A 71,516-nucleotide genomic window follows, 5' to 3' on the forward strand; every position below is an offset into this window, starting at 1 on the left:
GAGACTGTAGGTCACAACCATCTTGCACCCTGGCTGACACTGTCTTTTTTGTTTGAAGTGGAATAATAATGTGTAGAATATTGTAGGTAATAAACAAAAGAAGGGGAAAGTTCTCAATTTAGAAAAAGTTTTTCTTTCACATCACACACGTTCTCCTGCTATCCATCCATCTTTTTTATAAATTGCTTACTCAGTTAAGGGTTCTGGAAATCTGGGGTCTTTTCCCAGCAGCCTCGTATATAAGGAGGGGACCAACCAAGAATGAAGTAAACATTCATTATAGTATACACTCAGGTATACCTGTACACTCACACTCACTCACATTGGGACAGTTGTGAGTTACCCATTAACCTCACATGTGTGTCTTTGGGGATATGAGAGGAATAAGGAACCAAGAGAATTTCCACAGGGACACAATGAGAATGAGAAAATTTGGGACAGGCAACAATCAAGGCAGGACTGGAACCTTGAAAGCTGAATTGATGAGGGAGCAACACTAAGTCCTGTATCAGGGTGCCATCATTGATTTATATCTCTAAATGGGTGTGAATATCAGTGTGTGCATGTGTGTACCCTCTGATGACCATTCTGAGCTCCACAGCCGGTTACTGCTTTACATGCAGTGATGCTAGCACAGGATCGGCCATCCTCAACCCTGATCAGAATTTGATTGGATGGTTGAACATTGGAAAGCACACTGTTGAAGTGTTCAGTGTAAATTTCTATCAGCTACATGGACCTAGATTTGAGTCCCAAGGCAGTTATTGTCTGCATGCGTGTGCTCTTCTAGAGTCCACAAGGGGCTTCTATGATTTTCTTCCCAGATCTCAGGAGATATACTGTACATGTTCAGAGCAGTAGGCAGTGTCTGTGAACACTATGAACAAATGGCTGTGTATCCATGGGTGTTGCATATGACAGACTGGTGTCTTATTCAGGCCTGGTTCTTGGTGCCAGGATATGCACCTAAACTGGATTTAGGGGTTTAGTAATGGGTGGGTGGCTGGATTCTGAAGTAAACTTAAATAGAGCTTTCAAACGTATCCCAGCAAGTTAAACCATTTTGCTTAACCTGCATATTGTCATAGAATCGTTTTTCAAATTCTTGACTCCTCATGAGTGACCTGAAGATGTCCAAGTACATCAGCCTTCTTTTTTGAGAATATGTAACACACCTATAAATAAATTAAAAAGAAATTATGAGAAAGAAGATGAACTTGCAGCACTTCTGCACAGGTCTTCTCCACCATACGTCATCCTGGTACAACAGAACCCTACCCTGGTACAAAGTGTGCTGTGGTTTGTGGCCAATTCAAGTTGCTACTTCTGCTCATACAACTCCTCCCAAACTAGGAGGGACCTTAAGTGTTATCTAAGGCCAAACTTTGAGGTGAGGAGTGCACAAAAACTTCAGTATTGGCCTACATGTGGGTCCTGGGATGGACTGATGGGTTTAGAGTTAATTAGAATTAATTCTTACCTTGGGCCCAGAGCTGCTGGGATAACATCAAGCTTCCTATAACCAACAATAGGATTTAAACAAATGAATGGAAGGGTGGATAGATTTTGGTGTTCTCCCACAACCGAAAGACTTGCTGTTCAGTTGATTGAAGAATCTCATTTAGCTGAAGGTGAAAAGCTGATATTCCATCCAGGGTTGGTTCCTGATATTATGTAGACAGGCAGTGATACCTAGTGATTATGTACTGTAACAAGCAGGTTCAATGAATGAATGAACATCATTGGATCAAGAGCAAGAAAATATGGACTGAAAGTCCAGATTTCAAAGTGCTTGGGTTTGCACCAGAATTCTAAAAACTTCACACAGTGGCTCTGACTCTCATTATTTGTTCAAAAAGCAGGAGTCATTGGGAAGTGTGGGATCTCATCATGAGTATATGAATACTAGGGGGTTACCACCCGCTCGCTTTGCTCGCCAACCCCCCTGGCCTGCGCTACACGCCTGCTACTTCGCGTCTCTGCCGCTCGCGTTGTGAAGAGGGGGGCTGAACGCACCCCAAGGAGATGCGGTCGTTCCCCCGAAACCCCCTCATAAACGGTGATACAATGGGAAACAAATACAGTTTTTCTTTCACCTCCTCTTTGCTTGATCAGCTGCTGGCTTACTGCTGCTGCTGTGCCGCATGATCCGCATCTCATGTGGCACTTCAAACATTTAAAAACCTGTACAGCAGCTATGTTTGTCATCTACTCTTTGTCTTTTATTTCCAGCCCCGGGCGTGGTGAAATCTCTTGGCACAAAGTCTTGTCTCGCGGGACATGAGTTCTTGATGTTTTTGTTTATAATTTAAAAACGGAATCAGAATCTAAAAATGTAACAACATCACATTAAAGTTCGTTAAATTCTGAAGAATGATACCAAACTTATATATGTAGGTTTTAAAATAAGCAACAAAAGTGACATAAAAATGTCACATAAAATCATTGCACAAAATTTTATATATGTAGAGTAGATTTTGTGGTTCTCATCATGAGTATATGAATACATTCTATGTAACTCGATATCATTTTTTTCTGCCATGTTTTGCTCCCCAGAGCTGAGTTGCATTAAATGAAGGGATGACTGATCCTAGGTAGCCGGGCTATAAACTTTATATTACCCTACAAGCTGAAAACTCATGCAGCCTTTTGCTAAATCCATTTTTTTGCTTGTTTTTAAAAGTGAGATTATTTATGACATTAAACACTGTATAATCTTAACCTCTGCTATATTTTACATGAGGGTGCGATTTGTTTTTGTATTAACTGCCCAAGCGCATCCTCGCATGTCAATCAATCAATCAATCAATCAACATTTATTTATATAGCACATATTCATACAAAAATGTAGCTCAAAGTGCTTTACAAAATAAATAGAGAAATAGAAGACACAATAAAAATAAACATAAGTCAACATTAATTAACATAGAATAAGTAAGGTCCGATGGCCAGGGTGGACAGAAAAAACAAAAAACTCCAAAAACTGGAGAAAAAATAAAATCTGTAGGGGTTCCAGACCAAGAGACCGCCCAGTCCCCTCTGGGCAATCTACCTAACATAAATCAAACAGTCCTCTTTGTATTTAGCGTTTTCATCGAAGGACCTGATGATGATGGTCACGTAGACTTCTGGCTTTCAGTCCATCAATGTTGGTGCATCATGATGCTTTGAATAGGTGGTGGTGGCGCAGGCCGCCACCACAAAAAACCGGAAAAAGAAACAGAAGAGAGTAGGGGTCAGTACGGATTTTAGAGCCACCATGAATAGTTATTATGAAGAATTGAACATACAGAGTATCAGTATTAAGTTAAAGTGAAGTTATGAGAAGGCCATGTTAAAGTAATGTGTTTTCAGCAGTGTTTTAAACTGCTCTACTGTATTTGCCTGGCGAATTCCTATTGGCAGGCTATTCCAGATTTTGGGTGCATAACAGCAGAAGGCCGCCTCACCACTTCTTTTAAGTTTAGCTTTTGGAATTATAAGGAGACACTCATTTGAAGATCTAAGGTTACGATTTGGAATATAACGTGTAAGGCATTCCGATATATAAGATGGGCGAGATTATTTAAGGCTTTATAAACCATAAGCAGTATTTTAAAGTCAATCCTGAATGACACAGGCAACCAGTGTAGTGACATCAAAACTGGAGAAATGTGTTCGGATTTTCTTTTCCCAGTTAGGATTCTAGCAGCTGCATTCTGCACTCGTTGCAAATGATTGATGTCTTTTTTGGGTAGTCCTGAGAGGAGTGCGTTACAGTAATCTAGTCTACTGAAAACAAAAGCGTGAATTAATTTCTCAGCATCTTTCAATGATATAAGAGGTCTAACTTTAGCTATGTTTCTTAAGTGAAAAAATGCTGTCCTAGTGGTCTGATGAATATGCGATTTAAAATTCAGATTACAGTCAACGGTTACCCTAAATTTTTACTTCCGTCTTAACTTTTAACCCTAGTGCATTAAGTTTATTTCTGATAACCTCGCTGAATCCATTATTGCCAATTACCAAAATTTCAGTTTTCTCTTTATTTAGTTTGAGAAAATTACTATTCATCCATTCAGAAATACCAGTAAGACATTGTGTTAGTGTATCGAAAGAGTCGGAGTCATCAGGTGCTATAGATAAGTACAGCTGTGTGTCATCAGCATAGCATGTGTACTTAAGTGTCTAAAGTGTCTATGAGTGGCTTTATTGGTAGGAAAACTCTAGTGAGTCCAAATATTGGTGCTGACTTCTCTAACATAAACATTAATTTACCTCACTCATTACGCATCTTGAACATCACAAACACTCAATCCAATAATGGGATGCTGGTGCTTGGCCAGTGTCCATTAACATCACATCATTGTGATACCTCTGTGACATTGTCATCATCTGATTAAATACATCTGTAAAGTGTAAAGGCCAGCCCAGACTTAGACAGATGTAGGACACGGGTTCAAAGCACACAAGCGGTTTTTATTGTCTTTTTTCCTTGTGGGAAACGCCTTCCCCATTTCCCACAAGTATAACACACAATCCCCAGCAAAACACAATACTTTACCTTCTCTTTTCTCTTTCTTTCTTCTCCACTCTGCCACCGGCAAGCTTTGTCATCCTATTACCGACTCTGACTCCCAGAGTAGTGGCTGCTGGCTCCTTTAATAACGCACCCGGAAGTGCTCCAAGTGCTTGACGACCTGTTTCTGGCAGCACTTCCGGGTGTGGCAGAAGAGCTGCTCTGTAGGGCTCAGCAGCAGCTACAGCACTCCCTGGCAGCGCCTACAGATCGCAACAGGGTTCTGCACCAAACTCCCAAGAAGCCCGCTGCAACCCAGGGGGACTGCCATCTAGCTTTCTGGGGAAGCTGCTGTCCTGGCCAGGCTTGCTGCCCGTGTCCATAGTAGAGAGAGACATCTTGACTGTTGGCCACAAAAGATTTAGGGTGCAAAGTAAAGTAAGAGCGGTGCAGGACAATCCGTTGACTATGAACTGCCTAAAGTGAAGAGTTCTCAAGAGTTCAAGTTTCAAACTGGACGGCTCAAGTAAAGCCACAGTAACAGGGACAGAACATGTAGACGACACACGCTGCACGGCTTCAACTGCACATCTGACCGCAGACCTCACTACTGTTTTTGTCGGTCAGCACAAACCCAGCAAACAATAGAAAAAATTATCTTCTTCATATGGTCCTGTTCTTTTTGTACCAAGAAACTGCTCTTCTATGAAACAGGAGCGTCATACTACTAGTGACAGGAGCACACATAGGCTTTCTTAGCATCTCTTTCATAATTAGCAGTAGGTGTAAAATCAAACTGCAGCATAATGTTTTATAAATGACACTTTACTGATATCGGTCTTTTTTTTTCAAATTACTGTGGCTGTCATTAAAGGATAAAATAGTCCTGGACTTTTCAGACCTTTTTTCTGATGTGTGTAGCATGGCCTCAACTGGGAGAAATTCGAACTAGAAGTGTAAATGCAGAATTAGAAAAACAAATGACAACAACTGCAGGCAGTGCTCATTTAAGTGCAGCCTTTCAAAACCAGTTGGGTTGGACATGCGTACACATCCAAGGGTAAAGAGAACACTGCAGGGCCAACTGGTCCGACCCTCAGCCACTGGTGTCTCCATAGTTGTATGGTTGAGGATTTCTCTTTGAATGACCTCAGTGACAGTTACGCCTGTGCACAAATAAAATGAGCTGATCACCCTAATTGAAGGAAGAAGTTTTATTTTATTTATCTTGAAATTACCTCAACAAAAAACTTTATTTTTTGCAGTGTCTCAAAGAATCTAGAATATGAAATCCAACAGACAGGACACACTCCAGGGAATTTCACACTTGTTTCTTAAAAACTACTTGCCAACTGTAGCTAAAAACAAGCTGAACGTGATGTCAGATGGACATTTTATAAACGCCTTACAAAAGTGTAAATGTGCGGCCACAAAATCCAGGAGAAAATCAGGCAGTTAAAACTTAAAACATTAAAACATTTTATGATAGCAGGCAATTTAGCCCTACATTATCGTCAATGTAATTCATCAAATTTCTTCCAAATTACATTGAGTTGAATTTTCAAAGTCCCTAATGTCTACCACAGTACTTTGTAACATTCCCTGCGCCTTCCATTCTCTGTGTGAAAAAAACTTTCTAACATCTGTGTGTAGTTTACTGCTAACAAGTTTCCATCTCCTCCTCATTTTAAAGTCACAGTCTCAATCTACTGCACTAATTCCTTTTATAATTTTAAATACTTTAATCATGTCATATCTTAATCCTCTCTTGATTAAATAGAAAAGGTTCAACTCCTTTCATATTTGTTTATAACTCATCCCCTGCAATCCTAGAATCAGCCCTGTTGCTCTTCTCTGTCTTTTTTATAATATGGAGATCAAAACTACACACAGTACTCAAGATGAGTCCTCACCAGCGTGTTATAAATCTGGAGCAGAACCTCCTTGGACTTGTACTCCACACATTGTGACACATAACCTAACATCTTATTAGCCATCTTGATCTCTTCTGGACACTGTCTTAGTGATCACATCCTCAGTAACTCACAGGCCATGCTTATAAGCAGTACTTTCATGTTTCAGACCACCCATTGTGTATTCAAATCTCACATTTTTACTTCCTACTTGTAATACTTCACATTTACTGATATTAAATTTCATCTGCCACAAATCTGTCTGCTGTCCAAGTGCCTCTGTAATGGTCACTCTCATTCTATTGTATCCTCCATTCCACTTAGTTTACTATTATTTGCAGGTGTAACCAGACTGTTTTTGATATTCTTGCCATGTGTTATCAATTCTTACCAAAACCTTTCTTCAACAAAACAAATTTTATTGTAGAAAAATAAGGAGTACAACAAAGGTTTTGAGATACAACTTCTCTCTATTATATTAAAAAAAGTTTTCCGTTGTGTCCGTGTTCTTCAGCCTTGAGCATTCCCCTCCACACCGCTCGCCCAATCGTTACTCCTACTGCGTACATCCTCTCTCCGTCCAACATGTGTCACTCTCAGAGCTAACTCACCCTTCAACGCAGTCAGTTATAATGGCAAAGCAGAAAAGCAAATTATCTAGGTCAGAGTTCGTCGACCGCCTGCTTCATGATCGCCGTAAAAAGAAACATGGCCAAGCATCATCCGGATCTGATTTTTGCGAAAACAAGCAGGAGTCGCCATTGGAAGACTGTGTGAAAAGTGTGATGGCAAATGCGTGATCTGTGATTCCTATGTGCGCCCCTGCACACTGGTGCGAATCTGTGATGAATGCAACTACGGCTCCTACCAGGGTCGCTGTGTGATCTGTGGAGGTCCAGGAGTCTCTGATGCCTACTACTGCAAGGAGTGTACCATCCAGGAAAAGATAGGGATGGCTGCCCTAAGATTGTTAACCTAGGAAGTTCCAAAACAGATCTTTTCTACGAGAGAAAGAAGTATGGATTTAAAAAAAGGTGATCGCATACCACCTTGTGACTGACATAATTTGGTATTTTTTGACTATGGAAATAAAATTGCAAAACCTGTCTTCTATGCTTTTATATATTTTTCAATAAATATTCTTTTTCCCCTCAAAAAAAAAAAAAAGCAAATTATCTATTCAAGAAAGTTAAATTTTAGATTGCGATAGAAAAAGAGCAGCAAGAGCTGATAATGAATGTTGAAAAAAAAAATCATTTTTTATTTAGTTTTTATTACATTTAGATTTGTTTTATTTTTTTACTTCTTTTTTAACTTTTTTACTTTTATTTTTTACTACATTTTATTATTCATTGGTATTTAAATTAGGCATTTGTAGTGAAATACTCAAGTAACTGATTTTCTATTTATAATAACTAAGCACCAAACCACATATGTGGCGCCCCTTCAGAAACAGTTTTTCAATGGAAAAGAAACACACTCTTTGAGATGTGCGGTTAATTAATTAAAGAGGTAAACAAGTGACAAACATAATGATGGGTAAAAATCAAACTGTAAGTGTTTTAGGGTGGTGGTATGCATATCTTCATTCTCCAACCAGCCTTCCTTAGTTGGGCCTCTAAGTGCTCGACGGCGCTTTTATCTACACATAAGGTGCAGTCTGGGCTTGTGATGGTGGTGCCTACTGTACAATAGATAAATAGAATATAACATTGTGAAGGAATATTATTTACAAATAGTAAACTGACCAGCCCTGGGTTTCAGTCTTAATGTTGTAAATGAAGTGACAAGACATTTATACTGTTTTGAAACAGCAAGTAATTTCCATGGAATGTTTTATATTATTCAGCATCAAGCAAAACAGTGATGCAGAAGCATTTCAAAATAGGTGTGAATCTACAATCATGCTAGTCAGTCACTTTGATTCCTTCCAGTTTGTTTGTCTCATCTACTCATCTATGGCCATGTGTTCAGACCTTTTTTTTAATCAAAAAGTGTGTAATTAAAATAATATTAATATACAGTATATATATATATATATAGAATTAGACGCTATATAAGCGCCCGACCAGGCACTGATTCACACTGAGGCACGTGTAAATTGAACAGAATTCTTTTTATTTTCTCTTCAGCCGTGGGGCACATCTTCCCCATGAACCCCACAGGTATAACACAGTCCCAAAGCACCTTACTTTAAACACAGCAATCCTTCAGCTGGCACCGCCACTCCTCTTAGGCAACCTCGTCCTCTTAATCCCGATTCTGGCACTGAGTGGTGGTTGCTGGCTCCTTTTATGGCCCTCCTGGGAGTGCTCCTGGGGCTTGCTCACCTGTTCCCAATTGCACTCCCGTGTGGGGCTGATGATTAAACCAGCTGGGCTTAACTATCTCTGCCTCTCCCCCTGGCGGCCATCCCAGGTCCCCACAGGGTTGGAAAGAACTCCCATTAAACCCGGCGGGAAACTGATGCATCATCAACCAGGGAGGCTGCCACCAAGCGTCCTAGGGGAGGTGCTGAGGAGTCCATGGCTGCTCCCTCGGACCATATACAGCAGGGTCATCCCGACCGGGCATGGGACCCGGCTGTCCATTACACTATATATATATAGTGCCCTGTGTTGGCTGGGATTGGCTCCAGCAGACCCCCGTGACCCTGTAGTTAGGATATAGCGAGTTGGATAATGGATGAATATATATATATATAAATATATATATATATATATATATATATATACATATATATATATATATATATATATATATATTGTAACAGAATAAGATGCTTCTCGCACCCTTGTACCCTCAGACTATCGTCAGACACCAGGTAAAAGTCCAAAGATGATATTTATTATAATAATAAGTGCACAAAGCACGCTCCTCTCCACAATTCACAATAACAATAAACCACAATAATAAACAATCCTCCACTCCCAGGCGCTTAGCCACCCTGCCTCCCAACTCAGCTCATCGTCTGGGAGCTCCCACAGTCCTTTTATATTCCCTGACCGGAGGTGTTCCTTCCCAACAGTCCACAAGTCCTTATTCCTTCGGGTCAGGGTAAATGATGTTTTTCTCACCCGAAGCCCGTCGCTCTTCCTATGACGAACTTCCGGGTCATAGGGCATGAAGAACTCTTGGTCCTCCTGCAGCTCCCTCTCGTGGCCCCCATGGCATCCAGCAGGGAGGTGCATAAAAACTACATGGTCCATAATGCCCTGCTGGTCTTCTGGGGACCTCCATGCTGCAAGGAGGGCTCCACCTGGCGCTTGGGGTATTGGCGGGGTACATGGCGGCCATATCTTACAGTATTCCCCAGCGGAATTATAAAGATTCGGGCGGCCTGCCCCGAGAGGAAGTCTTCCTCAAGAGGACATTCCGGTTGAGCCTTGATTAATCTGAATATCTTGGTCCCTGGAGAACCTAGGGGGAATATTATTCCAGTTTGATATCTTGTCCCCTCTCTCCAAGGACAGTATCGCCAAATGTGGCCCAACCTTCGGCACCCGTAGCACTGCCTCCGTCCTCCTGGTATTCTCCCCCTGCGGGACTGAAAACAATTAGGAAATGTTAGGTCCGCCCCTTGTTTTGCTGGGAGTGAAACCCCTGCCGCCTCTAATGGTGCTTTCTCTCTTTCTTTGTCAGGAGACCCCCGTTTTATTTTCGGGATCTCCTGCTTGATCTGAGGCTTGTCCACAGTCTGAGTCTCTACTAGATGAAGAGAGACCCTTTACTGTCTGCACCCCTTTTACTTTATAAATTACCGGTGGCGGCATCTTTAGGGCTGTCTCGCTCCGGGAGTCAGCACTGTGTAGCTGCCCCGGATCGATTAGCCCTTCCGCTGGCCACTCGGTTATTGTACCGGCCTCTCTTGTAGGGCACGCATCCACTTGGCACCCGCTATGGATTAAACGCGGGCCCATGTCACTCTCGTCCCTATTTCATTATATACGGTACCGGCTTTACCTACCTGTACCGCTAAATCAATTAAGACAGGTGGCTCCGAGACAATCGCCGCAGGTACTCATTTAATTTGTTCATAGGCTTTTCAGCCGCTCCTCTCAAGTCTGCAACGATCGTCTGGATTGTTTGCACCACCTGTAAAAAACTGTGCACGGGCTGAAGCAACTTCTCCAGCTCGTGCACGTCCAAAAATTTATTCAATGCAACCGGAGGCACGCTCAAGCCATCATTAGCCTTACCCTCCGGCTGGGAGCCAATAAACACGGCCGCTCCTGGCACGTGCCGACAGGTCCCGCAAGGGAGCCTGGGATTTGGAGTTCTTTTGGAGGACGCGGTGTCGCTTTTGGCTGACTGCGATCAGTCTGCATCAATTTGTCGACAGACCGATCAGTCATTTCCCGGACCTCCTTACTTTTTTGTAGGGAGAGCGGTGCTTCGCTCATCTCCCTTTTCCCCTTCGGAAAACCCAAGTCCGTCTTTTCTTGGGTGAAGCCACAAACAGCTGAACATGGAGCGTCACCTTCCTGGAATCCTTCGTGGTAGGTCACGTGTCCCTTGCCGGCACCCGTAATGCGGAAGTCCCCGGGTTGCTCGTTTGCCTGAAAGGAGCGCGCCATCGCCGGGTCTGTCTTCTGCCTCCCGCAGAGCCTTCGGATGGACATCTGGGAGGTATGTACATGGGACATCATGTGTTAATTTAAAAAGATTATTCAGTACATTCCCCGTACATACCTCGTCGGTGGCGTCCTCCTCGAAATCTCTCCCGAAATGCGTAGCGCTCCATAGCTCCTCTTGGCGCAGGCAATGCCGGCGCTAGACCTCCGCTGTTGCTGGCGCTCTGCTTTGTCTTCTTCTTCCCCATGACGGACTTGATAAAGATGAGGTTTCTGGCGATTTTTCTGTGTGTGTCGTGACGCTGTCTTCCCGGGATATTCTGTCCACAATAAATTTTTTAAATTCAGGTCCTCTGCCAAACTGACGGCCAGAGAATCCTGCCGGCTACGCCAATTGTAACAGAATAAGATGCTTCTCGCACCCTTGTACCCTCAGACTATACGTCAGACACCAGGTAAAAGTCCAAAGATGATATTTATTATAATAATAAGTGCACAAAGCACGCTCCTCTCCACAATTCACAATAACAATAAACCACAATAATAAACAATCCTCCACTCCCAGGCGCTTAGCCACCCTGCCTCCCAACTCAGCTCATCGTCTGGGAGCTCCCACAGTCCTTTTATATTCCCTGACCCGGAGGTGTTCCTTCCCAACAGTCCACAAGTCCTTATTCCTTCCGGGTCAGGGTAAATGATGTTTTTCTCACCCGGAAGCCGTCGCTCTTCCTATGCGAACTTCCGGGTCATAGGGCATGAAGAACTCTTGGTCCTCCCTGCAGCTCCCTCTCGTGGCCCCATGGCATCCAGCAGGGAGGTGCATAAAACTACATGGTCCATAATGCCCTGCTGGTCTTCTGGGGACCTCCATGCTGCAAGGAGGGCTCCACCTGGCGGCTTGGGGTATTGGCGGGTACATGGCGGCCATATCTTACAATATATATATACATATATATATATATATATATATATATATATATATATATATATATATATATATATATATATATATACACATATATATATTATATACATTAATTATTAGGTGAGACCACCTCTTCTTCTCTTCTGCTCCTTTTATTATTTATTTGTTCAATGGCATATGAAGCAGTACTCAAATTACTCAGCAAAGCTAAAACCTCAAAACCTCATGCATCATAAACTCAGCAGCTTCTCAGAGCAACACACAAGAACATATACAGGTGATAGATGAGGCCTGTTTCTTCACTTTCAGAGGAATTTGGTAGACCAATTTCACATTTGACATTTAGTTGTGATTATTTGTGTGTAGATCTTTATTTGTCCCAAGGGTGACATTTGGCTTTCACAGAAATTTAAAAAATACAATCTGAGAAAAAAAATTCACACAAGAATTCCAACAAGAGGACTTTAACTTCTGGTTTGGCTGAAGATAAGAGTGCAGTCAGCATGAGGTATTATAAAGGTATATTGTCATTGGTATAAAAGAGTTCCAGTCATGTTTCTTGACACACTTCTGCTGAATAATTCATTGGTTGAAGGTACTCAGTGCTAGTGAGACAGAGAGGGGTTGTGCAGCATTGTTCAAAATGACACCCAGTTTTTGCTTTCATTATCTCTTCCTCTACTGAAGTACTTCCAAATGGTGCAAAGTTTGTCCCATAACAGATCCTGCCCTATTAGTTAACTTGTTGAATTTAGTGGGCCTCTCTTGAAATGATATTAACAGTCCAGAACAAAAAGCATAATAAATAGTAGTAGCCATTACAAAGTCGCAGAGCATGTAAAGGATGTCACTACATAGGAAGAAGGAACAAGGTCACCTAAGGAAAATGAGTCTCCTGTGCCCTTTCCTATATAGTTTAGATGAAGAGACAAAGAAGAAAGAGAGGAAGAGCAGTGATATATACATATACTTATATAGTTCTCTGTCACTAGACCTGTCTAGCCTGTCATTGAAGTGGCTCTGTACACCACCACAATGGGTTTGAAATTGTTATGTGTTTGAAGTGTGGACTTTCAGCTTTAATTTAAAGGGTTTGCCAAAATATCATATGAGCCTTTTAGGAATGACAGCCATTTTTCTCCATAGCCCCCCACCCCCACTTTTAGGGGCTCAAAAGTATTTGGACAAATTAACATAATCATGGATATGGCAATCATTTTCAATATTTGGTTGAAAACCCGTTACAGCCAATGACCACCTAAAGTCTGAACCCATGGCCTTCTCCCAATGTTGGGTTTCCACCCTAGTGATGCTTTGCCAGGCCTTTACTAAAGCTGTCTTCAGGTGCTGCTTGTTTGTTGGACTTTCCGCTTTCAGTTTTGCCTTCAGCAAGTGAAATGCATGGCCAGTTGGCTTGAGGTCAGTTGATCAACTTGGCCAGTGTAGAATCTTCCACTACTTTGTGTTGAACAGCACTTGGTGTGCTGTCACAGTATGTTTTAGCTCATTGACCATCTGTACTGTGAAGCTTTGTCCTATCAGTTTTGTAGCATTTGTCTGAATCTGAGTAGACAGTAGAGCCCTGCACACTTCAGAATTCATCCTGCTACTTCTGAAAGCAGTCATATCATCAATAAACACCAGTGAACAACTTCATGCCATAACATGGCCTCCACCATGTTTCTCAAATGATGGGGTATTCTTCGGATGTGCTGTTCCTTCTCTTCTTGTCTGTTGTTCTAGAACTGGACAGGCTTTTAAAAACTGTTTTCTGACAATGTCAAATCTGCCCTTCCTACGCTTGAGGATTACCACTGGTTTGCACTTTGTGGTAAACCCTCTGTCTTTACTTTCGTGAAGTTTTCTCTTGATTGAAGAGTTTGGCAATGATAGGCCTACCTCCCGGAGAGTGGTCTTGGTTTGGCTAAATGTCGTGAATTGGTTTTTCTTCACCAACAATAAAATTCTTTGATCATCCAGCACAGTTGTCGTCTGTGGTTTTCCAGACCTTCTGGTGTTGCTGAGCTCACCAGTGTGTTCCTTCTCTCTAAGAATGTATCAGATGGTTGATTTGACCACTTCTGGTGTTTCTGCTGTGTCTCTGAAGGGGTTGTTTTGTTTGTTTTGTTGGCCTGTTTTCCTTGTATGGACAGCTTTTTGAGAGTTCACAGTGACAACTTCCAAAAGCAAATTCCACATTTGGAATCAACTCCAGACCTTTCACCTGCTTAACAGTTATTGAAATAATGAGTGGCCTGCTCACTCCTGGCTATGCAACAGCTTGTCACTCAAATATCCAAACACTTTTGAGCCCCTGAAAATAGGGGGGCCCAGTATAAAAATGGCTGTCATTCCTAAATTCTATGCTAGTAACTTGATATCCTTAAAAAGGCCACTAGATTTAAGCCACACTAATTTAGAAAAGAATGCATGAAAGAGCGAAGAATGAACATGAATTCATTGGGTCAGTGCTGACAAGCACTGTGCAGTGCTACATTGGTGTCAGAAGTGGGATGAAAAGGAGATCCAATGTCCAATGTTAGTAAGTGCCCAATGCCACAGAGACTACAATGGACCTGCTTGGCTCTTCTGAGAAGTATCTGGAGAGTCTCGAAGTTGAGATCCATTATCTAGAGTGCCATTTGCAGCATTAATAAAGGGAGCGAAGACAGTTGAAAACTGCTGCCTCTGCAACTCCGCCAACTCTTCTTCATCTGCTAGGATTCATTGTCCTGGGTTCCCAGACACAGATGAAGCCTGTGGCTCATAGTGATGGGAAAAATTGTGGCAGCTTTGAGTTGTCATTGGCGTGTGAAGCAGGGACAGTGGTAAAACTATGCAGGAAAAGGACGCAGTACAAAACAGAGGAATTACAGAGCAGCAAAAATGGCAAACTAGCAAAGTTGCAAACAGAATTCCATTTAGTGTGGCAATGATAAGCAGTGATAGAGCCATCTAAAAGGGCCATGTACAAAGCATAAGATCCATTCTGACACTCGCCATCTGCACTACAGTATAATAAAATAAAATTAAATAAGGTCCATAAATAGGTTAATAAATTAATGTATTCCTTCAGTCAGTCAATCAATACCCAGATTTTCTTATTTCAACATAGGGTGGTGATAGCACTATTACCAAAGGCACCAAAACACCACCAATTGAGGACACTGTGCCTCAATGGTAGTACTAACAGAACTGTCATGTGTACAGAGTTCAGTGAAATTCTTACTTTTGGCTTTGGGTATGGTCAGCTCTGGTTTAACCTTTAAGAAAAAGAAGCACACTTAGGGATGGGGACACCACAGTTTTTCTCCTAGAAATCAAGCCCTTCACTGCCATAGTTGAGTGTAGTCAAATGTTTTGCAATTAATTGTCCTCATCTGTCATGTTTGACTTTAATCCCCATTAAAAACAAAAACAAAACATTTTCCTTGGTATTTTGAGTGAGCAAAGTTTAAAAAATTGGCTTGAAGGTATTGTCATCTAGCTGGATAGGCCTTTAATGACCTCTTAGGCACAGCCATCAGCAGTGTGTCTGTCTGCGGAGAGAGTGTCGACCTTGTCATGAGGTTTACTTACCTCAGCAGTCACATTCATGTCTCTGGTGACTCTTCCTATGAAGTCAGTAGATGGATTGGGAGAGCATGGGGGGTCATAAGGTCGCTAGAAAGGGGTATGTGGCTCCCCCGATATCTTTGAAAAAGGATGAAGGTCCAAGTCTTTAGAGTCCTGGTGCTTCCTGTTGTGCTAACACCTTGCCCACCACACTGTATGTTTTCCAGAGCTGTAGAACATATAGTATAAGTGCCAGGCAGGCTTATCCTGTATCCTGCCTTGGAGAAAAGGGTGACCATTGCTAATAAGGGAAGCTGGAATGGAAAGATAGGAATGGGCTGGCATCCCATGGGTATGGATCCCTTAACAAAACATCAGGATAAAACAAAAGAGCTGTGGAGAAAGGCCTCTATTTAAGTATATGTTTATACCCTACCCACTTGCATCCCAGGACCTCAGTAATCATGTAGACACCTCTGGGGCATGATGGGAGCTGTAGTGCAGTGAGTCAGCATTGCCATGTTGGCTCCCATGGGTGCGACAAGTGTGTGTTGCGGGAATTCAAGATCCCTGTTTCTCGGGGCTTCCATCAGACTATGGCCTGGCACCAAACGTACTCTCAGGTCCGTCATAAAAGAAAGCCATCCAGTCTCCTCCAGTAGAGTCAGCATCAGGAGAAAGGAAGACAACATTCACTTATGGGTGGTGGATGGGGAGAGAAGAGAAGGATGGAAGAAAGGAAGGAAGCAGTATTTTATTGGAATTGTGCTTGTGCAACCTTAAACTAAACCTTAGTGAATTATTGTGATAATGGAAACCTGCGTTTTAAACCTGTGGCTGTATTTGTGTTGGTTGTGTCCAGGGTTTGGGGCTTAGTGTGTCACAATAGGTTATGTGACTCATTGAGGATCACAGAGTCACCTGGAAGTCAACTGGCACAGATGTGCTTTAACAGTGCAAATGCTTCAAGCTCCTGTCAAATTTCATATCTTTTATGAATCATTTTTTAGTTGTAGGTTTCGTTTGCATTCTGTTATCTTAGTAAGTTGTGGAGAGTTGCAACACATGCCTATGACTAGCAGTTGTGTAGTGTGATATCTCCTGTGACACCATAGCAAAGTCACACTGGCTTGAAAGAGAAAATAGTTACAAATCTGTCAGCTGTAAGGATTGGTTCAAAATTAATTTCATCCACTTCATAAAGACAATGTAAAGTATCTGCCTTTCCATTCTTGTAGTCTGAGGTATAATAGATGGTGAAATTATGCGGATGCACTGCTTTACAATGTGTGCAAGACACAAAATATTGAGACACAAAAAAATATTCAAGGACATTCTGAAAATTGACATTTTTGGTAAAAGTGTTTTATTTTCAGGTTTGGCACAGTGCCCTGTAGACCCCATTTTAAAGTGTAAAAATAGACCAAGTATTTTTTTTTTATTTTTAAAAGATGTTTTACACAATTTCCCATGGCAAATTAAAATATACTCTGATTGCAAAAAAAAAAAAGTAATAATAATAATAGAATCTAAATGTTTAAACCTAAGTACAATACTTCCATCCATCCATCCATCCATCCATTATCCAACCCGCTGTATCTTAACTTTAGGGTCACGGGGGTCTGCTGGAGCCAATCCCAGCCAACACAAGGCACAAGGCAGGAAATAAATCCCGGGCAGGACGCCAGCCCACCGCAGGGCAATACATTTCAGCAGTTAAAAGTTTAAAAATGCAAAATTGATTATGTGACTCTAAACTGTCCCCATTATGTGTGAATGTAAGTGTGAGTGTGTGAATTGGCCCTTCTAGATGTCCAGCAGTCAACCAAACGAACATTCAACCAGTTTTACGTCTTCAATATCCATTGAAAGTCATTTAAGAATTTTATGTGTAACACCTTCATAGGCATGTTTGGTCTTAAACTGGTCTTTTTAACCAAAGGTTTACATCCTTTTTCATAAGAGAACGAGGTTTAGTTTGAGAATCTCCTCATGGCCCTTTCTTGGGAAATTGTATAGCGCCGCAAACCAGCAACAGTTCCTAGCCAGATCTCACCAACTATGGAAAAACCTTGTATGTCACATCTTTCAGGTTTTCGGCAAATTGAGAAAATGACGTCGCCCCTATAATTAACAATGTCTAGATTTTATGTTTCCTGAGCTTTACGTACACAATATTGTTTTTTTCACAAATCAACAACACCTCAGTTGCAACATTTAAATCACATGACCGTGATGCGGTCTTTCCTCATTGGTTAGAAGAGTTGCAAGGTTTTTTGTTTTTCAGTATGTAAAATACTGTGTACATAATAGCTTCTTCCATCATGCTATGACCAGAATGAAGACATGTTTGGACATCACCATTACCTTATACATCAGAAAAGACCTAGTAACTCCAAAAACTAAAACAAACTCAATTTTGAAAAAACAAAATGGCAGTGACTAGGTTTTTCCATTGCACGTGAGAGCTTTTCATGAACTGGCAGGAGGAAATGACAGTGGTAATATGCATGTCAGGCCTGATTATCAAAGAGAAGCAAAACATTTCTTTGGGTCAGTTCCATTCTGTGGATTGGGAAATATTGTTTGAGACCAAAAGCAGTAAATTGGAGTCAGATTAATGAAACACCCCCTCCTGTTTGGTTAATGAAACTGGGTGAAATGAAACCTAACCTCTATCTAAACATATGACCGAGTAAAAACACCTATAAGTGTCAGTTTTGATAGATATGGAGGTACTCAGATATCCATGATATAAGTTCTTTAATGAGGTTAAGGTTGTTTTAATAGCATATAAATTGAGCATTACAACAGTTCATTTATTAGAATCAGCCCTTGTTATGAAAATATATTCTCAAAATGGTAGGTTTGGATATGATTTCTCCTACTTCTTTCTTGGTGTATAAGGCAGAGTGGTGGCTCTGAGATTAGGGATCTGCACCGGCAATTGGAAGATTGCTGGTTCAAATCCTGTGAATGGCAGAAGTGATTCCACTGTGCTGGGCCCTTGAGCAAGGCCCTTAACCTGCAATTGCTCGGTCCTGGGAATGATGTTAACCTGCATCCAGCCCTACAAGCAGGTCCTCCAACTTGTAGAAAAACTCAGGGCTTGATGGTAGGATTGGCACTCCAGCTGTAAAAAACCTCACACTGTTCCATTCCATTCAAACTAGTGTGGTGCTGAGGTATCACCTGTTGCACGGCTGCATTTGAGTCCTAATTTGGGATCATGAAGTGGTTTGTCATGTGGTGGATGCAGTAATCCACTATATCAGTGTATGCTCCCAGCCTTTCTTGGTGTAGTTTTTAGGGTAGGGGCCCTTTTCTTTGTGACGATTTCACCTTACATGGTGGAGTTCCTCCTTTTACAGTTGCCAAAACTGAACTGTGGAAGGCTGGGCTAGCTTCTTTTTTATATTGATCCTAAGTCAGGTGACCAGAAGTCCTGAGGCCTCATGTATAACGCCATGCGTAGAATTTGCACTATAACATGACGTAAGCACAAAAGCCGAAATATGCACAGAAAAATCCAGATGCAGGAATCTGTGCATAGTCCAACTTCCGCGTTTTTCCTGTACATAAATCCTGATCAGGGTGAAAACTAACGCACATGCATGCACCTTCTGTCTCTCCCCAACTCCTCCCAGAATTACGCCTCTTTGAATATGCAAATCAATATAAATCGCCCTTAAGCTCAGCCTTCTGAGAAAAGACAATGGGAAAAGCATGAGGGGAAAATATAAGAATTTCAGCGAATACCAAGTTTAGGCAAAGGAAAAACATACTATTTGTTCAAATAAACCATGGTATAATCAACAAAAGGAAGTTGATCGAGTGACATAGCGTGTTGGAGAAACTTGAAAGCTCAGATATCAGTCGCCGTGAAAAGGCGAGTTGTAGTCCACCGTCTGAGTGTCATATAAAAGTTTATTAGAATACAGAGATAAAAAAAGGCACACAGTGGGGAAAAAAGCCCAAAATGTCAACTTCAATCTCGAATTTTCCACTTTAATCATGTAGTTTATTTTGTCATTAAAGTAGAACATCATAAACATAATCTTAAAATCATTTAATTAACCAGTTTCTCAAATCACATCATAATTAAAGTAGCACGTTAAATGCTTTGTTTTGTATGTGATCTTCTATGTGCTCTATGTGTGTGAATCACTACTAGCTTCTTAACCAGCTCTCTTCCTCCGACTGGACACAGAATCCATTACATTCCTGATATTACAGCTCTCTGAATAACTAAAATACTGAGATGTATACATGATATCATTTTCATGATGATAGGAGTTAAAGCACGTTATTAAACATGGGAACACGATGGCGCAGTGATTGTGCACTGCCTTCGATGAAATTATTTATTGCAGTAGTACTCATGGTCGGCTCTGGGCTTGTGGCGGCCCTGGGCAGAGAAAGAATCGGTGGCTCCTTCGCCCGCCAATGTCAATATGGTATCTTATGCACGGTGGATGGCCACGTCCGTTGTGGACACTGCATAGCAGCCTCGTGCTCATGACGCAAGCGTTTAACTTTTGCCGAAATTTGCTGTTGTGTTTTTAGCTGTGTCGTTATTTTCTCTTTCTGTTTTATATTCAATATATATTGGCATGGCCGCCCCTGCAGTCCTTGCTTTTCTTTGTCCAAGTAACCAGTCTCCACACAATCAGCTCTGTAGTAGATGTTAAGCCATCTGTAAGCTTAGAGCGCCAATTCTTCAATACATTTAAGGAACATTGAACTATCTTCGTAGTACATGTTTAATTATTCTATCCTTCACACCAGTCCCAGTGAAGAATATAGATTATTTAAATGAAGTTAAAGTTTTACCTGTATAATATAATAAACATATTTTCCTGCATTTCATCTTAAAAATGATATTGTCATCTTATGTAAATACGCGCTTTATAAAGTGGCTCAGGTTGTGCAATATTATAACTATACAGTAGTGCAAGTTTACAGTGAGGTAATTGTACTTATAAGTACAAACAGTTCTACAAGGAGCAATTGATTGAGTGCTTTTAAAGTTCTTGGGATGAAACTTTTCCTGAACCACGAGGTCCGTACAGGAAAGGCTTTGAAACGTTTTGCCGTGGCTGAGACAGCGTGTCCTTGAAGCTGTATACAGATAATTCTCTTTCCGATCAGCTGCTGCTGTGATTCACACTCAGATACAGTGATATAAATACTCCGAGTTGGTGCAGTGAAAGTAATATGGAAAAAGATGATCCAACTCGTAATGGGAGCAGTTGAAAAAAGAAGAAGAAGAAGGTGCAGTGAGAGTAACAACACTAAAGCAGTTATGGTATTTGGAATACTACGGCTATTCCCTGGACCATTATTTTGCAACAAGTTAATTATAATCAGATGCATTACACTAATAAACAATATGCGGTTAGTTTCAGTGTATTTATAAAGCCGCGTCAGGAAAGGAAAGGATAACCACACAGAAACAGTAGCATAGCTGTGACGCTGGGTGCCGCCAGTCTACAAAACCGAGCGGAGAACTTGCGTACAACAAAGTATGAGGTACCGTGGAAAAGTGTGTGGCTTTACGCCAAGTGTAGGTTTTATACATCGCGATTTGAACGTGGAAAAGTTCTTACGCAATATTTCTGTGCGTACGCACCGTTTATACATGAGGCTCCTGGTGGCCAGATGTGATGTCAGTTGTGCAGCTGACCTTACTGGGTTGGGTCACAACTCAATTCCTTCCTGTTTCTTTAAGGAATGTGTCCTTCCTTGGAAGATTCCAGTTCTCCCCTGAAAACAGAGGGGGCATCTGGAGCATTTTGTCTTGTCCCTTAAGGCTTTTCCCCCTGTGCTCTCATCTTATATATAATGAGATGGTGGAGCAAAAGGGGGTAGCAAAGAAATTAGAAATCCAGAGCATAACACTCATCAGATTCAGGACAAAATGATAGGAACCATTCACCTTTCTAATAAAAAGGGTGCAATAATAACCAATCCAACCATCCATTTTCCAAACCTGCTAATCCAGAGCAGGTTCGCAGGCCAATCAGAGTCTAGCAATAATAATATACTAGCTGATGCCTGCCGTAGCATACAGTGGTGTAAGAATAGGAACAGAAAACGGTGAGAAAGGAATTCAGAAATCAAGAAGAAATAAATACTTCTTGAAAGACACAGTTGTGAATAGGTGTTTTGGTGGAGACGACAGATAATGAGTCGAAAGATCTAACCTTACAAAAAGCCACATACAACTGACCATGGCGGAAGACTGGTTGTTAGAACTAGTGTGAAGGGTAAACAGCATGTGGGTATGAGGAAGGCCGCGCTTCTGAAATTCGATTACGTAAATATAATCAATAACAACTCCAAAAAGATGTTGTTGCAGAATGTTTCTAAGTAATTCCTCCAGTTTAATCCAAAAGACTCGTACTACAATATCAGGTCTGTGCTCCGGTCTTTGGGTATTCGACAGTGCATGTAGAATTTCTTGCCAAGCAGGATTACATGTGAAAGTGATAAATAAATGAGGCTGTCCGAATTTACGTACTATGGCCATGGCATCCTGCTAGTTTTGTTGCATGTATCTTGGACTTCCTGGAAATGTGGATGGTAATATAATCATTTTGCCTGCATGCACGTTGTTATTTTCAGCGTTTGCTTGCAGTGCGTCTGACAGTCCTTTGTATTGTTCCACGCGCAGATCTTGTTGATCTAATCTGAGATAGTTGAGATGCGTGCCCCCTGTTTTAATATACGCATCTACGACGTACTGTTAGAATAGTTCACCGCTGGAGTGCAAAATACTAAATGTATTCCTCATTGCTAATCTGTATGTGTAAAATTGGCATTGAGTAAGTCTTATTCGCTTGGTGGTTCTTTTATCGGGAACATGTAAATCTTTGTGCCAGCCAATGTCTCCGTAAGGGGATAAAAGTGGGTAAACCATAGGATCGCAATTCATATTGAGTGTGGAAATCTGTTTCCAGGAGTTGCCTATGGGATAGATGCAAATGTCCCTTTCGGCAGGCAGTTCTCCATCTTCTCCGAAGAAAATCGCTGCAACATTGGTGTGACATGTCGGCGCATTGTATCGTCGTAAATTCTGCCTAGGGTTTTCCTCAAAGCATTTGTACAGATGCTGTTGGATTGGACTGAGCGATTTCATGCATGTGTTTGTATGATTTAGCAAAGGGTTTGATGTTTCTGAGCATGGAGTCTAGCTGGAGAAGTAAATTTTCGTTGCATGCAGAATTTGCTTTATTTTGTAACCATACTTCAGAAGCTTGGCGAGAAATGCTGTGTCGGCTGCGTGAGGGTGGGACTGGTTTTGAAGAGGAGCCGCTGGCAGCATGGGGAGGGGTTTGGAAGAGGACGAATAGGAATCGAGAAATACCGTGTCGGCTGCGTGTGGGCAGGACCGGCTTTGATGTGGAAGCAGGGCGAACCAGAAAAGAAATATATATAAGATATTGTGATATTACATAGTGAGAAGATTGTAAAGCTTAATGGGTGTCATTTCCTTTTCTATCCCCTCTTCATTCTTCACCCTGTTGAAAGCATTACCTCTTTGCAACATTTGTTGTTCAAGTAGTTCTGGCAACTCAGTTTTTTTGGGGGGACTGAATTATGGAGAGACTGCAAGAAAACCCTAAAGCTTTAAATGTCAGGGATTAAAATGAGCTTTACTGTCACATGTATAGAGTACAGTGAACCTGATATCTACTGCGGGTGAGATTAAATGGTAGTTCAATCCTAAAATAACCATCCCCTGAACTAGACATTTGTTTGAGATTGGGGTAGGGGTGGATGCTTCTGATGTTGTACAGGAGTTATTTACTAGATCAGGGTGTCGACGTGAAGCTTTGAGGAACAACTGTCCTTTTTTTTTTAACTTCTGGCACATTACAAAATTTGAAAACAAAAGACTATGCAAGAATACAAAAAGCAGGAAGAGTTGCAGGGCACTGTGGTTTGATCTGCACTGATAGGTGTTATATGTACAGAACGTACTGAAAACTTAAAATGGGACCCCAATGACGGAAAATGTAATTATTACACATTGCTTTGCAAATATAAGACTCTGACTCTGTGCAACAAGGGGAAAGACAACGACAGACAGAGTGAGAGCAAGCGGATCTGCTAACTTGCAGGCTGAGCCTCCTTCCTCTTCACTCACGTTTGTACTTGGAAACCCAGCAGTCTGTGATCTTCTCTACCAGCACCAAAACACATTAATTGTGAAACATCTGGACATTGAGGCTTTTAGGAGTGACAATGCAATCCTGGCATTGTATGCTGACTATTGCTGGCCTTGTGATCACACTGACGTGCAATGGTAAGTCAGAGCACCCTTACCCTACCAGGGGGGAACTACTCCTGCCATGTCTATCAATTATGACTTCTTTATGTCTTTCAGAATCCTTTGCTGCAGTGATCATTAATGGGCAAGAGGCCCAGCCCCACTCTAGACCTTACATGGCATCTGTGCAGATCAATGAGAAGCACAAGTGTGGCGGATTCCTGGTAGACAAGTATTTTGTGATGACAGCAGCCCACTGTAGAGATAAGTATGTACCGGGGAATACTGAAGGGTGGTGGGTGACCAAAATATTAAAAGAGTATAAAATGAGGATATGGAGGAACAATAATCATTGATTAGCAAAGAAAGGAATTTGGCTACATCAGGAAATCCAATGGAATCTGATGGAAATCCCCTGCTGACACAATGGCTGGGAGGGAAGTATCTGTCGATCGAGAGCCTAGTGCTCTTTAAATATTGGCTGCTCTTGACAGCTCATCTGCCATCCAGCATTTAATAACAACACTACCCTGTTGTTGTTTAACCCAGTGTGATCTTTATAGTTCGAATGTGCCTGCTGACTTCAGGAGAGTTGCTCTTTCTCAGTTCAGTGTAGGTGTCTCTAGTATTTCTGTCAATTTGACTACAGCACACCTTTAGAGGTATCCCCCAAAATGAACGCAGTTACAAAATGTCCATTTCAATCAACTTTCTACTACTAGCTCTATTGAAGTTCGCATTTTACATACAGATAGGAGAGTGTCAGCTGCCAGTTGGGAGCTTTTTGGCGCAGTAAAAGGAAGCCAGGTTGGAAACAGTGGCACAAGGTAGAGAGAATCAGGGCCCAGCAAGGTGCAAAAAGAGATACAGGAAAGCAGGCACTGGCAGAAGCATTTCATATTAGTGTGGGAAAATGGGAACCACCTGGTATCCATATATACTGGTAGCATTCAGGCTTAGGCAGGGGTACAAGTGTTAGAGTGAGAGAAGTGTATCGTGGCAGCAATCTGATGACATGCATAGAGAATTTTATATAGCAGGATGTCTGATTATCCTTGGAAGGTGGGCAGAAGGACAGAGTCAGGGGGCAGCATGTGATCCTCACTCACCATCAGAGGGCACACTTGTACAGACTCCCAAAATCTGCTCATACAGTTCACAGTTGCCATTAAACCTAATAAACCTTATTTTGAGATGTGGGCAGAAAATTTTTTTTTTTTTTTTTACAAAAACCCAATCATACTTCAAGAAAACATGGAAAACTCAACAAAGATAGTGACCAAGATTGGATGTGAACACAAGACTCTGGAGCTGTGAGGCAGCAGTGCCATTGTGCACCCACAGGCATATTAACTTTCAACTAAAGAAATTAGCTGAGCTAAATGTTCATTAAGCCCAAACTGTGTTTCAGGAATAGGACACTCACCGTTGTCCTGGGAGCTCACAGACTCAGCAAGATCCAACCGCAGTGGCGCTTCTCAGTGGAGGACTACTATCCTCACCCAAATTACCAAAGAAGAAAGTACGAAAATGACATCATGTTGTTGAAGGTAAGCATTTCTGGTGAGTGTCATTTACAACATGGGGGCTCGTTCTTTGAACATTACTAATAACGTGCTCATCATGTTACGTTACATTGTGCATTACTTAACAAGAATTACGCTGGGACTCTGGGTTTTGTTTTTATTTATTACTTTTTTTAATTTTCTGACCTAATTGTTTAAACCGGGTGACATTTATGCCTCCTAATATTAGTTCCTTTCTTATAGAATTGAATCTTTGTTCATTAGCTGTCTTTCCTTTTGTTAATTGTTTTTTTTTTTTTTTTTGTAATGCTGCATTCCATTGAAGGGGGAAGTTGGAATTTCCAAGTTCCCAACTGGAATTTCTCTCTTAAGTAGGATTTCCAACCGGGAAACTCAGGGCTGGTCAGTCAAGTCCGAGTTTGTCCAACTTCAGATCATGACATCAATCCAAAACGGTGACGTACACCACAAACTTTACTGAAAGCTGTAGTATTACACGTTTTATTAGCACTTCTGTCTACTGAGTCGCGTTAAATCTTCGTGCACACAGTGCTGTTCCAACTTCTATCCATGGACATGTTGTTGCAGTGTTTGGATACGCAAAATACTGCGCAATGCATTGTTATCAACTGCTATGTCTTCCAATGGCGCAAGCACAACAAAGATTTTCCTGGAAGTATCCTTATTGGTTTTCCAAATGTTTTACTGTTTCATGTTTCAACTCGGGTGTGACGTCATTCCCAGCTCCGACATCTCAGGTAAATTGAACGCAGCTTAAATGTTTGCTATTGCTTAGCTGCTTTGTATTTTCACCTCTTGGAGGCAAATGAGCCCCCATTAGGACAACCACCTTCTTAAATGTTGTGTTGACATGCTAGGAGAGTTTTTGGATATTTCTATTGTGATGTTTACGTTTCCCACCTAATTGTAGTCACATTAATTCCCAGTGGGTGGCGCAGTGGGTTACGCTGCTGCCTCACAGTTAGGAGACCAAGTTTCGCTTCCCGGGTTCTCCCCGTGTCTGCGTGGGTTTCCTCCCATACTCCAAAGACATGCAGGTTAGGTATATTGGTGATCCTAAATTGTCCTTGGTGTGTGGGTGTGTGTGGGTGTGTGGGTGTGTGGGTGTGTGCACCCTGCGGTGGGCTGGCGCCCTGCCCAGGGTTTGTTTCCTGCCTTGCGCCCTGTGTTGGCTGGGATTGGCCCCAGCAGACCTCTGTGACCCTGTAGTTAGGATATAGCGGGTTGGATAATGGATGGAGGAATTCCCAGTTGGCTTTTTGGAAAAAATGCAAAGTTGCTGTTTATTTTCTTTCTGATCCAAACAAAAGCAATTAAAGATACGCTCTCTCTCATTTTTTTAAAAGTAATGTAAGATGAACTAGACACATGAAAAGTGTATAATGTGTATCTAAACACAGTCTGATCACAAAAATGCCATTTTTGGCTGATTAGACTTTTTTTGATGGGCTTCCTCTGGGTTGCTTTATTTTACCTTAATGTAAGAAGTAATAAGTAAATCTGTTTCGTATACAGTTTTGCAAAAAAAATAAATAAAATTGTTGTTAGAGAGACAGCACCAATCAGCATACACATCTCACATTTCTGGGTGCACGTCCCAGCATGCACAAGAGCACATAGTATTATGGGATGTTCTTTGAGTGAAAGAGATGCATGTACTGTACTAGTCGTTTCCACACTGAGTAGTAGTAATTTATAATAACAAAGAGTCTAGTCTTCTGACTCAATAAGGAAATAACTTCATTTGTATTTCATTTGCTATGCAGTTAAAATGTAATGTTGTTCAAAGTGTAATGTTTAGCATTTACGTACTAAGAATATTTGCCTCAGTGTCAGTAACATACAGCAATGTTATTTTAATAATTTTTCTTGTTACTACATTAATATTATGCCTTACTCTACATTCGTTGGTATTCTTTATTGATACACTTTACTGCTTTAAATTTCAAGTTAGCACCTAGACTAATTTGAGAGTAATACTGACATCTACTGGACTTTTGTGTAATCGATTCTTGAGATTTGACCAGTAAAGTCAGAAGTCTTTGTAAAAAGTCTTTTAATTTTAAATTAGAGAGAACATAATTATTGAAAAAAAAGGCAATGTAGGCATGTGACATATAATAATTATATCATAGTTAAATTTGTAAATATAATTGTGTTTGCTTTTTGCCAAAGAACCACCCTTGATTCTGAGTGCCAGATTAAGTTTTTTATTTTATTTTATTTGTATTGTTGAATGAACTCTACACAAGCTTGCTTTCCCTAAGGTCATAAGTACTCCTTTCTATCGATACCTGGGTTTCACGACATTGGCTCCTGTAGTAGCGCATATGAACTTCAAATCCTTGATGTTTGTCTGCAGAGTAGTCGACAGGTCAGCACCCTTGTAAATGAGACACTTGGCTCCTTCTTGCCCACTCAGGTCTGCTGATGAACAGCATCTGGTAACAGGGTCTCTGCGTGGCTTCAAATCTCAATCCAGACTCTTTTAATGTGTAGCACCCAGCTGGTGGAATGAGCTGCTAACCTCCCTTTAAACTTCTAAGGCCAGGGATATAATTAAGGCTATGGGATGCATGAGGTTGAGGAGGCTACTGCTACGCAAGCAGTGTACTGTTTATACTCGCAAGTGTACTTTAAGTAAACCTGGAGGAAATCCACCAACTGTCAGTGCGAGAAATCTTTTTTTTTTTTTTAATTAATTTTATTACAATCCATACATAGCAATCAAGTTTTTACAAAAAAAGAATTATGTTAAGAACAGATCGATCCCCACCCTGACAGAGAGAGCAAGCCAAGCGGTGTTAAATTTAAGGCTTGTAAACATACCTAAATTAATAAATTCTCTGTGCTTTATAAACTTATTTTAAAATATTACTGATTAGATCCTGCCATGTTTTGAAAAAATCTGTACGGATCCTCTAACTGAGTATTTGATTTTTCCAATTTCAAATAATATAACACATCGGTTTCCCACTGACTTAAAAGAGGAGAGTTTGGGTTCTTCCAGTTTAGCAGAATAAGTCTGCGTGCCAAGAGTGTAGTGAATGCAATCACAATTTGTTTGTCCTTCTCCACTTTAACCCTCTCTGGAAGAACCCCAAACACAGCTGTTAACGGGTTAGGAGGGATTGTGAGTCCAAGGCTGTCTGAGAGGTAATTAAAAAATTTTGTCCAGAATAATGTTAATTTGGTGCAGGCCCAGAACATGTGACCCAGTGAGGCTCGGACTTGGTTGCAACGTTCGCAGGTTGGATCTCTCCCTGGAAACATTCAACAAGTTGAACACACACACCACCCAAATTTTTGCTGGTACAACTCTCACAAACGTCACATTAATTTCTGAGGAAGTACTCAGAGGATGCGTCAAAAGAGAGCGGGGAATGTGTGGCAGCCATGATGTACATGAAGTATAAACCAGCCCTAACTCCTTCAGTGTGTTTAGGAAGTGTTTGAAGACACTCTTGTTTGGTGAATTTATGTCTAGCTGATAAGTTCTTGTAACCTAGGAATTGTAATGAGCTTGTACTGCATTCATCACTTGGGGTGATCAATTTTTATAGCCTGCCCTCTACCACTTGTTCCCAAACCGTCCCCCAGGTTGATATTTACTTGATTATGTTGACTTCTTTTGTAAGTACCTTCGGATAAAAGTCTCTACTCAGCAACTAAATGTAAATGGGTCTTAACTAATTTCCTCCTCAACGTTTATGTTCTTTTCAGCTAGTAAAGCCAGCAGTGAAGATCCAGGATGTGAAAGAAATTAAACTGGCAAAGACAGACAAGAATGGTAAACCAGGGAGCTTATGTGAGGTGTCCGGCTGGGGGGTAACTCCATCCAGTCGGCCATCCACTGAAAGGTTACAGGTGGCCAACGTGACAGTGATAGATGAAAAAAAGTGTCGGCACTACTGGAAAGAACACTACATACCTAATGTCTTGTGTACAGGAGGCACTAAGAGAAGTGGAGGCTTCTGTCAGGTGGGTCAATTTTTAAAACATTTAAGGTTAAATTTAGAATGTCCACCTTTTATGGATTGGCAATAGGAAAATTGCATTTAATGTAATGTTGGCTGGGGAACAGAGCTTTTAAATCATAATCAGAAGAGGCCAACAGGAAGGCATAATGATATTATCTTTCTACAAAGGGAAGAGTTAAAATCATAAATGAATCATTGCCCTAAACCTGATTCAATGTTGGTTAAGCATTTTTTAAAGAAACTAAATATACCTTAAGCAAAAAGAGGAAATTATAAGCCTAATGGTTCTCAATCTTAATAGGTTCTCAATAACTTTCTATCAAAAACAGTGCCTGCCACACTTACTCCCCCCAAAATATACTAATATAAAGACCATTCTCATAAACAGTGAAGCTCAATAGATAATGCTTTGGACTTCAAACCACACCATGTGAGCATAAGTGGGTATGTATGTATATATATATATATATATATATATATATATATATATATATATATATATATATATATATATATATATATATTCAACTTATGTACTAACTGCATGTGGTCTTTGGGACTCCCTAGCAGTTTTACTATATTGGTGACCTTGCAGAGGTGTCATCTAAGGGGGACAAGACAGGTCACTTCTTGTCTGAGATGGACGTGTGTAGTCCAGGACAACTGTGACACAAATTGATTGAGACAGGCTGGAACCCATCTCAAACAAATGTATGGTAGCTTGTTGTGTGTACATACAGCATGCATGTACCACAAAGCTGAGTTTGTCTGCTTGGGCTGAATGAGAAGTGAGGTGCATGCAAGTGTAGAACAAATTTAAAAATACAGGCGCCATCTAGTGGCTGTGGTTGAGTGTGACCAGAGCACACTGCTCCATACACACACACACACACACACACACACAGGTCTTTTATTTATTTATGCCTAATATATATATATATATATATATATATATATATATATATATATATATATATATATATATATATATATTTGTGTGTGTGTGTGTGTTTTTATTTATTGTTATTTATTTTTTTCTTTTATTTTTTTTATTTAGTGCCATTCCCATGCTCAACTGCCTATATATTCTGTATAGATATTTTTTATCTGTTTAGAATGGATGAATACAAACATTTTTCTTTTACTTTCAATAGTTTTTTTTAGATCTAATGCAATTTCCACATCTATGCAAACATTAGAAGTAAGATATTTTAGGGTGTGGCACCATCCTCTGGTTTGACAAGGTATTGCAATAAATTATGAAAGTAATTGCAGGGTCTGCACTTTTACAATTAAATCCAGCAGCCCCACCTTGGAAGGTCTCCTTGTGACTGATCCCAGCAGCCCATGGAGTCTAATCTCCAAGTAATGAGGGGTCTGCTTGGATTTTACAGTGATGAGGAGTGAAAACACACTTTACTTTAAGAAACACTCCTCCTATAATGAACTTTCTAGCACTTTACAAGGGCACAGACATTCTAGAGTTGGTTCTCATTTTTATGTTTTACATTTGAAGCCCCAGGAGGTCAGGTGACCTGCTCAGGGTCACACAGTGAATCATGTGGGATTCAAGCAGTGTATTTCTGACTTTTAGTTCAACTTCTTAATCACTACTGCAGATTACCAAATTAAAACAACTTCATACTATAACTGACACCTCATAAAAGGGAAGGTAAGTTAAACCATGTGACTTGACTCTGATCAATAGGTGACAGAAATATTACATTTACATTTATTTGCTTAGCTGATACTTTTATCCAAAGTGATTGAGAAGGTGCATAGGAGCTCATGAGTGTCTCCATATAAATAGGAGATGACCCACTGATGACTCTCTAGGCAAACATAAGGGTCTGAATTTAATGCAAACTGTTCTAGTTAGCTAATTAAGTGATCTGAAAAGAGGAGTGACATGTGCTCCGGACCGGAAGTTGTGCTGCATACTCAGATAAGATCTGCTTAGCTTCTGTCGTACAGGACACCTGCTGTTGTATGACAGAGAGTTTAGGATAAATGACTTTTGTCTTTTTGTATTAGTCTAGTAATAAGTATAATTATGCAGTAGTTCTACTCTCCTGTGCACGCTTTTACCTTGTTATCTGTTGCATTGATGCTTACATCTTCATTCTTGCATGTATAACAAATTGATTTGTAAGTTGCCTTGGATTAAAATGTCTCATTAATTAATTAATTAATTAATTAATTAATTAATTAATAATGGCCTAGTCTTGTGAATGTTACACAAGGAAATGGAAAATATAAATTAAGTAATAAAACTGTGTGTTAATAGGCTATATACTGCTCTCTAAGAACAACTCAGTAAAAGGATATAAAAATTTAAATGACAATAAGTTTGAATAATAAATTGGCCTTAGGTTTGAATCCTACACCCAGTCACTGAGGACTTACAGTATAGTCAAGAAACTACTGGGTCTCCTTCATAGGTACGGCAATGCCTCACTGTGACTGCTCTGTTATCTTTAGCCAAGTTGGAGGTTTATTCTTCTTTTCTGTAATTCCTGTGTATTTCTGAGTGAGGTTGATGATGTGTTGTTTGATAGAATTCTTCTTGAGCTTCTGTATAAATCTTAATTTGCTTTTGGGACAAGTATAGTACTATCTATCTATCTATCTATCTATCTATCTATCTATCTATCTATCTATCTATCTATCTATCTATCTATCTATCTATCTATCCATCCTGCTGGGGCAAGCTATGGCCTTCCGAAGCCCTAAATTGGCTTATGTGGCACTGAGATTATGTTATCTTCAGTTATGGCACATTTAACAATTTACTTTTCCTGTTTCCTTTAAATGCAGGGTGACTCAGGCGGGCCCTTAGTTTGCCAAAATCTTGCAGTGGGAGTGGTGTCTTTCCGCCATGGCAGCAACTGTAATAATCCAGAGACACCAAATGTGTATACCAAGATTTCCAGATACTTAAAGTGGATTCAGAAAACCATAAAACAATTCTGAGCTGAATGAAGGCAGGATGTTTGTTGCATGCACTGCGATAATCCAAAAAATAACAAAAAAAAAAGAAAAAGAAAACAGCCATTGTTGTATGATTGATAAACACTGCTTTATAATCATCAACACAAGTGTCTTTCATGCTTTCTGCTTTCATGTCTGTTAATCCATCCTGTTGAATAAAGTCCTGCAGAATCTGATATGGCATTCATTTTTAAAATATTTGTGCTATTATGGATTTTTGTTCTAGTTTTGTATTGAAGAAACACATAAATAAGAGGGAGGACCCCTCCAGCTCTCTCCCAAATGTCACCTTATTTTTTTGCATTTTATTGATTTTATTAAAATCAAATAACATTCCATACAAGCAAGTCAAGTTTAACAAAACTAGGTTTGAAACACATCAACCCCCACCTATGAGAAAGAGAGCTAGGCCAGCATAGTAAAACTTTAAACTAGTAAAAATAAGTAAATGGATAAATGAATGAGTAAATGAATTAAAATAAATAGAATAAAAATGAGGGGATGGAATCCGCTTCCACGGTTTAAATGCTTATTCTAAAATGTCATTGATTAGATCCTCCCAGGTTTTGAAAAAGTTTTGTACCGATCCTTTCAGTAAGAATTTGCTATTTAAGACTCTGATTTTTTTTAAATCAGGACTGAGCAACGTCGGTCCTGGGGGGCCACAGTGGCTTCAGATTTTTGTTTCCACCCGACTGCTTCATGAGAAATCATTCATTGTTGATGAAGTACTTATTGCTCAAGTGACCTTATTCTGCTTCATTTTAGTGGTCTCACTTGTTAAGATTTTTCACCCTTAATTGCTTATTTTCGTCGTAAACAGCTGTATGCATTGTTTTAACTGCTCCTTATTAGAAATAAAATGCAAAGGACAAATGAACCAGCAGCTCTACATGTCACTTGTTTCCATTTCCTCACGTGTGTATTCATCTTTCACAATTTGGTTTAATTAAATACAGGCAGTCCCCGGGTTACGTACGAGATTGAGACTGTAGGTTTGTACTTAAGTTGAGTTTGTATGTAAGTCGGAACAGGTACATTATTTTAATAAATGCTACTGTTGACTGACAGTAACTAAGTGCTCTGCCAATGAATGATGGAGTTTCATCTCTCTCTGACCTTTTTATTATTTCTACTTTATTTTCCATGGTAATGGTTTTTCTCTTCTTTACTGTATCACCAGCACTTGCATCAGATTTGTGTTTCAGTGACATTCTTGAAGGGTGAAGACAAAAGGTTAAGATGAGCTCTTCTGCACAGCACTGTACATGCTATCATAGCAGGAAGGCACCCGTCGTCAACACGTCTGATGTACTGACAAGAGCTATGTACGTATCAGTACAAGCAGGCTTGCTATTGGGAATGAATGGGGGCAGTGAGGGGCGGCCACCTCACAGTCAACTACACTACAATATGCTGCCTGCAGCATCTGCCCACCGAGAATGAACACGGTGCGGCCAAAGTCGGGTAGTCACCCACCACTGCCCCCATTCAACAGGCAGCCACCTGAGGCACACTACAATGCTACCCTCCGCCACCCCATTCACCCTTAATGGCCTCCATTCAGCCACAAATGGGTCACTGCTTGCAGCATTACCAGCCACCCACCAAGAACAAACGTGGCAGCCGTGTGTGGTGGGCGGACAGTGAAATGCCCCACTCCGCTACATCCAGCCTGTGTCCAGTCAGGAGCAGTAGCTGCAGCAGCGTAGTGGGTGGGCAGTGAACTGCCCCATCGAGTCTTCGTTCTGCACACGAGCGATAGCTGTGGCCATGGTGACCATGAACCACGGGTCACCGCTTGCCGCCGGGAGCCGCCCAAGGGACACTACACTGCGACAGCAGGGAAATCGCCCCCCTCCAGCCTCTGTCTAGCCACCGCTTGCAGTGTCCGCAGGCCAAAGATGATGGAGCGGCAGTTACTGAGGTGCATGCGTCACAGCTGTGGCCCTATTCATTAGTTGTAGGTCGGATGTCCGTAACTTGGGGACTACCTGTACACGAAAGCAAACTGAAGAGTAAGCGAAGAACTGAAAATCACTATCCGTCTGAGGCTTCAGATCACTTGGATGATATGTGTATCATTAGAAATGAAAAAAAGCAATGATTTAAGAATGAGCTGGCATGGTAGAGTTAAAACACTAACAAATCATGGAATTAAATAGGATCTGTTATTGGTGAGGATTGGCTGCTAATTGCCAACTGGGTTGGAACAAAAATCTGCAGCCACTGTGGCCCACCAGAATCAGAGTTGGCCATGCCTGTTTTAGAGAAGAGCGTTGCAAAGTTGCAACTACTGGAGGGCATTGAAGCAGCACAAACCTCAGACACAACCACCACAACGCTAGCCCTGGTACAATTAAAAGGCTTTTTTGTACAAATACCTTACAAAAAGACTTCAAAACTCACTAATACAACACAATTCTTCGCCTTCTCTTTTTTCTCTCTCCTTCCACTCCTCCAGGTGAGGTTTATCCTTCTTCCACCCAACTCCAACTCATCTGGATGAAGTTAGCTTCTTTTATGTTGTAGGGGGGTGTACTTCTAATGCTGGGACAAAGCCCGATGGAAGTCTCATAAAGTAGGGATGATGAATCAGCACCCACGGAACCCAACAAGGCTACCCAATGGGACTACAGTTCCCAGCATGCCTTGTGGGTGTCTGAACAGGTAGCGTCACTCAGGAAAGCTGCCACCTAGCGTGTTCTGGGAGCATGTAGTCCTGCCAGGTTGTCTCCCAGATGGGTATTTTTCCATGGTCCAATTCTGATAAGATTGCAGTTTACCCACGGTGGCATTGGCATCTTCTGCCTAACTCCTGGCTAGGGCAGGACAACCTTCACCCTGTTTCTTATGCCATTGAAGGGTAGCCTCCCGTCCAGGTATGGGACCCTTACCCCATCCCATGTTCATTATCCATCACAAGATGTTAATTTAAACTCTGAATCTTCATTGATTGAAACTTTGTAACTTTCATTAAATACTGTTTAAAAAAAAACAGACTGCTAGGCATACTGTACAGCATCAGATATCATTTTTGGAATGCAAAACAGTTTTTATTTATTATACTCGGGTAAATAAAGATTAGAATGATCATCAGACTGCATAAACAACATTATTTTGTAATATATACATATGAGATTTTTTAAGATTATGAATTATACATACTATGTAATCATTGTTAACTCCACATGGAGAGTGGCCTTCATGTTTTGGATGCATGCTGCACATGAGGAGAGAGAGGATCTTCACCATCACCAGGCGAGACGTTTGCATTCCCACTGAGACTGGCAAATAAAGGTCATCTTTGGACTGAGGAAACTTTTTAAGCAGCTGTGCACCCGACTTGAAGGATCTCATCATTTGTATCCATCTTTCAATGAGACTCGTTTCAAATGCATTTCCTACTTTTTGCAACTAATAGTTTCACAATGTGTTTTGTCATGGTAGCATCCCAGGGTGACCCTGTTCCCCTTTTATCTCTCTATTATGAAGACACTGAACAGAACATGCCAAATCTCATACTTTTACCATACTGTGAGGATTCATTTCTGCTGTACTTCAGCGTATCCCACTTTTTTTTTTACCTCAGTAACCCCAGGCAATTAGACAGAGCATCAGAACAGGCAGGAGAAAAAGTAACCCATTTATTTATGAGTACATAAAGTATGTGAGAGTTGGCAAAGTGATATTAATACAATTTGGGTGATGATCAGTTCATCTTGGATTTACTACCAATTGCTTCTGTGTCTTGGTAGGGCCTAATGTGGTCCTCCATGGCCTTTGATCCAGAATGATGTCCTGCAGAGGGCTAGGCAGCATGGCCTGTCTGAATATAGACATTGAGGAATATCGTCGTGAAAGAGAGTTTTTTTGTTACCCTGTTTCTGTGTTCATCTGCCTCTCTTGATGTACCTCCTGGACCAATGGAATATCACAGTGCAGACCACTTCTCTTGCTTCATTCCAGTCCTATTCAGGCATGACTCAGGGAGATTCGCCTCCTTTTCCAGCCCACGCTTATTTTTCTTAAAACGTAGCACACTTCCACAGGCTCATAAACTCATCCAATGTCTACCACTGCAGGCTAACCTTGTTGTCAACCTTTCAATTGTCTTTCATCTCAGCCCACCTGTATTCCCCGAGGTTAGCTGGCCAGCCAACTCTTGTTTTTATCGTATACTAGATATGACCTTTAGTAAGTACAATAACTGGATTCTAAAATATTTAACTTCTAAAGTACATATTTGAATCATAATATTATTACACCATCCTCATGACATTGTGTTTTATTCATTTTGTTGGTTTCATTAATTTGAGCCAAGGTATATTGCCCTTATTTTAAGTAAATATATTGTAATATACCCAAATATATATGGTCATATCCTAAATATATTGTAAATACATGTTGTTCAAATATATATTTTTAAGATTATATTTAATATATTTAAACAAGCATTTCCCTTAACTGAGTGTAGCAGACATATTTGTTAATACATTGTGTATATGACATACAATATTCTGTGTGTTTGGTTTAATGTTCCTGGTTTTTGTTTAAGCCTGGAAAAATTAATCAAAGGCTTCCTAATAATGTAAATTTACTGGTGTCAGTACAAGTAGTGTGTGATGTATTCCATGCCAAATGTATACCATGAACCTGATGTTTTTTGACATTTCAAGATTTCTTTTTTAAATGCATGCACATTGGAGGATCTCCTTACAGGCTTTGTCAAGGTATGTAATAACCCAACAGAGACAAGAGAGGGCGCTGTCGCTAACAGAGTCATTTCCTTCTCTCTCCAAAGTATCAAGAAATCACCCAGTGAGGGCAACTGACTCCTCCCCTTCCAGTTTAGCCTCCATAAAAGCTGGAGCTTCCCAGAAGGAGGCCTCATTTCAGGCAAGCGCTACCCACCAGACAGAAGGGACCCTGCTTGCAGTTAACCAGCAAAATGACTTTGATTTGCTTTTCAGCCCTGCTCTGAGGGCCACACACACACCAAAGAGTGTTATTTTTGGTTCTTATTTTGGATCATAAACCCAGCTGGCTCCCCATATTTTTTCATTTACTGTCAGTGTCATTCCTGAACCCTGCTATAAATGCTACAAATTTATTACATTAATGTCTTTTTAGTAGTAGTTGTAGATATGAATACATCTGCTGTTAAGCAAGTCTTAACTATAAATGGATCAGGAATATTAGAACATCTGTTCTTAAGTAAGTGTTATTGTTAAATGGAAACTTAATACACAAAACAGACAAATACTGAAATATCTATATACTCTGAAATATATTGTATAGTACAGTGTTGTGAATTAAACTAGTTCAAAAGATAGCGTTCAGTGAACAAGCTCATTTTTCTAAGAATGGTGAACTTAACGTAATGTATTTGCAAGTGAAGAACTTGAATGTGATCTAGTTCAGTTTAATGTGACACTCTGGATCTGGTTTAGGTCCATATTAAACATTTTGCCTTACCCTGTAATGTAGGGGTGAAGCCGAATCCGAATCCAGTATTCGGATAAGCACAGATAGTGGATTTTTACAAATATTTATTTTGTATGAATTTCTTGCCATTTATTTGTATTTGGAAAAAATAATGTAAAATCAAATAGGCACTGTCTGTGTTTGCCTGCTTGTGCTTAAGATGCAGTCCTGCTGACAGAAGCACGTGGTGAAGCTCCGCTTTTGCTTTTTGGAAAACGTTGGATTTCATGAGGCCACATTATATTTTCCCCATGTTAGACATGCAATATGTTACACGAATTTTGACCAGCAGCATAATTGGTTAGTTCACCTACATGCTGGTTCCACAGTCAACATTTGTGTCACACTGCTGGGAATAGAGCGGTAATTTACACTCACCTAAAGGATAATTAGGAACACCATACTAATACGGTGTTTGACTCCCTTTCGCCTTCAGAACGCCCTAAATCTACGTGGCATTGATTCAACAAGGTGCTGAAAGCATTCTTTAGAAATGTTGGCCCATATTGATAGGATATCATCTTGCAGTTGATGGAGATTTGTGGGATGCACATCCAGGGCACGAAGCTCCCGTTCCACCACATCCCAAACATGTTCTATTGGGTTGACATCTGGTGACTGTGGGGCCATTATAGTACAGTGAGCTCATTGTCATGTTCAAGAAACCAATTTGAAATGATTCAAGCTTTGTGACATGGTGCATTATCCTGCTGGAAGTAGCCATCAGAGGATGGGTACTTGGTGGCCATGAAGGGATGGACATGGTCAGAAACAATGCTCAGGTAGCCGTGGCATTTAAGCGATGCCCAATTGGCACTAAGGGGCCTAAAGTGTGCCAAGAAAACATCCCCACACCATTACACCACCACCACCAGCCTGCACAGTGGTAACAAGGCATGATGGATCCATGTTCTCATTCTGTTTACGCCAAATACCATTTGAATGTCTCAACAGAAATCGAGACTCATCAGACCAGGCAACATTTTTCCAGTCTTCAACTGTCCAATTTTGGTGAACTCGTGCAAATTGTAGCCTCTTTTTCCTATTTGTAGTGGAGATGAGTGGTACCGGTGGGTACCCAAAATGCACTGAAGCAACTGCCATGTGATTGGTTGATTAGATAATTGCATTAATGAGAAATTGAACAGGTGTTCCTAATATTCCTTTAGGTGAGTGTATATGTATACTTGCATTTATTTAATTTCTTTTTTGACTGGGAGGATATTAACGTATATGGTTATACATGTTTGTTGCTGGGTATAACTGAATAAAGTGTATTTAAATAAAAAAAGTTTCTCTATTATAAAAAAAATCTTAGAAGGTTGGAAGGAGATTAGACGTGATTTTCTCAAAGATACTTTCACGTCCTGCGAGACGAGTCTTTGTGCCAAGACATTTAACCATGCCCAGGGACGGAAATAAAAGACAATGAGTAGATGACAATGTAGAATGTTGGTAAAATTCATAAGCGTTGACGTGGTACACAAGCAGAGCAGGTCAGGGATTATGAAAGTACTAAAATTTGAAAGTCTCAAAAAAGGATATTAAAGATTGCATTAAGCGTAAACAAACGGAAATTATTACTCGGTGAAGTAATGGAACAGTGAAAAGAGATTGGATATATTGTTTGGGTTTAAACTTTAAGTCGGAGACTTGTAGATCGTTTAATTCATGTTGCTATCAGGGAAAAATATGGAGTTATTCTTAACAATGAAGAGGCGTATCTCGAAAATTCCAAGATTTGTTGTTTGGTGAAAATGAAATCCACAGTGAAAACATTTCTCATTTGTGTGAATTGTCAGACACATTTCTTGTAGAGAGAAAGAAACGAAATTCACTCAAAAAGCAGTTATCGTTGTGTTGTCACAATGTAATTCCAAACATGGAATCAAAATTCAGTGCGATATTTATGAAAAGGTAAAAGCAAAAGAGATTGAATATATGGCCATAGGTCATATGACAGAAGTGTGCAGCGTGAAATGCAGATCATGCGATGCGGCACCAGCAGCAAGCCAGCAGTTGATCGAGCAAAGAGGAGGTAAAAAACTGTATTTGTTTCCCATTGTATCACCATTTAAGAGGGGTTTCAGAGGAGCAACTGCATCTCCTTGGGCTGCTTTCAGCCCCTCTTCACAACTTCGAGGCGTGGCACAGTGAAGCAAGCAGGAGCAAAGCCCCTAGTCGTCATAATTATTATATTTCATTCAAGAACACTTTATTAGCATAATATACGGCATGCAAAATTGAAAAAAGTAAACTCATGGGTCATTTATTCTCACTCCTTAATAAATACAAAATGAACTGAACATGAACTAGTTCAAAATTGAAATGGTGAACTATGAACGTGAATTTATTCATTTTAATCTGTGTGAGCTGAACTTTGAGCTAGTTCTTGTGAGGTTTGAGCTTGCACAACACTTGTACAGCATAACTAGAATTTATACTACACTTAGAATATGTTGCAATATATACGCTTTACAATATATGTTTCCTACTATTCTGAAATTTACTGAAAAGTATAGTTTTATACCAATTTATATATTTTACACTACATTTTAGCATACTGAAAGAAATGGGGATATATCTATCCTTGAAATATATTGTAACACTCGTATGTGTTCATGTTGGTATCAGTGTATTATTTTAAATATATTTTAGATGTGCTACATTTTTGTAAGGATGATAAGTGATTGCCATATTCTTACAGGGCTCAGTGGCCAAGAAAGGACACCTTTAACAAGTAACAATGTGGTGAGCGGCACCTGCTTTTGTAAGTGGCACAGGTGTTGAGTGACACTCAGGTCTGAAGGCAGCTGTTTGGCCTGCTTATGCTAAGCCAGTAAGTCTAATTTTACTTAAGACAGCTGTCCGTGTGCAAGTAAGCCATACACACGAGGCACTATAAAGCAGTTAGTATAGTGAAGTCTCAGTTTACTTAAGGCAGCTGTCCATGTGCGGATAAAAACATACACATGGGGCACTGTAAAGCAGCTATATAACAGTCATGTCTTCCCTGAGGCAGCTGTCCATGTACAAGTAAGCCATACACATTGGGAACTATAAAGCAACTATTTAAATGTCAAATTTTGCTTAAGGCAGCTATCCATGTACATATATATATAATATATATATATATATATATATATATATATATATATATATATATATTGCCTGTGTACCCTTTCTCAATCTGCTGACGTTTTCCACCAGTGTCCCAAAAATAGGAATGGCATGTTAATGAAAGTGAGTTCATGTGTAGAGCACGGTATGGGGGTGCAGTAGTAGTGTTACTTTCTTGCAGTAAGAAAGCTTTGATTTGCACCCTGCATAGAGCTTCCCCTTCGTGTCCATGTGGGTTTCTTCTGGATGCTCCTGTTTTCCTCCCACAGTCCCAAGACATGCAGGTTAAGTGACCTGGATTTGCTAGTTTGCTATAGTGAGTGTGTTATTTTTTTTTGTGTTCACCTTGTGTTTTACTGGCCCCCTGTCCAGGTGTTGTTTCTGCCTTGTGCCTCATGATATCTGGGATAGGCTGCTGCTGCCTATGATTCTGATCTGGATAAGCAAGTTAGGAAGATGAATGGAAGGAGTTCATGTGTGAGTGGGCCTTGGGGAAGATTAGAATCTTCTTCAATAAGTGGTATGGAAACAGTAATAATGAGTACATCAGGCAAGCTGATTGGTGCATTCTATTAAGAAAAATTTATTTTTTATATATTCTTGTTTTCCATGGCAACCAATAATAACAATGTGTTGCATGTTGGTTGTAAAATGTTTACTGTACTGTGTACATAAGACAATAATATTACTACTACTGCTGCTGCTACTACTTCGTCAAGAGCAATAAAAGTGTACTTACCTGCCTAGTGTGTCTAAATATAATAATCAGAATGTTGCCACCTGATGGTCAATCCCAGAAACTCAAGACATTGTGTTAATGCTGTGGCAAAATTGGCATGCAGCTCTCCAGTTTCCACAGCCTAAAGACATGTAGTTAGGTACGTAGGTAAGTTAGGAGCCCGTGTCGATACAGTGCATTGCTGCGCCCACAACATGACAAGCCACCTCAAGATCCCAGATTAGGACCTGAGTGCAGCCTTGCGACGGGTGACACCAGAGCACCACACTAGTTCAGATGGAATGGAACAGTGTGAGGTTTTTTATGGTGGCTGGAGTGCCAGTTCTGCCACCGACCCCCAGGTTTTTCCCTGCAGGTTGTAGATGTGTGTTGGTTTAATTGGTAATTCCTGATCTGAGTGAATTTGTGTGGATGAGTTAGCCCTGCAGTGGACTTGTGCCCCATTCAGGGCTGATTCCTGCCTTGCACCCAACACCGTTAAGATAGCATCCCACCATTAGAACGCTGAACTGGATTGGGCTTGTTTGAAAATATTATGTTACTATGGGGCTTTGCCCCCTGCTCGCTTTGCTCGCCAACCCCAATGCTAGCCTCTTTTTTGGTTCTGCCGCTCGCGTATGGGGATGCAAATGTACAATTAACTAACTATTTTACATTACAGTGAGTAATTAACCATTTAAAAAAAATATTAAAACGTAATAATTAGAATGTAAAATATGTTTCATGTTGCGTTAGATTTATTCATTGCATAATACGATTTTGTTCTGTTTGGCTTTGAAATGTACACTCAAAAACTTTTTAAACTTGCACTTTTACTATAAAACTAAATTTATATATAACTAAATTTTCATCAATATTGCATTGAATTGTGTTTCTGTGTTTGGACTTTCATCATGACAACGCCACGTATATCTGCACATGATTGAATTTCATTTGTTTCTCTTTATTAAATAAAATGACTTTTTCAAATGTTTTTGTTCTGAGATTTGTTGATTGTCTAATGGGAAACTGTAAACGTTTTAATAAGAATGGCATATCAAGATCTACTTTGGTGTCTAATGTTATCCCCTGAAGATGTACTACATTACCTTGCTTAGATACATCCTTCTTTCTACAGTAATTTGTGTGGAGGAAGACGGGACGGTGTTAACAGTTGTAGATATTCTTCTGGATGTTGTAAGTTCATGTTTTCATCTTCTGCACGATCAACACCGTTTCAGCATAGTCTATTGATACGTGTTTAACTAATTTGCAGTGTAACCGATCGTCATTTTTGGCGTTAATTCGTTTGACTTCATTGTTTCTCGGTGCTAGGATTGCCTGTGTACTCATTTTTTCTATTGATAATCCTTTGTGATGAAATTCTTCAATAAGATTGGACATAATACGTTTTCTTTAATTGGAACTTAAAGTGAGGAAAACTTTAAAATCTATAAGAGTTGAGAGAGCAGGAACTGTGTCTGTCAAAAACATTCACACAAATGAGAGGTGAGAGTACTGTGGGCATGGTTGAAAATGGTTGAGAGGAGGGCATGACTAGAAAACATCACGGGACTCATCTTGAAAAAAGTCTCGCCTTGTCGCAGGATTTTTTTTATTATATGGTGCACCTATTTACACTACACACTGTCTTAAGGGGTTTACAAGTACAGATCAGCTGTACAGTTTTGTGAAAATTTTAAACGTTATAATTGAAGCACACGCAGGAGAGACAGGTTGTCAGAGCCACACAGCAGGTCTGCACCAAACTTGCAAACTTTGTACTATGATCTGATTAGCCATCTTGTAACCTGAACTCTTTCCTGTAAAGTACTCTGTGATGGTTCAATGCCACTTTAAAATGCCACTTTAAAAATACTTTTATTTATAAATATTATTTTATTTAATAAATTATAAATAAATAAATAATAATAATAATAATAATAATAATAAATAATTTATATTTATTTAATAATATATATATATTTATAAATATTATTTTATTTAATAAATACTTTTATTTATAAATACTTTTATAAAATACCTCATTAATACTTTTCAATGCCACTTTAAAATACTTTTTAATACTCTAAAAGAGTATTGATTGACTAATGGGCAGCAGGGGCACACAGTGGTTCAGGTGCTGCATCTTGGATCTAAATTACTTGCCCACTAATTGCCACTGTGGAGCTTTCATGTTCTGCTTGTAGTCTTCATGGGCTTGGCACTTTTCTTCCCACATTCTGAAAGCAGGTCAAGTGCTAGGCAGGCTAGTATAACAACCTTTGATTTCAAATGTGCTGGTGTGTGTGTGAGTTGACCTGCAATGGACTGGCACCATGCCCATGGGAAATTCTGGACGCACTAGACACTGATGGATTCTGAGCCACCCACATGCACCAAGTGTGGAATATTGTGGGCTGCACCAGGAGTGGGCAGGAGGAGGAGTACAGGAACCTAATCAAGAACTTTGTTAAATGGTGCGACTCAAACCCACTTACACCTGAACACCAGCAAAACCAAGGAGCTGGTGGTGGATTTTAGGAGGCCCAGGCCCCTCATGGACCCCGTGATCATCAGAGGTGACTGTGCAGAGGTTACAGGCCTATAAATACCTGGGAGTGCAGCTGGATGATAAATTGGACTGGACTGCCAATACTGATGCTCTGTGTAAGAGAGGACGGAGCCAACTATACTCCGTTAGAAGGCTGGCGTCCTTCAACATCTGAAATAAGATGCTGCAGATCTTCTGTCAGATGGTTGTGGTGAGCACCCTCTTCTACACGGTGGTGTGCTGGGGAGGGAGCATAAAGAAGAGGGATGCCTCACCCTGGACAAAGTGGTAAGGAAGGCAGGCTCTATTGTAGGCGCGGAGCTGGACAGTTTGACATCCGTGACAGAGCACCGGGCACTAAGCAGACTCCTGTCAATCATGGAGAATCCACTGCATCCACTGAACAGTGTCATCTCCAGAATGAGAAGCAGCTTCAGTGACAGACTGCTGTCACTGTCCTGCTTCACTGACAGACTGAGGAGATTGTTCCTCCCCCACACTATGCAACTCTTCAATTCCACCCGGGGGGCTAAACGTTAACATTATACAAGATTGTAGACTGTTATGCTTGCCTTGCACTCTCCACCCTGCATTTTTTTAACTTGCACTGCATATTTATCACTATTTAATTAATATTGTTTTTAATCAGTATTCTGCTTCTGGAGTATGTGAAATTCCCCTTGGGGATTAATAAGGTATCTATCTATCTGTATGTTATATAGTGCCTTTCCAATCTATCTATCTATCTATCTATCTATCTATGTATTGGATAAGCAGGTTTCATAATGTTACACTACATGACTGATTGATTGATTGATTGATTGATTGATTGAACCTTGTGGCTACTGTCCAAGACCACAGAGCCTAAACCACCCTCCTGGTTGCCCCTGTAGTGAGCCAAATAATTGACACACCATCAGGTCTACCCAGTCTGTTTGGGGTAACTCTTGGGGAGACCTCCATTACAGACACCCTGAGGAACAAGAACTGCTAACTGCAGGAAGCTGTGCACGATGATTTTGTGTTTAAAAGAGAAATGTGTCTTTCTAAAAATATTTTTTTTCGGGTCATTATGATATGCTGACTCATTTTTCAATTTAAAAGGTGCAGTACCACACTGAACTTCCTTCTGCTCCAATTCTGTTATAAGTTGCACAATTCCTAACAGATATTGGACCCTATGTTGTAAGGTCGATGGAGTGTTATCAAAGTGTCAGGCATCAAATGTGAAACTCTGAAGAAAGGAAGTTCTCTAAACAGTCACCATGCCACTGATAGAGGGGTGGTATAGTGGCAGAGTGATAAGTGCTATTGTATTACAGCTATAGGATTCAAATTGCAGCCCAGGCAATGCCTGCTTGGATTGGTCATCAACAACAATAACACCAATATGTATTTATAGGGCACATTTTCATACAACAATGTAAGCCAAAGTGCTTTACAAGAAGACCAAGAAAAAGTTACAAGAAAAAAACAATTCAGGAAAGGCAATAATATTAAAGAAAAAATACCAAAAAAGAAAGGGTATGGTCAGATAGCTGGGAGTACAGAAAAAACATTAAAAAAAAATCACTCCAGTTAGGCTGGAGAAAATAAAAACAAACTCTGCAGGGGTTCCAAGGCCAAAAGACCACCAAGCCCCCCACTGGGCATTCTCCCAGTAAACATAAATGTTACTAACTCAGTCCTCTTAGTCATCACAATTCTGCCTTAGAACACAGCCATAAATAAAGAATGGCACCAAAACATCCTCCAAGAGCAACTTCTCCCAACCATCCAAGAAGAGTTTGGTGACCAACAATGAACAATCCAGCATGATGGAGCACCGGGCCATAAGGTGAAAGTGATAACTAAGTGGCTCAGGAACAAAACATCAAAATTTTGGGTCCATGGCCAGGCAACTTCCCAGACCTTAATCCCATTGAGAACTTGTGGTCAATCCTCAAGAGGCAGGTGGACAAACAAAAACCCACAAATTCTGACATGCTCCAAGCATTGATTATGCAAGAATGGGCTGCCATCAGTCAGGATCTGGCACAGAAGTTGATTGACAGCATGCCAGGGCGAATTGCAGAGGTCTTGAAAAAGAAAGAAGGGCCAACACTGCAAATATTGACTCTTTACATAAACGTAATGTCATTGTCAATAAAAGCCTTTGAAACTTATGAAATGCTTGTAATTATACTTCAGCATACCATAGAAACGTCTGACAAAAAGATCTAAAAACATGGAAACAGCAAACTTTGTGAAAACCAATACTTGTGTCATTCTCAAAACTTACGGCCATGACTGTACTCACCCTACAAGAAAGGGTGGTCTTGAGCTCAGCATCATCCTAAGCTTTTCCTGCACATTCTAAGATGAAGGAGTTTTTGGTGATTCTTCAGATGGCTGATGCTGGATGGCCTTATCAGGTAGACTTGTGTTTGATGCAGAAACCTTGATAACTTTTATAATGTAACTGGCTGAGATCTGTGACAGTTTAGCTTCTGCTGGAACTAAATTGGCTTCATTTGTCAGACCTCTTATGTTGTAATTGAATGGAAAGCATCTTTATACTTTGATCTACGTTTACCCATTGGGCTGAAAGCAACTCCTCATTAAAGGACACAATCGCAAATATAGTGCTGCTTTATCGTTAACATATTGGGGTCGTTCCAGTGCTGGAGGGCTCTCTTAAATGGCTTACAACACAGCAGAAAAGATGAGGCAAGTATGAGGAATAGAGAACAACTGCACTTCTCTTTTTTATATTTTCTTCATTGATTCTTCGTTTTTTTTTTTACCACAAAAAAAAGTTTAAAATCTAGGTGCAATTGGTCAATAGTTTCAGTTTTCGTGAAGCCACAAATTGAAAACATGAAGATAAATCCTTTGCAGTTTTATTGCTTGCTGGTCTTTTTAAGCATCTTGGGCCGTGGTAAGTGAGGCAAACAGGGACTGAAATGGGGACTTGAGGACAGACAGACAGACCGATGGGCAGGCAGATAGATAGATAGATAGATAGATAGATAGATAGATAGATAGATAGATAGATAGATAGATAGATAGATAGATAGATAGATAGATAATGTAAGGGATGCCTTACATGACCAGGACAACCAGGAGATGGAAGGACCAGAAGAGAGAGCATGCACAGTCCATCATCTCCCCAGGAGCATTAGATGGCAGCCTTACCCAGAAGTGCTCCTAGGTTGAAACTTCAGGACACCTCAAGTACTTTCCAAGATTACTTAAAAGGAGCTGCCTGCCACTGAGCCAGAGATCCAGAGTCAAGAGGAAGAGGGATAAAGTTTGCCGGAGGACGAGTGGAGGCAGAAAGACAGAAGAGAAGGCAAAGAAAAGAAGTGATGTGTGCTGCATTATTTGGCTTTGTTCTACATATTGCACTACATAGGTGGGAAATGTTTGGGAAATTTCCCACAGCTAAATAAAAAGCCTGTGTTGTGCTGGAACTTGTGCCTGGTGTCTGCCTGTGTCGAGTTTTCGGAGCTGGAGCAACCCCTGGCGGTCACAGTAGATAGCTAAAAGGTTCTATAGGATAGATAGATAGATAGATAGATAGATAGATAGATAGATAGATAGATAGATAGATAGATAGATAGATAGATAGATAGATAGATAGATAGATAGATAGATAGATAGATAGATAGATAGATAGATAGATAGGAAAGGCACTATGTGCTGCAAAGATAGAGATGTGAAAAGTACAATATAAAACTGATATATATTGGTGTCCAAGTAACATGTTACATACCTCCTGTTTTGGTACAGGCTCATCCCGGGATGGCATTGTGGGTGGACGAGAAGCTGCCCCTCACTCCCGACCCTACATGGTGTCTTTGCAGGTAGATGGGATTCATGATTGTGGTGGAGTGCTGCTGAGAGAGGACTTTGTGCTGACCGCTGCCCACTGTGAAAGGTGAGTTTAGCTCTTCAACTCAAGCTTTGATGGTTTTCAGGGTCTTTGTCATGCCATTGTTCAGATTTGTTTTTGTCTTTGTTCCCTGTTTCGCAACATTCCCTCAACTCCTGCTTTCTGATTGTGCTGTGAGGTGAGGTGGTTCATTCTTGGAACAGTCAGTAAGTGAGTTGGACAGTAAGCAGACTGTATGACAGTCAGTCCTGGGATTCAGTGGCTTTGCTGTTCCTGCAGAGCTGCCATTTGTTATGCTACACATTCTCATGCAGCTCCTGTCAGAGTTCTGGGAGAAAGGGCCAATTGCTTCCTGATTAATGAGAAAAGCAATCAAAGAGTAGTTTTTAGTTTTCATGAAGATAAAAAGCAAATGAAACACTTTGTGGGGGTGGTGCAAAGCCAAGCAAAATGGCACCTTTTATTGGCTAACTAAAAAGATATACTGTAATCTTTTTAGTTAGCCAATAAAAGGTGTCATTTTGCTTGGCTTTTCTCTACATTCATAATGGCTAACACGGTACAACATCCTAGTACTATGGGGGTAGTGCATCAGTTATGGATAATCTGGTTGTTATTATCACTGCTGTATTACTATTATTATTACTGTTATTATTATTATTACTATTATTGTTATTATTATTATTGTTATTATTACTATTGTTGTTATTACTACTCAACCCATTTTCTGGGATAGCCCCATTTCTACTCTCTATATCAGGCATAGGCCAAGACAAAAGTCAGTTTTATGTGGTGTGAATACGTGAACGTATTTCTGAGGACTGTATTTGTGTTAAGGAATTTCCCCTTTTTGTGACATGTATTGAAGACGGCTGTGCTGTGTAATTTTCTATTTATGTATTGGTTTAGATGTAATGTCTGTAGGCTTTTGTGTAGTGTATGTAGGATGACACCAGCGCTGGATACAACAATAGGCACAATGGTCACCTTCTTCATTCCCCATTAATGCCATATTCCTTCTGTCAGCTCTGCATTTTCTTTGTGTCTATTTTGTATGTTGTGTGTGTTTGGTAGGCCATGTCAATAATATCTGTGGCTTTATTTTGTTTGTCTACCAGTGTTATGTCTGGTCTGTTATGGTGGACACTTTTGTCTGTCAGTATATTTCTGTCCCAGTCTAGTTAATGTGTGCCATTTCCTAGAACCTCTAGTTTGTACATGTCGACTAGTTGGTGTTGTAGCACCAGTTCTTGATGTTTGATAAGTGCTGTCCATGCAGGTCGTCTGTCGGTTTCAGTAGCTTACAACCTGAGATGATGTGTTGGATCGTTTCTTATCGCAGTTTCTTCATGTGTTGTCTGTAATGTCAGCATCCTTAAGAATATATATTTTTTTGTGGTTTCTCATATCTTGTATGGACAGCATACACCCTTCCAAACAGATCACTACAGCTTATCCAGCTATTTGAGGCCATCATATCCACACCAGGCTGATCAAGTTCATGAGGATGTCTGCCAGGCAGTGTCTTCAGGGTCCATGCTTGTGTCTGAAGTTGTGTGCTTGTCATGTCCACTGTGACGCTGTCTGTGCTATGGAGGTTATGTGGTTTGTAGTTTGTGTCTGCATGAACTGTTTGTTGCTTTGTGTAGTGCTGATGTCTGCAGTTTTGAGTGAAAGAATTGTCTTCAAATATTAATCTGTGTGTTGTGTAAATGAATTACATCTCTGAGACCCCTTTCTCCCTCAGCACGTAGAAGAGTGAGTTGTGCTATGGCTGCTTTGTGGTGGTGAGGTTTGTGTTTTGTGAGTAGTGTTCTTGTTTTCCTTTGGAGATGTTGTTGGACTGTTTGAATAAAATTCCAAAGAAACGGCACATGTGCTGATGGATTTAATTGTGTGACATGCATATAGGGCTGTTTTCAGTATTTGTAAAAAAAAAGATGTATATTTTTGTGTAAGAGTGTATTTCATTTGTTTGTGGAGTACAAGTTTGTCTTCTTGGAACCCAAGATATTTGTATAGTTCACCATCTGCCTTGGCCTCAATTCGGTTGCCAATTTTGAGGTTATACTCACCTTCACTAAGGATTGCCTTTTCTTTTCTTCATGAGCTATGTTACATTTGTCCAGTCTAAACTCAGTGTGTATGTCTTGTGAATATGTTTCCCTCATTTCTAGGATCCTGTTATAATTATTTGTTTTTCCTGTTTATATCTTTACTCCTTCGAAACCCCCTCTTAAATGGTGATACAGTTTTTTTTACCTCCTCTTTGCTCGATCAGCTGCTTGCTTGCTGCTGCTGCTGCCACTGCTGCTGCTTGAAGTACATCTCATGCTTTGAACATATAAAAACTTGTACAACAGCTGTCTTGGTTATCTACTCTTTGTCTTTTATTTTTGGCTCCAGGTGTGGTTAAATGTGAGTTTTTGATATTTTAGTTTACAACAGTGTGAGTTTTGATATTTTAGTTTACAACAGTGGTTCTCAACATGTGGGGCGGGCCCTGCTAGAGGGGGTGCTTAGATGTGAAAAAAAGAAAACAAGAATCGAAAATATGAAAAATACATCTATTGAAACCAAAACAAATTCACTTAAGTTACATTCTGATTCTAGAAAAATAAATATAGAGTTAGATAAATGTCGATAAAAGTTAAGTAGTTATAATAAAATATGCATCTATGATATATCATCAATTAAAAAAGAACAAATTGGTATTAGTGGGCTCCTTTCAAAAAATGTTAGGGGGGGCGCGATCAAAACTGTTATGAAAACTCGGGTCGCAAATACTTAAAGGTTGAGAAACGCTGGTTTACAAGTTAAAAACAGAATAAGAATCTTAAAATCTAACACCATCACATTAAAGTTCGATAAGTTCTGAAAAGAATGATACCAAACATATATATGTAGGTTGTAAAATAAGCTTGATTCAAAGCATGACAAAAAAAGTGACATAAAAAGTCACATAAAATCGTTGCACATTTAGGCTTAGGAATTTATATATTGAGAGTAAATGTCACCCATATACAATAGATGTGATAAAGTGTATTGTTGATGTTGGTTTTAAGTTTGCATTCATGTTATTTAATCTCTTTGATAATGTGTTGATAGTGAGACAGAACCAGGGAGGACTCAGTGAGTCTTCCTCGATGAGGCCTCGTCTTTTTTGTGTTAAGTCTGTATGTATTGCTAAGTTGTTGATGCATACATATACAGTAGAGTTGTTCTCCGGTGTCCCAGTAGCGTTTGTAGGCAGTGAATGAGTACGGTGTATCTTATATAAGTGTAATATTTGTGCTAGTCAATTTGTTGGATATTGTCAAATACTTTTTGCAGAAATTACTATTATTATTATTAATATTATTGTATACTGAAATGAAATGAGAGATCAGTGTGTCATCACAATTCAACAAAACAAGGGTCTCTTATGCCTTTAAGTGTGGGTCTCTTATGCCTTTAAGTGTGCGCACTTTATAGTCTAATAAACTTGTAACATCGTTTTCAATTAAAGTAAGTTAGTTAACAATGGCTGACAAAGAAAAAAATGTTCAAACTACAATTTAAATCTTAAAACAAATCAATTTGGAATCAATATTCCAAAACCACTTTCAAAGCAGTCTAATTCAGTTTAAGCTTTGGGGTGCCAAACACTATTCTGGCAGTTTTGGGTGCAAGGCACGAGTAAGTCCTGGACGTGGCATCTGTCTGTTATAGATCAGACCCCATTTCATGACAGACCACATTCACTGGCACCTTACTGAATAATCTGACCACATGTCTTTGGAAGGCTGTAAGGAAAACTGGAATAAAAACATAGGGAGAACATGCAAAACCTACCCCGGCAGTGATTAAGAGATATTAGACTGCTGAATAAAATATTACACCACCTTGCTACTCTATAAATATGCCTTTATTTTTTAATATTCATATTTATAGTTAAAAAAAGGAATTTAACTCCATTTCAGCATAGCTTCATTTTGTGCAAGCAGGTCAGCCCGGGCCAGTTTTCGGGTGGCTGTTGATACTCAGGCTCACTTTAACAAGGCATTATTTTTTATACATACAGAATAGGCAAGGAAATGAGTGTATGTTTAGTCAAATGATTGTTTCAGGTTGTACAGTTGTTGATTTTTGATAAAAACTGTTTCTTCTTCATCTTTCTTACTGGCTGGTTTTGTGAGTTGCAGGTCGTATGTCGCTGTTCTCGGAGCTCATTCCCTTAAAGACCATGAGAGTTCAAAGCAGAGTATTGAAGTTGCTAAGTCCATCCCTTACCCCACATATAAAACAGGTGACACTAAAAATGACATCCAGCTCTTGAAGGTAAGGGTTATAGAGGGGGATAGCTATGGTGCACAATTATGGTGGCCAATGCTTCACTATGGGTCCATCGAAGAGGTGAATTAAAACGTAATGACCATAGAGTGCTAGTAGATTTTTTTTTTCAGACCTGCAAATGTTTTATGAAAGAACGTTTGATTGAAACATAAATTTATTCCATAAAGAATGGTATTCACTACAGAAGCTACAGAATCACACTGAGCTTACAGGGTGTATTCTGATGAGCGATGTGACACTGTGTTTGTTTAATGTGGGTAGTGACATCCTTTGACAGCCTTTGTCGATCTATCTATCTATATATTATATAGTGCCTTTCCTATCTATCTATTATATAGTGCCTTTCCTATCTATCTATCAATCTATCTTTTGACTGGGAGACACCTTTAAACTGTATTCAGGTTAAAACCAACTGATGCCCAAAACACAACCCAACAATGGTACCCCCGAACCCTTTCATTGCTTAACTGACAAGACATTAACAAATAATAAGTACTGAAGGACAAATACAAGATTAAAGCGTATCTTGTTTATGTAAAGAATCAGTAAAAAATATAATAAAATACAGAGCTTAAGAGTCTATTACAGAAATCAGATGATCAGTTAAATGTTGGACATACCCTGGTCAGGTCAGGTCAGGTTGGGGAGGATGCACTGGTACAGCATGTTGTCACACCCACCACACAACAAAACAGCTTGGGATCCCAGTTGGCAATCCCTCAGGCAGACACGCGGTCCAGTCCCACCCTCCGGAAATGACCCTCTAACTACCACAGCTCGGTGTTACGTGGGTGTCCCCTTGGCTTGGTCTGGCCACTTGGGTCCTCAACAATGAGGATCCTGCGAGCCGGATCACCCACGGGGAATTGCGCCACATAATTGTAGTGCCGTAACTGACGCTCCCTCACAATGCAGGTAATGTGCCTCATTGGAGACTACGTGAGCAATCACTCAGTCGACACAAAGTCAAACCAACTGTACCCAAGGATTCTCCGGATAGACACAGTACCAAAAGAGTCCAGTCTTCGTCCCAGGTCAATGGACAGCGTCCATGTCTCACAACCATATAGCAAGACAGGAAGCACCAGGACTCTAAAGACTTGGATCTTCGTCCTTTTGCATAGATACCAGGAACACCACACACTCCTTTCGAAGACCTCATGGACCCTCTTGCTCTCCCAATCCATCTACTGCATCCATAGGAAGAGTCACCAGAGACATGAATGTCACTGCCAAGGTAAGTAAACCACTCGATGAGGTCGACACTCTCTGCGTAAAGGCCTGGATGTTAGTTTTTATCAGGACACTCGCAAGCCCAGACACTCAGATTATTTCATTCACTCTAGATAAAAGACAAAGTAGAGAAAATAAAAAAGCAGGTTGATATTTATTAATGTATAACGATACCAAATAGAAAATAGAATAGCAAATTTTGGATATAAACAGTCTTAGAAAAGCTTAATGAAAATTAGAAGTGTCAAAGGGATAATTTTGTCCTGGGCATTTTTTGGTTTACCAATTGGCATTGTTCATAGTTAGGATTTCTGACATCCAAATCCGTGATCTTACGTCTCTTGATCCCTGATGTCACCCTTCTGTCATTGTTTGTCCATCAGATGAGCCAAATTTAAGTTAAATTTCAAATGTGTGGTTTCAGGACAGGTGACACTGCACACATTTGATTGGCTATCTTGTCTAGAAGATGAATGATTCTGAACAAAGTGTTTGATCTTTTAAGTACCTCCACACTCCTTCCTTTCCCAAGCTGTAAACTAATTTGGCATTTCCTAGACCTATAGCATCCAATCAAATTGCAGGTTATAAATCAATAAATTAAGGTTCTGTGATATGTACTAATTTCCAAGGTAATAAAGTAAATGAATAAGAAACTGACTGAAACACATACATAAATTACTAGTACAACACCAAAGGATGCTTGCAAGGCCTGTAATTAAACTCCTGTAAATTCTCTCCATCCTGTATCAGTGCATGCTCCCAATCTCCTGGTTCGTTTGAGCAAAATAATTAAAATTCAACATAAACAGGTTGCAGTTGAAAAATTGAAGATTTTCCACACCAGAACACAGGGCAACCACCTACTGTACGTCAGAGTAATTTCTGTCCAGGCCTCTATTGGAGTCAATGATTTGGGTGTCACATGTGAAAAGGGTGTGGTTTTTATAAATGTGATGTGGGCAGAGCTAAGATTATACAGCAAGTGAATCTTTTCAATTCAGTTGACTGTCAGGGCTAAGAAAAAGGAGAAACAAGTCTTTGAAAGTGTGCTAGGCTCTTAGAAGCTTATTTCATGGTAATTTGTGGTTATTATTATTTTACTTATGTTGTTATTATTTTTAAGCAGCAGTGGAAATTAACATAAAAAATAATATTATGACCAAAAAGGGGAACTTGCGTCTATGGTAGCATTGTCATCCTATAATATTTTGGCCCAGGTTCATGTGTTTCAGTAAGCTGGGTTGTATGTTTTAGTTGTGTTCAAATGGGCTTCTGCTGAGGAGTTCTCTCACTCTCCATATGTAGTGCTGTGCACCAGCATCCCATCCCAAACTCCTTCCTGACAAATACGCACTGCTGTCTAAGACCCTTTACTGGATAAACCCTAAAAAAAATGTACAGATGATTTTTAAGCCATTTCACGATATTCATGTTATTTTTTTGTATAAACAGCTGAAAAGTAATGCCACACTGAACCGCTTTGTCAGCCAGATTCCCATCAAGGATTGTGGTTGTCTACCAAAGTATGTCCTCTGCAGCACAGCAGGATGGGGTGACATGTATGACAATTTCACCTTCCCAGATAGGCTGCGTGAAGTGAACACTACAGTCATCAGGCAGAGAAGATGTGCACACAGCTGGCCCGCTGTCACCCGGAGAATGATATGTGCCACAGACCACGGAGCCGTGCAGGGCTTCTGCTCCGTAAGTTTTCTTTCTTCATATAATGGCTGCCTTATTGGGCCCAAGTCTGACTGTGATATTCAGGGCTGGCACTAGGCAAAGCTGTAAATGGTCCCCTACACTCCAGCAAATTGTATGATTCTTTGTATGACATAATGATTTTATAAATATAGAAATATTGCTGTTTTACCTTTTGATATAAAGTTATCTATATAACATTTTGTTTGGAATTTGGTAGTTTTAAATTGAACTAATTTATATATTCAAGTTTATGTATGCCATTTATGTGGACTTAAGGTACATACAGCATTTGTTTTGATGAATTTCACAATTCTTTTTAAATAAAGCCGAAGACAACTAGCAGTTTACTAGTGATGTTAGGAAAATACAATTAAATATGGCTAAGCATTTTAGTACTGAGTTTCCAAAATGTGTAAACACAAACAGAATACTATATAAATACTAACTGATTATCCAGTGGCTTCGCTCACTGAGTGCAAGGGAAAAAAATAAAATGTAGTATATAAATTATTAAACAGTAAAACATTAACATGTAAGAAGTAAAGATACATTGAGCAGTACTGGAGTGCTTTTAGGTAAAGTACATTTTAAAGGCGCTATAACACAACAGGTAAGTAGCACTAATAGCAGCTTAAATGTATTTGGAACATCTCTCAGTAGCAGATCCCTTGTAAAAGGCGCTACACAACCGCTGTGGTATAGAAATTACATTTTCTACAGTATGTGATCCTGTAAATTTCTGCCTGACAACCTTGCACTACGTGCCTGTGATTTAAGAGAAAAATTATTCTGAGAAATGTGGATGCGACTGTTCCGTGCTTAACGGGCAGAAGGTCCAAACAATTCCCAAGTCCAAAACTTAACATGAAGAGGTCGGTACATCTTCTTAGATGTAAACTCTTTATCTTCTTAAAAGAATTCATCACAAAAGCAACCTTGAATGTTGCAGGGTTTTAGTGACCTGAACTCGCCTTAAGGGCCAGTAAGTAGTCATGCAGCGCAATTTACAAAGAGAGTTTTGCTTCGATGGCGATCACAGTCATTCGCAAAGATTTCCACTCTCCCAAGAGCCGACGGGGCACTTGAAGTGTCACAAACAGTGTGAGAAGAGAGGATGCTGCCCGAAACTGCGAAGCTCTCGACCCGGCGTCCACGCCGCTGAAGGCAGTGTCGCCTTCACATTGTTTACAGCTTGGTGCAGTAAAAAAGTAGAAAGACGCAAAGCTGGTTTTTCCTCATCTCTTCTACTGTCAAGTACTGGCAATTAAAAAAAAAGTTATAATGTGGCAGTTTCCGCGATAGTCACGTGGACGAATAAATAAAACTTCTCTGTCAGAACACGCCTGCTGGCGAATGGGTCAGCGCTGGAGTCCAGAGAGGAGGGCTGGGAGAGGGTGACGCGGGGCGCACTTCTATGGGATAGATCGGCGTGTTTGTGTTTACTTCTTTTCAATATCAGTAAAATAACTCTCACACAAATAATAACAATTCGTGAAGACGATATAAAAATGGCGTCCACAAACGAACTGATTAGTTACTGTATTATAATATGTTCTCTGGTCATACGTAATTTCCGTTTCACGTGGTCATACTTAATTTCCATTTCAAATGCGAAAAGTATTGCACTGTGTCCCAGCAATCATTGGGCACAAGGCAGGAACAATCTTTGGGCACCAATAGAAAAAGAACTGGAGTTTTAAATAACAATATATTTCAATCATGTTTTTTTACAATTGGAAAAATACAAATGACTGAAATTCACTCTCTCTTTCCGAACTTTGAAACATTTTCTTTAAAATCCATTGTTTGGGCTTCATTATTTTTCACTGATTGCTGAGGATTGCATGAATCATGAAAATATTTTAACTACACAAATAGCTACTACATAGTATGAGAGGATTTCTGCATAATTTTCACCAATTTCACACATTATTTACATCAATACAGTTGTGTCTCGCTTAATGATGGCATATGGTTGCGACCAGTGCATGATTGGTCGATTTCGTCATTAAATGCATTGACGTAATATTAAGGGGGCGGGGCATCAGATGTCATTTTCAAGGTGCTGACTTTGGATACAAGGTGCCACGTCTGCATCGTTGCATTGCATGCTTTATTTTCAGCATGATGATGATGCATCAAGTAAACATCTGACCTGATGTAACCTCCCCCAAGCTAACCTAACCTAACATTAGCATAATACATGTATTACATAAATTAAAAATAATTATTGAGCTACAGTAATAATAGTACATTAAGAACCATATCAATACTGTCACTGCGGTGGGTTGGCACCCTGCCCAGGATTGGTTCCTGCCTTGTGCCCTGTGTTGGCTGGGATTGGCTCCAGCAGACCCCCGTGACCCTGTATTCGGATTCAGCGGGTTAGAAAATGGGTGGATGGGTGGGTATCAATACTGTCATTGAGTACTTATGACGCTGTTTCGATGCTATTCGACTTCATTTCTCTAAGGAAGCTCTGTCATTAAAGCATGACGCTATTAGTTGGAGCGCTATCAACCGAGTCACAGCTTTACTATTAAAATTAATTGTGTTCATAACATTTACATGTGAATGCTTTGATATCACTTCAGTTGATTTTGTCTGTCAAATCCTGACTTACTGGTACAAAAAAAACACAGATATGATATAATGTTTGACTCATCTTGATGTAAAACATCAGGCTTTTTTTGGGTTCTCCCTATTTTTGGCCCTCTAGACCCAAAAAACCCTATTTACTGAGGTCATTGTTTGGAATATATTTTATTGCAGGACACATCTCTCTTTTATAAAATAAATCTTGGGAGGGAGACTAGGCAGATGAGATGTAATTTTCTCAGAAGACAATTTGACTTCCCACGAGAGACACTTTAACAAGACAAGGCAGTGAAACAACATGTAAAGCAAGTTCACAGACAACTAACCTAGCAGTTGCTGGAATGCTTTTGTCAGACCCACTTCACGTGCTCCCAGCTCTTAAAACAATAACAAGCGACAAGCAGAATATGAAGCTCGCCAGCAGCAGCAGCTGTAGCAACAAGCCAGCAGATGATCCGACTGCTTCTCCTTAGTGTGCGTTCAGCCACCCTAACCCCCTTTCAAAACGTGAGCATTAGAGATGCACAGTGCGACAAACAGAACACGCAGCTCGCCAGCAGCAGCAGGAGAAAGACAGCAGATGGTCCAACGGCATCTCCTTAACGTGCGTTCAGCCGCACTCCCTTCACAACGTGAGCAGCGTTATATGAAATTAAGGACAATTATTGTTTTTACAAAAGTTTTAAAGTAAAAGTGAAAATAATGCATATGTAACAATTCCTGTGAAAATAACAATCTCTTTAAATTGTATATCCGGTAAACCAAACCCGGGGATGGGCGAGCGAAGAGAGCAGGGGGCAGAGCCCCCTAGTTTAAGATAAAGAATAAACCAATAGGTATCCTCAGTGAAAATAAGCAGGGACACTTAAAGCTGTTCATGTCACATCAGTCAACCCCAGGGGTTCACCCTCTAATGGGATATGAAGGGTTAAAGTTACTCCTTTTCACAAAACATCAAAAAAATGAGGAACAGTAAAATTAAAAACAATAATAATAGTAACAATAATAAGCTATTCTGTGGTTGCTAATCACAAATATGATAACATTTTTAATATTTCATTCTTTACTGGTGGTCTTAGCTCTCAGGAGGTTAAAAATATTGACATGTGGGGTATCATTTTAGACTCCTTCAATATCTGATGTTTCAAATATAATGTTAGTTTTGATTATTTTCTAGGTCTTTTCCCCTCAGTGGTCATCTATATGGTTGTGATAAGCGTCTGCTGCAATCAAGAATAATTAAATTTTAAACATTTAAACTGAAGCACATATTTTAATATTTAAAATATTTGATGCTGCTATTCTTGTTTATTATGTACTTCTACATTACATTTCTTATGAACACCACAAATTTGGGTGACTAATTTGGACTTTATTATTATTATTATTATTATAGTAATAGCAGACATTATATACATAGCATTAAATACACAAGTCAAGAAATGGCTCTTACCAGTTTGGCGATTAGCCAGAGCTCCAGCCTAGTGCAGTTAAAGACTGCCAAGGTTCATAAATCGCACATACTGTAAATTATTCTTCTAGAACCATTTGCAAAAAAATTGTAAAGAATAATCTAAGTATACATTGAGGATTTGCATCAGTTGAGTGTTAAAAAAAAGGTGGAAAATAAGAAAAAGAACAAACATACTGAAAGGGAAAGAGTATTAAAACAAAAATAAAACTATAAAGTTGCACCTGAAAGAAATTAAAAAAAGGGACATTTAGCACAAAAAGAACCTCTGTGAAGTTGGGTGTAGTGCATCCTGGACTCCAGTGAAGGTCTCGTGTAGGTCATCAGATGTGAAGATCAAACATTGCTAGTACCGAAAATAATAATAAACGATATAATAAGGTTAATGAAAGCTGAAGAGTTACATTGAGTCTGAGTGATTGTAAATTGTTTATTGTACCTGTTTAAAAAAAAATGCTGGCCTAAGCAACTTCCTAGTTGGCCTACCTAGTAGAGCTGATGTCCAGACATCAAGAACCAGTCCATCCTATACCAGAATTCAGTAAGTCGTGTCCTTATGGCTGCTGGGGAATCAGTGTACATCACTGGGTATGAAGAGTTAGGGGACAAGGAGGAAGAGGATTTGAGGAAATAAATAGTGAAATTATTCTAAAGCTTTGTGTTCTCTTTAAGGGAGATTCTGGAGGTCCACTGGTCTGTGATGGAGTCTGTGAGGGAGTGGTCTCTTTCTCTCATTTCAAGTGCGGAGATCCCAGATATCCAGATGTTTACACAAGGGTCTGCATGTACAACAGCTGGATTCGCTGGGTGATGAGAAGATACTGATTAGAAGATGCTGGGTACAATGAAATGTGGAAAAAAAATGCAGCTTTGTCAAATAAACCTAGATTATAATGACCACACCAGTAGGTTGGTTTGAAGAAAAATTGTCTGCTATATTAATAAATGTAATGTAAAATTTAAAAGCAATTCACAGAACTACAGTAAATGCTTGCTGAAATAAAACAAATGCTTTTTGTCAACTCAGAATTGTTGTTTTTAATATGCTTATTACTCTGGTGGTAAAGTGAAAGGAACACGTACTCTGGGTGAGCTGACTAAGCCTAGCACTTCTGTGATGAGCCATGCATTGAGGTAGCAATTTCTACAGTGACATATAAACTTGTACTATTTTAAAGCCAAACAGGGAGCTCTCTTTAGTATGGTTGGCTCCTAAAGTTCATCATATGGATAAATTAAGAATGAAGGAAACAATTTTATATAAAGGATTTAGCAGGATTTTACATGACAATTAGCAAAAGAGGAAGACCTGATCAGGCACAGTTACTACAGCCATGGATACCCCACTATCAAGTCAAACCTGGCTGACTGAAGACAGGACACTTTTCAGGGCAACTATCATTAGAGCAGCTATCAGTTGACATCAATGGCATCTAACTAGCTAGCTAACTACAAATGCTCCTAGTGCTGAGGGACATGTGATAATCTTATACTGTGCTATTTGCTATACTGTATCTTAAAGAGTGTTATTTCTCATCTATCTATATACAGTATATATATATATATATATATATATATATATATATATATATATATATATTTTAAAATGCTTTTTAAATTCTCCAGCCCAGTAGGTAGGAGAAAAAGATATAGGTGACACAGGTAAATCCCTCCAGAGTGTTTAGGAATATGAGCTATGTAACTTATTGGGGTCCAGAAATGGTGCTTGACAATGACACAGAGGTAACATAAGAAAACATCCCATCTCCCTCTCATTCTACACTGACAGAACATCTACATGTGACAATGTGACAGTGTCACTATTTGTCTTCTCCATTATCAATGCCGCCTACAAATGTGGAGCCATCTGAGAACGTCTATAGATCCCATTAATTGCAGATTTACTTAAAATTAGTGGACTGAAGAGAGAGGGAGATGGGGTGTTTTCTTACATTACCTCTGCTTCATTGTCAAACACAATTTCTGGATACCAATAAGTTGCACGGCCCAAATTACTAAACAATGTGGAGGGATTTACCTGTGTCGCCTGTATCTTTTTTTCCTACCAGCTGAGCTGGAGAATATGAAAGCACTTTAAGATTAAAAAATATGATTCCAATCATATAGTGCAATTTTTGTTTAGGTGGGAGTAGACTGTGGAAGATGTTGTTTAGAATGTCGTCTACCTCTATATATCTCTCATAAAGCATATCCAGTCCACCTAAGTGAAGATGGCGCCGACTGGTGTGTCTGGCCGTCTGCTCGTCTTGCCGATATGTTTTTTTTTTTTTTGTACTAGTTTATCTCAACGGCCACTGTCCTACGATCGTGATTCTTTACTTAACATATTTTTTTATATGCTTTCCTCTCAATTTTCATCTTCTAATGGGATATTATGTGAACCTCCACCTTTGTTTTATTCATCTCCTAACTTCTTCACCTGGACGCCGGTGTTTACCTGTATCAGTGAGCTGAATGACTCTCGGAGACGCAAACACACCCGCCGCCGCTGTGGAAAAAGAGCCGGCAATGCTGTTAAACAACGCCGATTCAAGTCCCAGAGCTTGGATTCCCGATGCCTGCGAGTCGTCTATGACCAATCTTTTCCTGCGCAGGACTTCATCCCTGGTCCATTGGCGCTGGATACCGGATTTAACTTCTCCATTTCAAGGCGGCCTCACTCTTCCTTGGTGTGCTCTCGAGGAGTAAACGCAGCTAATCTCCACACTCTCACCCGTGCTCATCCCGCAGCAAGCTCTTCTACTTCTATCAAGGCTGCTCTCTTGAACTTGAGATCAGTGTCTAATAAAATGTTTATTCTGCAAGACTTTATTACCTCAAATAATCTGGATTTCTTCTTCATCACTGAAAGCTCGATTGTAAATGATGTCTCTCCATGTTAAACTGACTTGGTACCATCAGGTTGTTCATTTTTAAACTCTCCTCGTCTGACTCGTGGGGGGCATTGCCACTGTTTTTAAAAATATGTTCTTGTGTCGGAGCGTTACAAAGTGTCCGTTTAGTAGCTTCGAACCGCAACTTTTCGAAGCGTGCAGCTCCCCTTCTTTGTTGTTTGCTGTGGTTTATGGACCTCCTGTAATTAATGATACTTACTGTACCTTCATTTCTGAATTCTCTGATCTCCTGGCTGATATCACCCTCTCCTATGACAAAGTATTTATTGTTGGTGATTTTAACATTCACGTTTGTTGTCAATCGAAACCTTTGGTTAATTACTTTTTATCAGTATAGGACTCATTTGATTTTATCCAGCATATTAATACGCCAACCCACTCTCTCGGTCACACCCTTGATCTCGTTCTTACTCGTGATATTTCAGTTAATAATTTTGATTTATCTGATGTTTCTTTCACTGTTCACTTTTCTATAATGATGGATATGAATATTACTGCAGATGACCCGACTAATAGCTGGTCCCCACGCTGCTTGCGCTTTTAAATTCTTCTATTATATCCGATTTTAAAGCCATTTTCTCTAGTCTTGATGTGCTTGTCTCTAAGCAGATTTTTAGGACTTCTCTTTCCAATTTCCAGACTGCAGTTAAGAAAACTAAACAAGATTTCTTAGTATCCCGTCATTCTAAGAATCCTAGGGTCTTATTTAATTCAATTAATGCGGCCATTCACCCTTAATTTGTGATGGGATCAAATCGCACTGTTCATTCATGTGAGCAGTTTATATCATCCTTTCTTAACAAAATTGATACTATCCACTGTGGCATTGTTCAAATTGGCTATAAACTTCCTACTTCCTACCACCACGCCTCTTAGTGGAAGCCTTTGATGTTCTGCTGGGCCCATCCTTACTATCCATTATCAATTATTCTATAATTGCGGAGGATGTGCCATCATTTTTAAACATGCTGCAGTCAGTCCCCGTCTAAAAAAGGCAGAATTAGATCTGGGAGTTTTAGCCAATTTTCGCCCAATTTCCCAACTGTCATTTCTGGCCAGAATTCTAGAAAGAATTATTTATAATCAATTTGTTGATCACCTTAACTCCAACAACTTATTTGAGATCTACCGATCTGGCGTTAGGTGTTATTATGGTGTTGAGACGGCCCTCCTGAAAGCTTTTAATGACATCTCCATTATTACTGACTCTGGTGGTGCTGCAGTCCTTGTCCTTTTTGACCTGTCCGCTGCCTTTGACACTATTGACCATGAAATATTGCTGATGTGGCTTGAACATCTTTTTGGGCTTAAAGGGGCTGCTCTTAACTGGTTCAGGTCTTATTTAACTGGTAGATACTTTTCAGTGACTTTAAATTCCTCTTTTTCATCTACTGCTCCTCTTAAATGTGGTGTTCCTCGGGGATCCATTTTGGGTCCTATTTTATTCTCTATATACCTTTAGCCTATTTTTAGGAAAGTAACATTTCTTTTCACTGCTATGCTAATGATACTCACGTTTATATTCCCGTCTGAAACTCTGCAATAGATCAACTCCACAACTGTCTTTCTGAACTAAGATCCTGGATGGCTAATAATTTTCTTGATCTGAATCAAAATAAAACTGAAATGCTTATAGTGGGTCCATCAGCTAAAGCCCAAATTGATCTTGGACTTCTTGGCTCTTTCTCTGTCTTTTCCAAACCTCAACTCCGCAATCTTGGTGTTACCTTTGATAGTAACCTTTCTTTTGAGAAACAAGTAAATTCTGTAGTCAAGAGTTGCTTTTTCCAGCTTCATCTATTAGGTAAGATAAATCCTTTTTTTATCTTCTAGGGATCTTGAGAAACTTACTTATGCTTTTATCTTTTCTCGCTTTGATTACTGCAACTCGCTGTATTCTGTGATTAACAAATCCCTGATACGCAGGTTACAGTTGGTCCAAAATGCTGCCTCTCGCTTTCTGGTTGGGGCAAGAAAGTATGACTCTGTTTCTCCTATTTTAGCTTCTTTACACTGGCTGCCTGTCAGTTTTCGAATTGATTTTAAAATCTTATTGCTAGTTTTAAATCTTTAGATGGTCTTGCTCCTGCCTATTTATCTGAACTGTGTGCTTTACACCAGCCATCTATAGTGCTTAGATATTCTGGTCAGTTGTATCTTGTTGTCCCTCGTACCAAGTGTAAAACCAAGGGGGACAGGGCCTTTGCAGCTGCTGCTCCTCGCCTGTGGAACTCTTTACCTCATCATATAAAAAAGTCATTTACAATTGAACTGTTCAAAACGAGATGAAAGACTCACTTCTATTCACTTGCTTTCCGTGACCTTCAGTAATACTGATGTTGTGATTGTGGTTATATAACATTACTTCTATTTATTATGTATTTTATTAATGTTCTTATATTTTTTATTTGTATTTATTTTATTTATGTTATTTGTTTGTTTCCTTTATTCTATTATTTGTAAAGCACTTTGGCCACAGCATTTCTAAGTTGTTTTAAATGTGCTATATAAATAAATTGACATTGACATCTCCTCCAGGCAGTCCTGCAGAGACAGAATAATAGACAGAAAAAGGACCAATATTAAACAGACAGACAGATAGATAGATAGATTAAAGGTACTATATGATAGATAGACAATATGATAGATAGATAGATAGATAGACTTTAATTGTTATTCTGAATATTCCAGTATTCACTATTTTGGTGTACATAACTATTTTGGTGTATGTATATTATACATACATAATATTTCTGTCAATTGCACTTAGATTAACTATTGTTGTTTTAGGAAAGAAGTGGAGAAGGGAGTTAAAAGCTTCCCTTCAGAGGGTATGGGCTTTATGTATTCTTTCTTAAATTTTGCTTTACATAAAAAAGGAAAACAGTCTTTCAGGATGTGGTTTTCCTAACAACACTCCATTTGGTTGCTTTTTGAGTGTGTGTAAAAAGTTTTGCTGAGTTAAAAATACTCTTCAGATGTCATGCAAAGTGACTTGATTTAGGAGCTGGAACAGGTGTTTGTTATAAAGGCTTTCAGAGACAATTGCATAGACAATGGCCTAGTGCCGCTTCATTCAGGTGACTGGAAATACATCACACGACAAAAATTAAGAAACATACAGGAATTTAAAATTTAGAAACTAGTTCTGTGCACTTTGTAAATGATATGTAATTAATTTCAGTGTATTTGATAAAGCCCACATCTTAGGTGCAAATCTAAAAAAGAAAGGGAAATCAACAGAAACAGTAGCACTGCTTTGACACTGGGTGCCGCCCGTTCACAAAACCAAGCAGATGTGAGCATATGCATAGTCTGTGGCTATTGTGGAAGAATTGCGTGTCTTGCCAAGTTTAGTTTTTATACATCTCGAAACGGGCGTGCACAACATTGCTTTAATGTACAACAAGATTTGGTCACTCAGTGCTAACTTCACTTACTGCCTTAGAACATTAGAAATTTCACAAATGAGAAGTGACCATTCGGTCTATTAGGCTTGTTTGTTTAACAAATGGCTAAATTGACCCAATAACTGATCTAGAGACGTCTTAGAGGTTATCAAATTTTCTGATTCAACTACATGTTGTGGTAGCCTTCAGACGTGGACAAATTTATTGGTACCCTTCCACAAAAAAAGTAGAACCCACAGTTGTCTCTGAAATAACTTGAAACTGGCAAAAGTAATTGGTACCCATCATAGTTTATTCCATATTTAACAAAAATCAGACTTTGCTTTAAAGTTTTGATTCAACAGAATATTTCAAATAATAACACAAATGAAAATGACATGAACAAAAATGATGAGATCCTTAACCTAATATTTTGTTATATAATCTTTACAGGCAGTCACTGCAAAGAAGCCATTCCTGGAGCTCTGCATGAGTCACCTGCACTTGTCCACAGGTTGTTTGGTCCACTCTTCCTAAGCAAACTGCTCCTGCTATGTCAGGTTTGAGGAGGGTCTTCTCCAGACTGCATGTTTCAGTTCTTTCTATAGAGGTTCGATGGGATTTAAATCAGGGCTCTTAGAAGGTCACTTCAGAATAGTCCAAATGTTTAGTTCATAGACATTGTTGGGAGCTTTAAGCTGTCTGTTTAGATCATTATCCTGTTGGTGGACCCATGACCTGCAACTGAGACAGAACTTTTTGACACGTGGCAGTAAGTTCCACTCCAGGATGTCCTGATAGTCTTAAGATTTCATTGTTCCCTGCACAGACTCAAGGCACTCAATGCCAGATGCAGCAAAGCGGCCCAAAAACATAACAGAGCCTCCTCCACATTTCATAGTAGGTACAGTGTTCTTTTCTTTGAAAGCTTCATTTTTTTCATTTGTGGAGGCAGAGCTGATATGAGATGCCAAAAAGCTCCAGTTTTTGTCTAAAGGACATTCTCCCAGAAGCATTGTGGTTTGTCAAAATGCATTTTAGCAAATTCCTGTCTGGATTTTTTATATTTTTCTTTCAACAGTGGAGTTCTCCTGGGTCTTCTTCCATTGAACCAACTGTCACAATAAAAGCAAAGGATGATACAATTAGACACTAATGGACCTCAACCTTGGAGTTCACCTTGTATCTCTTTGGGAATTGTCCTTGGCTTTTTGTGTATTATTCTCATTATTCTTCTGCCCATTCTGAACTCAGTTTTCCTCTTGTAGCCACATCCAGGGAGGTTGGCTACAGTCTGATGGACCTTCAACTCCATAATAACATTTGTAACTGTTGTCACAGGAACATCAACCTGCTTAGTGATGGTCTTCCAGCCTTTGCCATTAACAAATAGTCTATAATGTTGTTTCTGATCTCCTTTAGATAACTCTGTCCTTTGCTTTATCTGCTCCATGTTCAGTGTATTGCAAACGATGATACCAAACAGCACAGTGACTACTTTTCTCCTTTTAAATAGGATGAACGACTGACTGCACAACTTGGGACATATATGATATGACTTATAGAAAACAGCTATTTTGAAAAATCATTCAAATATGATTATTTAGTCTTTTCTAGGGGTACCAAGAAATGTGTCCAGGCCACTTTGGAATATCTTTGTAGAATAAGCAATGCTTGATCTCTTACTTTTGCTTTACTCGATGACATATCAAAGACATGCAGGTATACAGAGAACAATTGCTTTTCATTTAATCACTTCTCAGGAGGCATACAGCACTTTGTCAATGAGCTGTAAGGAGACCAACAAATTTGTCCATGTCTCTAATTAGACATATACACTCACCTAACGGATTATTAGGAACACCATACTAATACAGTGTTTGACCCCCTTTCGCCTTCAGAACTGCCTTAATTCTACGTGGCATTGATTCAACAAGGTGCTGAAAGCATTCTTTAGAAATGTTGGCCCATATTGATAGGATAGCATCTTGCAGTTGATGGAGATTTGTGGGATGCACATCCAGGGCACGAAGCTCCCATTCCACCACATCCCAAAGATGCTCTATTGGGTTGAGATCTGGTGACTGTGGGGGCCATTTTAGTACAGTGAACTCATTGTCATGTTCAAGAAACCAATTTGAAATGATTCGAGCTTTGTGACATGGTGCATTATCCTGCTGGAAGTAGCCATCAGAGGATGGGTACATGGTGGTCATGAAGGGATCGACATGGTCAGAAACAATGCTCAGGTAGCCCGTGGCATTTAAACGATGCCCAATTGGCACTAAGGGGCCTAAAGTGTGCCAAGAAAACATCCCCACACCATTACACCACCACCACCACCAGCCTGCACAGTGGTAACAAGGCATGATGGATCCATGTTCTCATTCTGTTTACGCCAAATTCTGACCATTTGAATGTTTCAACAGAAATCAAGACTCATCAGACCAGGTAACATTTTTCCAGTCCTCAACTGTCCAATTTTGGTGAGCTTGTGCAAATTGTAGCCTCTTTTTCCTATTTGTAGTGGAGATGAGTGGTACCCGGTGGGGTCTTCTGCTGTTGTAGCCCATCCGCCTCAAGGTTGTGCGTGTTGTGGCTTCACAAATGCTTTGCTGCATACCTCGGTTGTAACGAGTGGTTATTTCAGTCAAAGTTGCTCTTCTATCAGCTTGAATCAGTCGGCCCATTCTCCTCTGACCTCTAGCATCAACAAGGCATTTTCGCCCACAGGACTGTCGCATACTGGATGTTTTTCCCTTTTCACACCATTCTTTGTAAACCCTAGAAATGGTTGTGCGTCAAAATCCCAGTAACTGAGCAGATTGTGAAATACTCAGACCGGCCCGTCTGGCACCAACAACCATGCCACGCTCAAAATTGCTTAAATCACTTTTCTTTCCCATTCTGACATTCAGTTTGGAGTTCAGGAGATTGTCTTGACCAGGACCACACCCTAAATGCACTGAAGCAACTGCCATGTGATTGGGTGATTAGATAATTGCATTAATGAGAAATTGAACATGGGGTTCCTAATAATCCTTTAGGTGAGTGTACATTTAATCCTTTATGACAATGCATCATACAGTATGCACAGCAATGAGTATCATCAATCCATCCCTCAACACTTTAAACACACTTTATTTGAGTGTAGATTTCTGAGGGTTGACATTCTTTGCTGACAGCATCAAGCATGAGGCAGGAATTTCAACTTTATGTTTATTGACATGTGCATTTACTGTAGTATAATGAGATTCTTACCTGTATGTCTCTCACTGGATAGCATTGGTATTGTAATACAATGAATTCAATATCATACGTTAAACAGGTGCGACATTCTGAGAGTTCGCGAGATCCCCTCAAGGTTGCTGGATATCATGGCTGGCCTGTACTCTGGTACTGTGCGTGCTGTGCAGAGTGGAGGCAGAACCTCTGTGTTTTTCCCAGTCGATTCTGGGGTTTGTCAGGGGTGTGTTTTTGCACCTATTTTGTTCAGTGCTTGTTTGCACTGGGTGTTGGGCAGGGTCATGGGTCCAGTGGCTGTTGGTGAAGAAAAATTCACGGATCTTGACTTTGCTGACGATGCTGTGATCTTCATGGAGTCAATTGAGGCTCTGATCGGGATACTCGAGAGACTTAGCGCGGAGTCTGAGTGACTGGGCTTGCGAGTGTCCTGGATAAAATTTAAGATCCAGGCCTTTATTGACCTCTTGGGCACAGCCATCAGTAGTATGTCTGTCTACGGAGAGAGTGTCAACCTCATCGAGATGTTTACTTACCTAGGTAGTGACATTCATGTCTCTGGTGACTCTTCCTATGAAGTCAGTAGATGGATTGGGAGAGCATGGGGGGGTCATGAGGTCGCTGGAAAGGGGTGTGTGGTGCTCCCGATATCTATGCAAAAGGACGAAGGTCCAAGTCTTTAGAGTCCTGGCGCTTCCTGTCTTGCTATATGGTTGCGAGACGTGGACGATATCCAGTGAGCTGAGACGAAGACTGGACTTCATTGGTACTGTGTCTCTCTGGAGAATCCTTGGAACCATTGGTTTGACTTTGTGTCGAATGAGCAGTTGCTCATGGAGTCCCGAATGAGGCACATTACCTGCATTGTGAGGGAGTGTCAGTTACAACACTATGGCCATGTGGCGCATTTCCCCCGAGGGTGATCCGGCTCGTAAGATCCTCATTGTTGGGGACCCGAGTGGCTGGACCAGGTCAAGGGGCCGCTCACGTAACACCTGGCTGGGGCAGATAGAGGGTCATTTCTAGAGGGTGGGACTGGACCGTGTGTCTGCCTGCGGGGTTGCCAACCAGGATCCCTGTAGTGGGTGCAGCAACGTACTGTACCAGTGCATGCTCCCCAACTTGACTTGACTCGTGCACTTGTCAACATTGATGGCATTTTGGTAGTCTTATGGCCTGAACACAGAACATGAATTTACACTGGACAAAACAACAGTCTATTATTGGATTGGCAGGTAGGGTGGCATAGTGGTTAAGGCTTTGAACTGCAAACCCTACGATTGTGGGTTCAAATCCTGCTACTGACACTGTGACCATGAGGAAGTCACTTGATCTACCTTTGCTCCAATTGAAAAACCCACAGCAATTTAACCAATTTTATCATAAATGTTGTAAGCGCCACATACTGTAAGTAAAAGTAATCACTCACACTGATATTTAACATTCAGGAGAAGGTAAGCCTTTAGCTTGTAATCAGATGTTAAGAAATCCAAGCAAGAAGCTCAAGTAACAATCAAACAGGCTGGAAGTTGCTGGTCCCTAATTACTCCTGCATTAGTTCCCTCATTTTGTCAAAGCTGAATAGTATGGTATACTGTATATCAAGATCCTCCCACAGTGAACCATTCAGAATATTGAACCCAAAAGACAGGAAGAAAGTTTTGGGTAACCAGAGATATGCCCTGTATACTGAAAAAATGAAAGTTGGTCAAATAAACAGCAGAAAACATGCGATGGACTATACAGATCACTCAACAACATTTTAAAGGTCACTTCTGGTGCACCAACATCACACACGGACACGGGTGCCACAACTGAACACTGACTTCCAGCGTGAGAGAGGAAGAGGTTAGACTTCCGGTAAACAGCTGAAGGAAGTGACTTCAATGCTCCAGGGTGGGTTTGGTCCTGGAGGTAAAAGAGGAGAAGAAGTTACTGACAGCGGCCTCCATGGCTCACTGGTGCTATTGCCTATTTTGTAACCCTTTAGCTGCTCCCGACTCACTAGTGACTGATAATATGTAATATTTTAATTTTTCACTGATTCAGAAGTTACAGCATGCTTTCTAAGACCAAAGCCCCAGACTCTAAAGGAAACTTCATATCTCTATGTGCCTATTCAATGAAACTATGTCTTTTATTTTTTCTTTAATTGCACAATTTCAGTTTTAAAGATGTCTTTTTCTCTACTGACTTTATGAAGTGTGCTGCTGTCCAACTGTTTCACTTTCTGTACTGCAAGACTTGCAGATGCGCACCTTAAATTCTGGAAAACACATCTTATGGTGTTGAAATTATGAAATGGCTATCAGATTAATTGTATGTTAATAATAAATAGTAAACACATCATGACACAAAGAAGGAACTGTATCAAATGCTAATGCAATTTATAGTTTAAATTAACGATTTAGAATCCGCCCCAAAAATATCAAAAAGATGCATTTTCTTGTTTTTAATGAAGCATGTAAAATAGGCAGAATCAAGACAGTATTAATCATTCATATGTACTAACTCTGTACGTAGTACCTAGAACATTAGGACAATCTAGAAGGCAGCAGGTCATTCAGCCAGACAAAACATGCCAGTCTTGTCCACTTAATTCTTTAAAATA

At 40.0% G+C, this 71,516-nt stretch overlaps 1 protein-coding gene and 1 pseudogene across 1 annotated transcript; both read left to right on the forward strand.

Moving 5' to 3' along the window:
- Positions 1-7,119: 7,119 nt before the first annotated feature.
- LOC120537690 lies at positions 7,120-7,518 on the forward strand (annotated as a pseudogene).
- Positions 7,519-23,483: 15,965 nt separating this feature from the next.
- LOC120538256 (serine protease 53-like) lies at positions 23,484-60,363 on the forward strand. The gene is made up of 10 exons (XM_039767709.1): positions 23,484-23,776; positions 23,858-24,008; positions 25,152-25,290; positions 29,011-29,268; positions 32,085-32,229; positions 46,965-47,057; positions 47,912-48,059; positions 52,199-52,334; positions 55,038-55,289; positions 60,031-60,363. Exons 1-10 carry the CDS (start codon positions 23,716-23,718, stop codon positions 60,181-60,183), a joined length of 1,536 nt encoding a protein of 511 aa, XP_039623643.1. The 5' UTR covers positions 23,484-23,715; the 3' UTR covers positions 60,184-60,363.
- Positions 60,364-71,516: the final 11,153 nt, after the last annotated feature.

This window comes from Polypterus senegalus, chromosome 10, assembly GCF_016835505.1.
Source record: "Polypterus senegalus isolate Bchr_013 chromosome 10, ASM1683550v1, whole genome shotgun sequence".
Lineage (NCBI taxonomy): Eukaryota > Metazoa > Chordata > Cladistia > Polypteriformes > Polypteridae > Polypterus > Polypterus senegalus.

Coding starts and splice junctions, on each gene's coding strand:
- LOC120538256 (XM_039767709.1), top strand. CDS start 23,716: ATGCAATCCTGGCATTGTATGCTGACTATTGCTGGCCTTGTGATCACA. Junction 47,058..47,911: donor TTTAAGCATCTTGGGCCGTG/GTAAGTGAGGCA, acceptor GTTTTGGTACAG/GCTCATCCCGGGATGGCATT. Junction 55,290..60,030: donor CCGTGCAGGGCTTCTGCTCC/GTAAGTTTTCTT, acceptor GTTCTCTTTAAG/GGAGATTCTGGAGGTCCACT.